Source organism: Aedes aegypti, chromosome 2 (genome assembly GCF_002204515.2).
Source record: "Aedes aegypti strain LVP_AGWG chromosome 2, AaegL5.0 Primary Assembly, whole genome shotgun sequence".
Taxonomy (NCBI): Eukaryota; Metazoa; Arthropoda; class Insecta; order Diptera; family Culicidae; genus Aedes; species Aedes aegypti.
Window position 1 is genome coordinate 278034870 of NC_035108.1, and position 72089 is coordinate 278106958.

General features: G+C 37.4%; 2 protein-coding genes across 4 annotated transcripts; both read right to left on the reverse strand.

Moving 5' to 3' along the window:
• Nucleotides 1-2128: 2128 nt before the first annotated feature.
• LOC5579442 (U2 small nuclear ribonucleoprotein auxiliary factor 35 kDa subunit-related protein 2) lies at nucleotides 2129-15288 on the reverse strand. 2 transcript variants are annotated; one of them, XM_021845163.1, is made up of 6 exons: nucleotides 15165-15288; nucleotides 14531-15104; nucleotides 3117-3355; nucleotides 2953-3056; nucleotides 2637-2793; nucleotides 2129-2572 (listed from the first exon to the last, which is right to left on the reverse strand). In XM_021845163.1, the coding sequence occupies exons 1-6, from the start codon at nucleotides 15173-15175 to the stop codon at nucleotides 2188-2190; spliced, it is 1470 nt and encodes a 489-aa protein (XP_021700855.1). In that variant the 5' UTR covers nucleotides 15176-15288; the 3' UTR covers nucleotides 2129-2187. The 2 variants fall into 2 exon arrangements, with proteins under 2 accessions (XP_021700855.1, XP_021700857.1); XM_021845165.1 differs by having other exon boundaries at nucleotides 2143-2572; nucleotides 2637-2847; nucleotides 2937-3056.
• A 2680-nt stretch (nucleotides 15289-17968) lies between these two features.
• LOC5574306 (putative gustatory receptor 28a) lies at nucleotides 17969-59365 on the reverse strand. Of its 2 annotated transcripts, none has more exons than XM_011495278.2 (4): nucleotides 58296-59365; nucleotides 21779-21850; nucleotides 18508-18597; nucleotides 17969-18441 (listed from the first exon to the last, which is right to left on the reverse strand). In XM_011495278.2, the coding sequence occupies exons 1-4, from the start codon at nucleotides 59340-59342 to the stop codon at nucleotides 18316-18318; spliced, it is 1335 nt and encodes a 444-aa protein (XP_011493580.2). In that variant the 5' UTR covers nucleotides 59343-59365; the 3' UTR covers nucleotides 17969-18315. The 2 variants fall into 2 exon arrangements, with proteins under 2 accessions (XP_011493580.2, XP_001655087.1); XM_001655037.3 differs by lacking the exon at nucleotides 58296-59365 and adding an exon at nucleotides 29207-30326 and having other exon boundaries at nucleotides 17989-18441.
• Nucleotides 59366-72089: the final 12724 nt, after the last annotated feature.

Consider the following 72089-nt stretch of genomic DNA (forward strand, 5'->3'; position numbering starts at 1 on the left):
TTCAACTATGTCCCTTACTATGCGCAGCAGTTAAAAAAACGTTATTTTCAACATACAATCAACCCTCCAGAGGTCGATATTGAAGGGAACCATCGACTTGTCGACACCATCGAGATATGGAATGGAAATGCTTTGGTAAATTGTTTAAGGGTATCATCATAGTAAGGGAAGATTAAAAAATGACGTCCAACATATTTTAAGGATTTCTACACTCCGTACCCTCAATCCCCTGTCGCGATTTTAACTGTACCTAATGGATGCATTGTCACATTTTCGTAGACTCCTCCTTCCCTGAACGATGGACGTAATTTTTGAATGCTCACTAACCATGCAATAGAATAGTTTTGATTTTTTGTATAGTTTCATGAGTCAATATCGAGTAATGGAACATCGAGTTTTAATCGTATTTGCTATATAGAAACGCCAATAAAGTACTGTTATTGATCTGAAATATGAATCGTTCATTAATAACGTCAAGCTTATACAGGGCGGCGATACTTCTCGATTGAGGGATGAACAATACATTAAGCATGGATATACCCTTTCGCTTAAACTATTCTTCGTATTTAGTAGGAATGTTCGGGTTTCACATATAACAAACCAGAACCAGGTTCTTATTAATTTTCTTCAAACCCGTACCCGAACCGAATAAAAGAAAATTTGGTTTTTATATTTTCTAGTGAAAATACATAAACAGTCAAAGCTAATTTTCCTTTACACGCCAAGGGAGAATGCAAAAAAGACGTAGTTTGTACTCTTTTTGTATGTTGCTTTGGATTTTAGAAAACTAAGTTAATTACATGTTTTGGAAATCATATGATGATTTCGATTATTTTGAGAGTTGCACTTAATGGCATTCAGTAACAGTAATTATCATGGATTGAATTGAAGATAAAATTCACTCCACTTAATAAACTTCTATGTTAGAGACATTCCACGCTCCACTGGGGACGTAAAGCCGTATAAAGCAAGAAAATTAAGATTAATTCATAGTTTGAATGCTAGTAATGCTTTTAGCAAAATACTTCAACTGTTATAAATAATGTATCGAGTGCGCAGAGTTAGGAACCTGAATGCGCAGAATAAGGAGCATCGCAAAAATGAGTGCGCAGAGTTAGGAACACGGACAACCTTGTGAAAAATTAAAAATTTGCAATAAAAATCATTACTTAGTGAAGCTTTTATATTTTTTCCTTATACATGAAATCAATAAGTATTTGCTCCCAAAATTTCAGAGGATTGTGTTTTGTTTTCAATTAATTACAGCTGTTTGAAATTTGAAAATCCTTAAGTGCGCAGAGTATGGGGCCTTCACGGTAAATATCAAGTTTCATTGTAAACATGTGACGTCACTCCTATCGTACCATATACCTTCCGGACCACTAGATCATTTTTTTTTCGCAAATTTGTTCGAGGTGGATAGGAATGACGACGTCAAGTAGCTGTCATTTTTCGGAATATATCACTTTCTTAATATAGTCCACCGTGGCTGAAGCGACATACAAACGAGCTTTGATGCTTCTTTAAAGAAAATGCAGGGACAATGAAATCGAGTTCGTCCCAGCGATCATCTGAACCGATTTTGAGATGGCTGAGATGAACGCTGTCCGACATGTGTTCCCGGACACAGCTTTGTATGGGTGTTTTCTTCACCTCTCCAAAAGCTGGTGGAAGCGCATACAGCAAGTCAGGCTGTCTGGGAAATATGCCAAGAGCACTAAACTGCAATTGGCGTCCCGTCAGACTCAAGCCTTGGTCTTCTTAGATCCCGAAGAACTTGTTGAAGGATTTGCTGCGACCAGAGTAGAAACTGAAGAAGAAAGAAAGATACCTCAAACAGTTGGTTAATGCGAGAGAAATTGAAAATAGGACTCTCTTCGACCACATCCAGGGAAAAGAACAAAAAATACTGTTTTATTATCTTTTCTGGGGAATGGTACATTCTGGGGAATGTTATAGAATCGTATAAATGATAAATTTGTAAAAATCAACCTAGGCCATTGCGGTTTTTTTTTCTTAAACAACCGTGTTTTTCAAACATTCATGAGTATAGAACGAAATCCATAATGCAGAACAAAAAAAAAAGGAAAATCTTTCGTTTTTCAAAGAAATTATACTAAGGGCTTTAAAGACAACTCTAAAATCGCTATCAACAATCGCTTTTATTTTGAAAACAAGTCAATTTTATTATTTCGTAGATTTTTTCTTAGATTTTTCTCTACTAGTCCTTGATGATCTGCTCCTCGATCTATTTCTTTTCTTTTTCTTCGTTTTACTTTTCTTCCTCTCTGGCGATCGACTACGACTGCGACTGTGTCGTTTTTGTTTTTCTTCGCGACGATCACGTTCACGCGATCGATGCCTCGATCTATTACGGCTTCTGGACCGGCGGGAGCTGGAAGACCTGTTACGTGAAGAATCGGCGGATTCTCGACTACGAGATCGATTTTTACGAAGACCAGATGTGGTCGATGTTGATCTGGATTTGTGAGATGGCTGCTCGACTTCAGGAGTTTCAGACCAACGCCAATTGGCCCTTTGTTTGGCTGGTATGTCAACATCGTCCCATGACCTTAACAAGTTGAGAAATATGATTAGAGCATGGCAATTGACGATAAATGTGGACAAGACAATACCTTTCTATTAACTGCGAACGTTGGGATTGTCTCTGTGATTGCCTAGCAGATTGCAACTCTTTGAAATGGTCGTATCGGTACTTTGCGACTGGATTCACCAGCAAATGTAAGTAATTGCATGATTTGCCCTTCTGGCACCGGGATCTCTCGAAAAGCCCTAAGAATGGCAAATGATTTCAAATATGTAAACCTGCGGCAAAAAACTCTTCAGCTAATATGTAAGAAATCTGGGTTAAGGTAAATCAAACTGGTGATGGATTGAATATGATAAGATATATTATTTGTTTTGAAAAAGGATACGTCTCGATCAATTTACCACAAACGGCTGCAGTCCAGACAATGGGCGCTCGGAATTCCACGCGGAGTTGTTTCGATGCGTAAAAGCGCCCATTCATTCGTTGATAGGCTTTGGCAGCATCTCTGAGATTATTGTGAAATAATTATCTATACTACAGTTGGATGTTTCGCAGGCAAACTCACCTAACTTTTTCATACTGTACGTAGACGTTTCCTCTTAGGTGTGGTTCAAAGTTTCGAGTAACAAAAAAGCCACTTATCGGACCGAACGATTCAAACTCTTCAATAACATCCATGAAGAATTCCGTATAACTGCGATACAGCTCATCATCGTCGAATTCTATGCTGGAATCCAAACCATATTCCGGATGTTGCTGGTGATCTAGCGCCGGGTGGGCGAAAAAGTTTGGCAAAAGAAGCAGCTGGTGGTTGAAAATAGTTAATATTAGTATTTAGTTAATATTAGTATTGTTGAACATACATCTATTGGACAATATATTTACATTTTTTTCAATTTTCCATACAAAATGATCAACTTTGATAGGCTAGGAAAGAAATTTTCACATCACTTATTATAACAAGTACCATCAGTGTACCAGTATCCGCTCATGTCCCTATTTCCGCTCACTAGAGTAAAAATTGATTTTTCGTGTCAAAAATTAACATTTTTCGCACGGATATATTCCAGCAATATTAACAACTTTCAAATGAAGTCGTCTGACATTATTTTCATTTGATAAAAAATTCTTTATATTGAAAACATAAGACCTCGTGAGCGGTTATTGGGCCACTAGGAATTTGTGTGTGTTCCAATAACCGCTCATGCGAAAAATTGAACAAAATTTTAAAGAAACGTCGATTTTAGTATACAGCCTTCTTTATTACAGTAGTAGATATGGTTTGACCACAGAAAATATCAGCATAAATAACTAAATTCGAAATCATGCATTTTTTAGTAAGTTCGTCACGAAATCTGTTTACCGTGAGCGGAAATAGGAACACTTAGATGCAATAACAAATGCAATAAAATATTTATTTATAAAAGTTTTTCAAATTATTTTTACTTTGTTCCTGATTACCTATACTTGGAGCTACACTGTGACATAAAAATAGTATTGATCGACACAATAGTTATTTTATAACACACATTTGAACATATAACTTCCCTTAAATGAGCGGAATCTGGTGCACTGATGGTATTTTTACAATTTTTTTGTTTGATTTTTCTAATGACAAGTTCCATAGTAATAACGACTTGAGTTAAGTGATTGTTATAGAAAAAATAGTAAATTTATCCACGTTACAAGGAGGGTTTAAAATTTGTGTATAGATAGTAAGAGTATGGAAGGCCCGCTCCTTACCACTATTGCGTTACGAATATTTGAACGATCCCATCCTTATTCACAACTTTGTTGAAGATACCGCAAGGCGGTATAATCATTAGGGCGAAGTTCACTAGGCCGAAGATCGTTAGGCCGAATGGGTTATTAGGCAGACACATTCAAAACTTAACTGAAAACAGAAATGTTTGCTTTTTCTAGTTTAAGTCATTCGGCCTAATGTACTTCGGCCTGACGACCCAGCATCCTATGAAGCTTTTCCTTTATAAGTAGATAAAAACCGAATTTAGTACTATACCGTTTAATTCCACTAGAGTTGAAGCTTTTTTTTTCTCAGTACGACGGATTGAACTTTGTTTACATTCTCAATTTTACGCTGTCGGTGAGCAAATTAATTAAAATTTCGTGAATTATAGAAGTTTTACGGCATGTGATTGGAATTGAATTCTTCAATGAAGAAGTACGAAGGTTTTCCATAGCGAAAATAAGTGCCCGGCGATGTAAGTCACACAGGGGGCGGGAAGAAACTTGTATCATAAAGTGGTGTGACTGGTGTCGATCGTTAAGCATTTCTCTCAACTCGTGTTCGTCCATGCGATTTCGGTGAAAAAGTGCAAAGTGGATAATTGAACTGAAGTTATTTAACGAAAAACAGTAGTTTTATTGCGTTTTTGGTGTACAAATGTACAAACCATGACAGGGAGTTCTTTTTGATCCTTTGACCTTGACGCTTGCTGCTGGGCAGTGCATCAAGAAAGCCAAGTTTTTTTTCCTTTTCGGGTCGCGCGCCTATTTTTTTCTGAGTGCTTTTATATAGCCGAGCAAATGAGTGAGGCTGAGAGTGGATTGTGGCTGCACAGTGAAGGATAAAGGATCAATTGGTGAGCTCGTTTCATACTACTATTTCTAATCTATAAAATATGTATGACTGCACATTTAATCGTTACAATTGTGGGACGTAAATATGAATTTTCAACAAACTATGAATTGTTCGTCACTGTGAGTGTCGACACAAACTCTGATTCATGAATTATTTATTTTTCACATTTTTTTATTTTCAGGGGTTTTTACCTTTATTTTTGTAATTTAAAAAAAACTTTGAATGGTTCGACACTACAAGTGTAGACTTGCGAAAGGTTCACTTTATTCGACAAACTTTGGATGGTTCGCCACTGTAAGTGTCGGCATAAGAATAAGAGTGTTCTATGATGTTCCAACCAATCGAGTTTTTTGTTTCTTTTCAAATAAGTAAAATATAATAACACATGCTTTCGTCCTGACAGCTGTAGGAATGTTACATTTAGGTATTTGTTCGACAAACTTTGAATGGTTCGTCACCTCAAGTGTCGGCATAATTTTCCACTACATAGAAATTGTTCATATCAAATGAAAATATTATATTTACAAATAAGCATGTATATATCTCACAAATCATTATTTATCATGGTCTAATCGCTTATCAAAGTGAATCCTGTGACCCAACGATCCTTCCCATTAACAAACATCCCTCCCAGTAACCTTTGTGGAGATGCAGAGGCAAACACGGTCTCCAAATAGCAAAGGTTACACACTAACATTCCTTCCCCAAATCCCACCTGACTGCAAGGACGTGGCCGGCACCGTTATTGACCCTGTATAAATAGAGGCACTGAATTATGCACATTGAAGAAGATTATGGCCGATCCCAGCCGAACTTCTAGTTGATTCTTTGTGCATTTTCACTGACTTCGGTCAATCACGGAATAGCAACCATTGATATGTGTAGTCAGTCTAAGCTAAGCTAAGCTACAAATGTACAAACCATGACAGGCTTTTCAGGTTATTCTAGTGCTATACTGCCCATAATCGCATAACAGTCCCATGTCGACTTTTGACCGATTTGCGTTTTTTGCATAAATCAACTCAACATCGTCAGAAGATCGATAAAAACTGCTAAAAAAGTAGCCTTTGTTCCTAACTTGTACAAAAACCAACCCCATTTGTGTTGTCCCATCTTGAAAATATTCGCATAACAGTCACATAAAAGTCCGTATCACTGGCTCAGAATGGGTACCACTTCTAGTACTACATTCAGACTCTCGATATTCACTGAGTGTAGCGAAGTTAAGGGAAATCAATTATACAGTGAAACCTCCATGAGTCGATGTTCTATGTCTTAATATCGACTCATGGAACCATACTTAAACAAAATTTCATGGTAACTATGATGATTCGCTCAAACAGCTTTCCAAAGCATTTCTGTTCCATGACTCGATATCGACTCATGGAGGTTTGACTGTATTTAATACACGCTTGCTTACGACATTGTAAATGTCATGTATTCACGTTGTTTTGAAAATATTTTTAAATTAGTGGATATCACACATAATTATGTATATTCAATTACGATGCATTACAAATTTTCATTTTAAATAAGGCTTATACAAATATTAATCTTCTTTTATGTCCGTAGTTAATCATTTGGGTGGTAAAAGGGGAATAAAAACAAATGAGTAACAAAAAATAAAATAAAATAAAATAAAGTTCATTTTACATGTTTTATTTAAATTTTGTAATGATTCTTTGCTGGTGCTCAGGAATATCGAACTAAAACTTAGTTTTGCTTTTTTCGATAACTGGTAAAATTGACTTAAGGAGTACTTGCTTGTAAGTGTGCAAAATAAAAACTTTTCAATGCAAAAACAAGATTTCCATATAAAAACAATCAGCAACCTGCTTCATCTGCTAATTGGGAGAATACAGAAAGACTTTGGCTCGGCACATTCCACGAGCCACTGTATTTTAGATCTGCGGTCAAGGCTTACAGAAGTTGCCTGAAAAATTTGTTTCGTCATTCTGGATCTCCCATATAACAGATTAGCTAGGTTGTTCTGGAACATCTCGAATCATTTCCATCGGATTCCATTTCCGCATTATCCAAAAGATGATCATCTGGGTCTCTCATGACTGGGACTCATGACTGTAAGCGCATTCCACATCATAACGTTTGTTTTGAGAAATCATTCAATCCGATGTTTTTTTTTATCTGGTGATTCATCCATGGACATACAGTATACTATTCGTAACTCGTTATTCCGTATCTCGATATCGAGTTATAGAATGTGTAGTAAATGTGGGTTTTCATGGATACCTCGATGGCCCCTTCAACCAAAGTTACCCTGATTTTGTGTTCTTTAACACTATATTTCCCTAACTCGATAGTCGCCTTAATATCGAGTTACTGAGAGTTGACTGTACTACAATAACTAAATTTTTACGGCCAAAGAACATAAATACCAAATGAAACAATCAGTGCATTAATAACAATGAGTGTTTTAGTAGCTGTCGAACGAGCCGATGAACATGATGGGACTGGTATGCAATTACATTGGTATATTATATTGTATATAATCGCATAACAGTCTCGCTGCGATTTTTGTGCATTTTAAGGCAAATTTTCAACTTGAATTCAAAAGAAATTTATTAGGTTTGTTCGTGTACTCAACAAACAGTGATATGTAGCAATTTAACACATTTTAGGCCAAATAAAGACTCAAAATGGAGCGAAATTGTTTCCACATTTCAATCGTCTTTTTCTCAGTTTGTCGTTTTCCAACATGAGACTGTTGTGCAAAGAGGGGCAGTATAGGCAGGTGCCATGCTACAATCATCATCATTAACATAATTTGCCTCTGAAATTTTGATTTGGGTTCTAACGCCAGTAATTCGCCACCCAGTGTTGATTCGTGTTAAGAGGAAAATAACCATCATCGTTTTGAAAATTTTCAAAACCAGTTTTTTTACTCAAAATCGAAGCAATTTTCATGAAAATCTATCATTGCACTGCACTTGCTATCTCTATTGCGATGATAGATTTTCATGAAGATATCTTTAAATTTGAACGAAAAAACTGGTTTTCAATTGTTGATGATTGCTGATGATTGAATGATGGATTCTTGAGCCTTAAGGCGAAGTAGGCCGTCATTGAAATTTGTATGCGTCGTTGATGATTGTTTCTTAACATGTCACAATTCTGGACAAACATTTGAAAAGGGCCCAAGAGGTCTTGAGCCTTTTTTTAGAAACGTTGTTGTTGAGCCCTTTTTAGCCCGCCCACGCAAACTAACCACTATCAGAAAGATTAGTGTTAGCTCTTCCTGATAGTGGTATTGGTGAGCGTGATCGAGTTGAATTGGGCTCAACAGCATCTTGCAAAGCCAATGTTTACCAATGTCGATGTGCCCTTTTGAAATGTTTGTCCAGAATTTTGAGTTAAAGAAAATTGGTTGGTATTGCACTGACGTAACTGAAAAAGTATCAGCATGCTTTATGTACGTCGGCGCATATAGTGATACTTTTCCAGATCAATATGAACTATGTGGACTGAGTTTTATCACTTTCAAATTGTGAGCAACAATGTCAACATGGCTGCCAAAACGAATGACGGGCTACTTAGCCTTAAAAGTAATCGGTAATAGATCGCAAAAAGAAAAAATAGAAACAACAAATACCGCGTTCTTTAATTCGGTTTGTTAGAGAAAAGTGCTTTAATGTGAAACAAAACGTCGTGAAATTCAAGGCATTGAAAAAATGGCTTTTGTGTGGTGTAATTACCGTGAAGGCCCCATACTCTGCGCAGTTAAGACTTTTCAAATTTCAAACAGCTGTAATTAATTGAAAACAAAACACAATAGTCTGAAATTTTGGGAGCAAATACTTATTGATCTTATGTATAAGGAAAAAATATAAAAGTTTCACTAAGTAATGATTTTTATTGCAAATTTTTATTTTTTCTTAAGGGTGTCCGTGTTCCTAACTCTGCGCACTCATTTTTGCAATGCTCCTTATTCTGCGCATTTAGGTTCCTAACTCTGCGCACTCGATAAACTATTTATAACAGTTGAAGTATTTTAGTAAAAGCATTACTAGCAGTTGAACTCTGAATTAATCTTCATTTTCTTGCTTTATACGGCATTACGTCCCTAGTGGAGCGTGGAATGTCTCTAACAAAGAAGTTTACTAAATGAAGTGAATTTTTTTTTTTTTTGTCGGTAGCGATAGGGGTAGTACTGGCACTCTTAATCTGCCCTAAGCTCCTTCCCAGCATTTGCTTTTATAAGCCTCTATTGCGTTCATCACACAGACGTTCCTAAGCAATGTTGCTCAAATGGTCACTGTGTACGCTAGCAGCAATCAGCCCTTGCCGTAGTTTTGCAGTCTAGTAGTTCAAAATACTATCAAACTATGATAAGGCCTGAATTGCTACTAGAGTGGTTAAAGTGAAGAACGAAATAGTTTTATTAAAAGGTCCTCATTCCCCATTTCATTTCATCACACACTATCGTCACTTTTATTTTCGACACTATCACGTATATCACCGATTATCACTCATCAACTTTCGTAATACACTTCAGATATACTTTCTATTATATCACTTTTCACATCACACCATTTTCATATAAATCTGTTAGCATTACCATCTGTTAGCATTACTAAGTAATTTAAAAATATTCAATTTAAATGTATCATTATTTTTGTTGCTGTAGAGTCATTACTATTCAAACTACGATTTAGCACTATGATCAAGAAAGTTACATTAAAAAAAATCAATTCGATCCATTCTTCTGCACTCGCTGTCATTATGTATTAATACTTTTATCATGCACGTTTGAAGAACTAGGCAATTAAGTTTATATTCAGAAAAATGATTGCACAATGTATTATGGCCATTATTAAATTAGTAGAGTTCACATCATTATTATTATATTTTTAACAAAATTATCAGAATCACTTCACCTTAATTTTCAAATTTTCATCACTATAGATTTAATTATAAAATCACTATTAGCACCTTCACAATCACTAAATTTAATAACGACGAGTGTAACGCACAGTTCCACCAAACACCCATTCTTATGTTGCATTATAAAACGATTGATCACACGTTGGCTTCGAAACTTAACCACTGATTAGTACAAAGGATGCTACAGCTCGTGTAAACGAATTGAAACATCAAACAACCAGCACTGGTTTATAAGTAACTAATGAGCCCTGGCGGTCCCTCCGTTCGAAGAGGACCTGATAATATGCCGAAACATATTAACAGATCCTCCGCCTGAATGCAGCCGTTTCATGATAAATCATGAACCGTTGGAGGTGTGCCAAAGTATTGGGAAGGTGATATGTTTCACAGACGGGTATTATTATGGTGCACCTTCTACTTTGGCACCGTCAAACCCTGTGATCGTGGCCAGGGAAGTTTACTAAATGAAGTGAATTTTATCTATAATTCAATCCATGATAATTACTATTAATGAATGCCATTAAGTGCAACTCTCAAAATAATCGAAATCATTATCACCCTTATCCTTGTTTACGGCGGATCCAACTTTCGATCGAATCCATTTGATTTTGCTAGCGTAAACGAGAATGCGAATCGCTTTTCGATCGAAAGCGCATTCGAACGTAAACAAGAATAGGGGTGTATATGGTTTCCAAAACATGTAATTAACTTAGTTTTCTAAAATCTAAACCAACATACAAAAATGGTACAAACTACGTCTTTTTGCGTTCACCCTTGGCGTGTAAAGGAAAATTAGCTTGGACTGTTTATTATGTTATTTTCACTAGAAAATATAAAAATCAAATTTTCTTTGGTTCGGTTCGGGTCCGATTAATGAACGATTCCTATTGCAGATCAATAACAGTACTTTATGGGCGTTTCCATATAGCAAATACGATTAAACCTCGATGTTCAATTTCTCGATATTGACTCATGGAACTATACAAAAAATCTAAATTATTTATTGCATGGTTAGGGAGCATTCAAAAATTACGTCCATCATTGAGGGGAGGAAGAGTCTATGAAAATGTGACAATGCATGCATTAGGTACTGTAAAAAAATTGCGACAGGGATTGAGGGGACGGAGTGTAGAAATCCTTAAAATATGATGGACGTCATTTTTTAATCTTCCCTTACTATGATGGTCCCCTCAAACCATTTTCCAAAGCATTTCTATTCCATATCACGATGGTGTCGACAAGTCGATGGTTCCCTTCAATATCGACCTCTGGAGGATTGATTGTTTGTTGAAAATAACGTTTTATAACTGCTGCGCATAGTAAGGAACATAGTTGAAAAATGGTTCCTTACTATGCGCACGTAAGAAGAATAAGAAAATGAAGAAAACAAAAGTTGCACTTTACCAGTGATGATTGCTCGATAAATAAACTAGTGCCTACGTATTAAAAATCTGAAATATATTATCTTTAATTTGCTTCAAATGACTTAAGTGATGAGGTACTCCCTTAGCATTTTTGCTAACGGGCAGTCAATTTGTACGTTTTTCAATATTTTTAAAGCTATTTTATTTTTTATTTAAGTAATAAACGTAAATTTGTCAAGAGAGTTCTTCGCCTACTTTTTTATTACTATTGTAGCAATATATGAAAAAAAAAAAATGTAAACAAAAATTTAAGTATTTTACCAGATTTTGGTAAAAGTGCGCAGAGTTAGGAGCTGCGCAGAGTTAGGGGCCCTCACGGTACGAACGAATGCGCGGCAAAGGTGAAAGCCAGGAATAAAAGGATGTGTGCGAATCTTTTTAAAAAATATTTTAGAATGCTGCTCAAGATTCTATTATAATTGTACCTAGGACTCTCAAACACCTTGTCTTCAAGTTTGATGGATTTCAACTAACTTGGCCATTTTTATGACTCACATTGGCATGATTGAAAAGACACCCCTGCCGAAGGGAACCTAAAGTACCAATAATTGGATCCGGCTCCCAATTCAGAGGAAAAATAGTAATACGTTTTTTCTGTTCACAGCTATACTGCCGTGAATCGCAAGTCAGTCCCATCTGTAAAAAGTAGGCATTGAGAAAATGGGCTGTGAAGTTTTCAAACTCGTTTTCCATACGAATATTCAAATAATTCCAGAGGATTATAACATGTTCCAATCTTAATGAAACTTTCACAACTTGCTTTTCACTACGATATATTTCCGAGAAAAATATAAAGATTATCAAAACACGTTACATTTTTGTGTTTCACGGTGCGAAAGTCTGTAGTGGGACTGATATGCGATTACTCTTCATTATGGGACAATTTGACTTGCTGTTTTTTTCTTATTTTTTTTGAACAAATCATATCATTTCATTAGTGCTGCTGAAAGAGCATTGGGAGAGATGTTGAAAACTGAACTCAACTCAATTTTGACGAAAAAGCAGATGGGACTGACTTGCGATTCACGGCATACTGCCCATAAACGCATAATTGTCCCATGTGAATAGGAAATCCAGCAAACATGGGACTGACATGCGTTTATGGGCAGTATAGGTACGGTTTGACAGTTGTTTGTATACCATCCCATGAATAATTATAGGAGCATATAAAATAAATCGTCATGTAATCTTGTAACTGCAATTGACATATAAGATACCATACTTGTTTAAAAATATAAAATGTTACCAAGTTTTTGAGTACCCGAATGTTGATTTTCCTTTCTTGGTTTTCGATCGAATGAATAAAGCTTGAGGCTGAGAAAAATCATTGCTTGGGTTAAAAAATAGTGGTTTTCAGTATATCCTACAATTATCCCGGGATCATCGGTAAATTTTTCAAATCTTGGGATTTTTTCTCGCGGGTTGGCACGGGATCGACATTCTAGGTCAGGCTTGCCCAACCTTTTTGATCAGCGGACCAAATCTCAAAAATAAAATTGTGTGGCTGGTTAAATTTTCCAACGTTGTCCAAAAATCGAGTCAAGCAGTACGGTCGTTTGGGGTCGTCCATAAACCACGTGGTCATCTATGGGGGGAGGGAGGCTATCTGATCAAAAATCATCGGTCCATACATGTTTGCGCGGACCAAAGACCACAGGTAAAAATGCCTAGCTTTCTAAACTGAATAAATAAAACTGCTACGTTGGTCTCCACCTTTGCAGCCTCTTTCGTTATCTGCAATATTCAGATAAATTTCGCTTATTTGTAAATTTAATCATAAAGTGCTGATAAAACACAAAAAAATCAATTTAACATTTAACATTTGTAGAGGAATCCACTAGAATAGTTTTCAATATTTCTCGTCAGAAAAGAACTGCGGTATTCCATAAAAAACACAGAAATTTAGGGCGCATGTCTCGACATAGAAATTTCATGTTGCGTTGATATAAAATAATTCACCATATTTTCCCAAACCTTTTTGAATATGATAAGTGATGTTTGTTTCACATAAATGACTTTGTGAGCGGATTCTATTATTGACATTTTTATGGTCATATTTCCTGAAAATTGTTATCCTTCAAATTGTTAGATGCTTCAAATCTTAGACTTAAAATGATTCAGCTTTGGAAAATTCCAATCAAATTTAAAATGTTTAATTCCAAACTGCTACTAACTGGGGATCGCACCCCACAGATTGGAATACTATGCTATAGGTTAGGGACGGTTCAAATATGACGTCCATCGTTTTTCGGGATTCCTAGACCCCCCCTCCCCCCTGTGTCACGCCTAATACACGCACTGTCACACTTTCATAGACCCCCCCCCTCCCCTAAATGATGGACGTCATTTTTGGATGACCCCTTAACAGGCTTCGATATCAGCCCAGCATAGATCTAACTTGAGATGTACTGAATATTCGGCTGGCCGAATATCTCGATTATTTTGCCGAATATTGAAATTGGTTATAGGCCGAATAGTGACTGAATAATAACATAATAAACAAAATTGTAACAAAACATTATGTTTCACACGAAGGGAAATTAAAAATATATCAAATAATTTATTCAAGTGATGATACATTGATGCCAAATGTTTGAAAATGTGAGAATTTTTCCGTTTCACGGCATTACAGCGACTAGGATGCTGCTCAATACACACGCCATTCTCTGCAAACCAATTTTTCACTCATCTTGCATGGGTTGTAAGGTACTGCTTGTAATTTTATTTTTAAACTACGACAAACCAATTGACAGGACTTACAATACTTTCAATATTTTTTGCGGCACCTACTGATCACGTTCTTCCTTTATTATGAAAGTAAATGGTCTGTGGTATATTAGCTCCAATTTATATAAAGCACTTCCAGAAGTCGGATGAGGAATCAAGGCGCGTATTAACCTAGTTTCTTAAGAAATGAAATGGATCAGAAATGCCATCATTAACGTACAACACCCTAACTTAAGAAATACAAATGCTCTGAACTTAAGAATTTTGAAAAATAGAAAACGTTGCAAATATATTGTCCTATACTGTGTCTATGATGAAACTCACCTCGCTAAGTCCAGGAATTGCATGGTCGGAGGAACACCTGACGCCGAACCGGCAAGCACCAACTTTCCCGAAAAATACACAAGGATTTCGATCTGGCCTCGAATGACTGGACTCACGCAACACCGGCAAATGATCATCTATGCCCACTAAATATTCAGCAAACATCCGTTCCCGTTCCTGTTGCTTCTTCAGGAATTCCTGCAACAGACGCTCCTTTTCTGCCTTGGCCGCTTTAGCTTTCATTTCCATTTCTTCGAACTCCTTTCTTATCCGGTCTCGCTTCTCCTTCTCGTCCCGTTGTTCTTCCTCTAATTTTTGGCGCTTTTCGGCAAACAAGGATTGAGCCTCCTTTTCGCGGTCCAGCCAAAGAGCGTTCTCAAAACGGCGCCGTTCCTCTTCCCATTCGGATGCCATTCGTTCTAGTTGCTCCCTTTCCCGAAGATACATAACGTAGTCCGGATCCGCTAACCTGAGCGCTTCCGCTTTGGCTTCTGCAGCGTCCCGGTGTTGGGCCAGTTTCTGCCGGATCTTCTTGCGTCGGGTTTTCTTTATGTATTTTCTCCATTGTTTACGACTGCCAAGAAACAAATCGTTACTACCCATAAAACCACTACTCAAACCTTTATCCGTATACTTCATAGCCATTATTTGATCAGAAATACGCACAAATTCAATTAAAATATAAATTTCACTGGAAAAAATTACGTTCTTACTGCAAAGCCGATAGTTTGTAAATAAATCACTGTCAGTCAGATGGAGATGGATTCTAAAGTCATGTCGATAAGTCGATATAATCTGCGGTCGATATAAATTTGCCCACACGGAGAAAACAGAGAAATGGGAAAAATATGAATTAATTATTAATTATATAAATTAGCAGTGAAGTTTTACTTGTAATTAAAATTTGACAAGTTATTTCCCCTTTGGTCCTAACTCTAGAGCATGGTGTAAACTTGACAGCTCAAAAGTTAATTTCTGCTCCCGGTAATTTAGGAATAACTATCGCCTCTCAACTTTGTTCTGATATACTACTCGACTGTCAAAACTCAAATGGGTCGACTGCGAACCATGTGAGGGGAAAATAACTACCAAAACGTTACACACTCAATCACGATTTGCTTGTTCGGTAATTTTTAATACTGGTTACGAATTGTAAATCATAAAAAATACCGAACGTTTAGCTTTTTGATTGAAAACTTCTGATGTTCAGTAATAATTTTTACTTTTTACTGAACTACGGTAGCTGTCAGACCCAATTTTGCTACATTACCGAACAGGCCGAAAAGTCAGTAAAAACAATTACCGACTATTCAGTAGTTGATGTTTTTTACTGACTTGTCGTTTAAATCAAATCAAAACAAACAGATGCGCATGCGGGAAAGTGTCAAATGAAAATCTCCTGCTGTAAAATCGTACGGCGCCGGGAGACACGGCTATGACAACCAAACTGTTCATGCACCTATTTTGCGCTTTCTCGTGGTAAGTAGTCGAAATTTAGTGAGAAACTTAATCATTCTAAGCAACCAAAAGGCTCCGCTAAGGACGATTTAACTGCTTACGTTGGTGCATTCGGTTGGTTTCCATACAAGAGGTAAATTCATCTGCATTATTGAGTTTGCCTCTTGTATGCAAACCAACCAAATAATGATTTTGTCACACATTTTTCGATTGCTTCCACTGAGATATGAGCATACCGTAGATGTTTATTCGCACGAAAAATGCATATCGATGTCCATGTTATATATGTATATCTTTATAAATAAAAATGGAATTGTGTTTGTATGTCACAAAATGGCTTACGAACGGGTCAACGGATTTGAATGATTCTTTCTCAGTTTTGTTCGTCAAGGGTTCCGACGTGTTTGTGTGTATAAAAATCCCAGGACATTCACCGGGAAAGTTAAAAAAACGAGCGCGAACGAAACTGTCATTTCATATGGGACGATCAATTTTTCAATATTTATCTATATAAATAAAAATAGAACGGTGTTTGTATGTCACGAAATGGCTCAAGAACGGGCTAACGGATTTTCATGAATCCTTCACAGTTGAATTCGTTAAGGGTTCCGACGTGTTCGTGTGTATAAAAAGCAAAGGATATTTAACGGGAAAGTTGAAAAAACAGGAGTGAACAGAACTTCCATTTTGCACGGGGCATTTCATGGCGTTTTTCAACAGCCTTCTTGTTGGCAAGACGAAGTTTGCCGGGACTACTAGTAAATAAATAAAAATGGAATGGTGTTTGTATGTCACGAAATTGATTACGAACGGGTCAACGGATTTGAACGATTTTTTCTCAGTTTTGTTCGTCAAGGGTTCCGATGTGTTTGGGTGCAAGAAATCCCAGGATATTCACCGGGAAAGTTGAAAAAACGAGCGCGAACGAAACTGTCATTTTATATGGGACGATCAAAAGCGTTTTTCAGCAGCCAACTTGATGGCAAGACGAAGTTTATAAATAAAAATGGAATGGTGTTTGTATGTCACGAAATGGCTTTAGAACGGGCTATTGGATTTTGAAAATTCTTTCAAAGTTATATTCCTGAAGTGTTCCGACGTGTTTGTATGTATAAAAAGTCCATTATATTCACCAGGAAAATCGGTAAAACATGAGTGAACGGGATTGTAATTGTGTATGGGATGTTTCATTGCGCTTTTTAACGGCCTACTTAATGGCAAGACGAAGTTTTGAATAAAATTTAATTACAGTCGAAGCTCGTTATAACGACAACTTTTATAACGACAAAAGCTCTCTATAGCGACATTTTTCGATCCCATGAAACACATTTCGATGTTATAACTATTCTCTATAACGACTTTTCTCTATTGCGACGGTCCCTTGCGATGTCGTTATAACGCGCTTCGACTGTATTATTTAATGTGCTTCCGTTGAGATAAAACAAAATCAAATTTATTGTCAAAAACTTTATAATTTTCTTAATTTGCGGCCACATGATTTTCCACATTCTTGAATGGGGAGCTTTGCTTCTCGAATATTTTTATAAAGTTGGCACTTCTGCTAGCGCTGGTTTTCTATTGTAATAAGTAGATTATTTGACTTTGTAGATCACCCCCTCCCCAAAGGGTTTATTCACAAATTTCCTAACACTGAAAATGGTCATTTATGACTCCCACCCACCCCCTCGTAACACATTATGTATGAATATTTTTCGAATTTTATATGAGCTGTTATTTTACGGACACCCACCCACCCCCTTCAGCGTTATGAAATTTGTGAATAAGCCCAAATAAAGGATGGCATTTTTGAATGTTCCCTTAGGTAGCTTGAGGGTCCAATAAAAACTTGTTCATGAACTGTTGAACATGAAAATGTAGTTATAAGCCTGTGCATGCTATAAAACGTTTGACTTTTACTGTGCGCTCTGTTTTCAAGTTGCCCGTGAGAGAGAGCGTGACAGCACCAACACACGGCGCACAGTAAAAGTCATGAGAACAAAAGAATTTATGGCACGTACAGAGGCTCATTTGCGAGAAGCCGAAGTTTTGGTTGATTGGGCAATATGATCAATGTCTATGCTCTACAAAGGTTTCCAATATCTTTGGGAGAATTCTACAAGGGGAGTATGCGAATCCGAGATGACCAAAATTCTTTCCATCTGATTCACAAGCAGCGCATAATGAGATTTTAGTAGTGTCTGGAAATGGTAGCCTCAAAATTAGGTATTTATTTTGAACAACATTTCAGTAATATAATAATCACAATTAAGAAGAAAGTAACATCCATGAACAATACAATTATTTTTAAATTTTGCATTTGTTTTTTTTTATGGTGACAACGTTGTATTCGCTGGTGTCGTAACATAATTAATCATACTTTGATTGCAAGGTTGTGACTGATTGAGGCTGAATTGAACAAGAATGACGAGATAGGTGGTAGCTGCACCAACAAGCTGAAATATAAAAAAGAGAATCATGAATCACGTTTCAGTTACAATTTTTTGCACAATACAACTTACCGTAAAAAGCAAGGTGAAATCAAGCTTGAAAAAGCCATAAGCGGTAAATGCCACTTTCCGGTGGGTCATTTGCAGTGAAAGGTTGGTTAACTGTAGAAATAAGAAAGACATTTATGATATATTGTACAACAATGTTTAAGGTGCTACGTTTGATTGCCTGTCATATTCCTTCATATGTTATTGAAAGTTATAAGATGTGTTACAAGTCTTGTTTTTTTAGTTGTATGTTGTCGAATCAAGATACTAAAAATTCTCGGGGCAGATTTATACTACGCGAAAGAAGTAAGTTAAAGGTGGCAGAAATTATTTATGGGCCACCCTAGTATAAGGTACCGCGGGGCAAGTGGGTAAATGAGGTATGTGAAAATAATTGGTATATTTTACTGAATATGTGAATTAACGTTTTAAACACATGCGTAAACCTTTGAGGCCATTGCGAAAATTACAATAGGTAAGAGATTTCTGAGATTTTTCAGCCATAATTGCATAATAGAGCGAAACATTGTTAACCTGTCAACTATTACTCCGTAATAAGTTGGCGACGTGCAATCTTATTTTAATATTTTCAGCGGAAAAAAGTTGCGGAAAATAATTTTCTGTACCACTTTTAAGTTGTCCCCCCTGACAGTTTTAAACTGCAATAAAAAAATTAAGAAATAATTCGACATAGACCTAAACATAACTTAATTGGAACACCATCAATTTTCTGATCACGTGGGGCAAGTGAAAAGATTCTCATAAGAGATTGAATTTGTGTTTTCTCTTTAGGTAGCTATAAGTATACAAGGTTCGCAATTATCATAGAACAACAGAACGTGCTGATAATTCCAGAAACATTATACTCAAAGCGTTAAAAGCTAATATCATGACCAAATCATGGAACTTCTCTAAAAAAAGGTTGCCAAATATTACGATATTAATATGTTTACTTGGGACAGCCGATCGAAAGGAAGACGTTAATTGAAAAGTTCCAATATATGAAAACGCACGAAAATCTGGTGGAATGTCTATGTAAAGCTAGTTCAAAACATAAAAAATGGGGTATAGGTATATCCACATAAAAAAGTTTCTAAATACTTTATTGAAGGGTCCCGTTTGATTTCTCTCGAAGAGTTATCCGACGTCATATCCGATTTTCTTAAAAACAAATAACGAGCGGTGGAGTTTCTACAGAGCAGAAATCAGTAGCGCAACCAGGATTTGGCTCTAGGGGGGGGTTTTGAACGATAAAACGGAAGTCAATGTAGAAAAAATGAATACGTTTCTAGAATAACATATAAAACGACGAAACATAATTTGCTAGATTAAGTTTCTTACGTCCAATCCAGGCATACCTATTTATATAAACTTACATCACCAGTTAAAAAGGGTCTGATGTACCTGATGCAATTTTTGAAAACTTTTCAAAATACGCCTGTAGTAGATGAAAGAAGCTTTGAGTTATTTTTTTAATGTAGCATCAATTTTACTTTTTATATATAAACGATCAAAAAAAAAAAAAAAATCATGAAACTTGAATATTTTGATGCTTATTCAAATCTTGATTCATTATGGTTTGTTCAAAAGTTCATCAAAAACTGTTTGTTCACTTATAGTTTTAATTTGATGCACATTAGTGATAGCGTTCAATCACTCTTCGCCTATTTTGTTCCTTAAATACATTTCAACGACGAGAATGAAGGCTTATCTACATTCATCGAATTCTTTTCACTTGTTCACTTCAAAGAGTGCCCAAGTAACCATGGAGCATTATATAATTGCATATATAATGCAGCTGCATTGCCGTAAGCCTATCATTAAAGTAGTTTAAAAGTGGAAAAGGGCATTTTTACAGTTAAATTAATGCAAAAAGGACGATAAAGCAATGAAGCAACTTATAAAGTAATATTAATGCAGCAGTACAATTTATAAAGTGATGTTAGTGCATTGATACATTTGTAATGTAGGGTTAATGGTTTATTGCTTGACAGCTCTTGAAATTTGTTGAATAAAAGCAATGTTGCATCAATGGTGTTGATATGCAGTAGAATACGTGCAATGTTATAATGCTTGTGGTTACTTGGGTGCAATTTGATTTTGTGCAAAAAACTTTTTAAATTTTCGTAAAATATTTTCGTGCCAAAGGATAAAGAGTCACTAAATCTTGCTTCATGAACAAGAAATATAAGATTTTTTTAAGTTTGCGAAGTTATTAGCGAAGGAGAGTATCGATGAAGAGAAATCGCTCACGAGTTAACTTCTTGCTAAAAGCCTGCAGTTTGTTTATTCGTAAAAGTGAGAAAATTAGGTTCTTATGAAACTCTTCCGAGTCAATTAATCAGAAAGTTACAAATTATAATTATATAACTGTCAATACAACCTTCTTATCCGATGTTTGTATTTTGCAGTATGGTAATTCATATAAATTTTGTTTTGGTGGGGGGGGGGGGGGGTGGTTGCTTTGACCCCCTTGGTTGCGCCACCGGCTGAAATACAATTTCTGTCCCATGATGTAAGAATCAACATAGGAAATGTTGCAATTATAATGTTGTCGTTTTTTTTCAACAAACGTAACTTAACAGAAGAAAATTCAAGTGACAATAATAAAATTCTCTTTGTTTACATGTTACTTATATTATTGTTCATTGGGACGCCTTAACAAATGTTAAAGGTAAGAGAAATCGTGAATATAACTGTTAGTTTTTGAATTTATCGTTCAAAAAGATAATTTTTTCACTTGCCCCACTTATGGGGCAGGTGAAAAGTAAGGATACGTTTTTCAAAAACTTTTTTTGTACTTTTTTCTTCAATTTTATATAAAAATCAATTTCAGTATACTGCTTATATTTGACGGTAGTCAAGCTAAAAATATATACGACCTCATTTGTTTTAATTTAAGGTCTCTATAATTTGAAGAATCCCAACTATGCGAAATCCATTACCCACTTGCCCCACGGTACCTTAATAAACTTTATGAAGAATGTGCTTGAGATAATTCGTGAGTACGAAGATAATTACCACAGTTGACCCTATGCGCGAAGCTCAGCATTTTTTTTGTATGAAGTCAGTTTTAAAATGCCTATTAAAGAACTAAAACACAATTTAATTGAATTATAGAAAAATCTTTTTAGTATAGATTTCAATTAGGTATTGTAGTTAATGTTATGAAAAAAATTGAAATTTCCCTTCCTATACCTCAGCGGGTAAAATTTTCGACGCTTCACGCATCGAGTACATTTTTTTTTGCAGATGACAGCACCGTACCTTCGTAGAACCGAATTGCTGATTTTACCTGTTTGGTCAACTCATCATCGTAGTTGTTAACGTTGATCAGCTTATGAACATTAACTGCGATTTGCTTGTTCTGAAAGTAGAAACAAAAAATGTTCATGAAAGTTGTTTTCTGCAACGAAACAGTTCCATAGTATGATCACAGACAAACAGACATAACACTAAGAACAAATTTCCTCAAAATCCATCGCCCAACCACAGATAACAGATGTTTATGCTAGAACAAAAATCTTCTGAAAACTTGTGTATATATTCATACTAAAACACGTTGAAAACACTAGCGCCGCCACACAACGTATTGCTGCAATCAGTGGTGAATATAAGTATCTTGAAATGTTTCATATTCACCACAGACATTACCATGGGAACTTAGCAATAACAGCGCCACCACGATATTGCTACTTGTGTTGCCACTTAAAATCACCATTAATTGTCTTACACAGTTTTACAATCGGATATAAACATCTGTTATCTGTGGCCCAACCATACACCATCATCATCTTGTGAGCATGTTGCACAAAAAAGTGTTTTGTACATCAAGACCAGCAGATGGCGGTAGTGTAAAACGTTATACGCGAAGAAAAACGATGCGCGCGCCTCTGGTTGTGAGATTTGTATCTTAACGAATTTGAAATGATCGTTAAATGAGTGGTCGATGAAAATTTCGTCAGTGTTACGTCTATTTGTGGTATGATGCTACCAGCTTCGTTATAAAATACAATACCCAAGTTAAACGCAAATAATTGTTATATTGCACCAAGCACCTTGTAATCGAAATTCGTTTATTTCGTATTGAAACACGATGCAATAATCCCGAGTAAAAACAGTACGAATTTTTAGAGTTTGAGCGCATCCTAGAAAACGGCTCTACAAAATCAGTTGGTGGTTGCAGATAACAACAAACGATGTTGTTGAGAAAATTATCAATTACGTAATACAAACTATTTTTATCCAGTTGGAGTACCGTTTGCGGCAAAAAAAAGGAAACTATCCGAAAATGCTTATCTACAAAATATTAAACGTGTATAACACGACTATTTTAAAAAGTTCAATTATTTCGTATGATGAATGATAAAAGTGTTATGTGTAAGAATCTTGTTTTACGAAATGGATATTAGAAAAACAATACGAGAAGTTATAATAGGGCGATATTCAAAACTGAAAAGGCATTAGATGGCTCTTTTTCAGTGGTAGTAAAAACGAAATCCTGAAGCAAAGAAAGCACCACGGAAGATGAACAGTTAGTTACTAACCACAAAAAGTTATGTATTCACTTTACACTTGATTTCAAGTCACAATTTTTCTATCCAGTTTCCTAATTGCAAGTAATTTATGTTTTTCATTATTTTCCATACGTTTTGACAGTTCTCCGACTACCATTCTTCCATGCGCTTGTGTTGAAAGCTTAAGAAATTTGAGAATCCAGCGTAGCGTGATCAGTGAGTGGAATACAAGCAACAGTGTCGTCGCTCGGCGGCAAGTGAAAGAAACTGTTGTTGCCTGTATTTTTTTCCACTGGTGCCAACTGTTAGCGTTTAAGAACGAAATAAACAGTCATTACCCTATTGAATTTATTCTTGAGATTTTCAGCTCTAGGCTGGTATAGTAAACGAAAGATGACGAATAAAATTAACATCTGTTCGTTACCGCAATAGTTACCAGAATGAATCGTCCCGTTTAAACGATCCCGATTTCGCTCCGCCAAGTCAAGTAGGTGCAATCTCGGAGCTTTATCTCCGAAGCTTCACCACTACATTACACAAGTCACTCGTGTTGCGTTCATCTAGGGTTACCATATTTGCTCTCACCGAAAAGAGTACACTTTTTCCAACGCCGTAAAAGAGTACTTAAGAGTACATTTAATCTATTCAGAAAAAAAGGAAAAAAGCGGTCTTTACTAATTTTCGTTTATTTGACCAAAAATTTTTGTTTTGATTGAAAGTTAGATTTCCGGATGATTAGTAAATTATGTTTAAACGACCTTTTTTGCTTGCATAAATTGTTAAACAATTATCAGATTAATAATTACAGCCACTTTTCCTACAATTTATTTATAGTTCGTTTTGTCTTGAAGAAACTATTCTCAACTTATCATTATCGATTTAAAAAAAAAATAACTTTAATTTCATTTGCCAATTATGTTGTATTGCTTCCACTATTCATACTAAACATTGACTCTGAGCGAATCCATTTATCAAGTCAATATTTTTAGAAAAACACATATATTTAAAAGAAATCTATAAAAAAATTATAGTATCATGAATCTTCAATTTTTTGTGTTTTGTAGAAATATTTTTTTAATGTCGAACAATATATCTTTGTGAAAAAAAAAACAGAAGAACTGAAAGGAGGAAATTTTTATACATTTGAACTGAAAAGAATCTCTAGAATTGTCGTAAAAAAAAGTTTTGCTAAATATTGGTTGATTTAGTAATTTACTTATGCATCAACATTTTATTTTAACCTCTTTAATTCCAACATTTTGTTCAATCACTAGAACGCCAAAAAGAAAGCTTCAGAATAGTGCTTTATCAAAGCAAATAAGCTAAAATATTTAAAATAATTTAATCAATTTTTAAGCGAAAATCGATGGGACATTGATTGTTTATCAATACTTGTTCACCTTTACACTGAAACAAGCGTTGAAGTAATGAGAACCATGAACGAGTTTTTAAATTTACTATTCGAACCACGATTGAGCTTTGATGAACGCTTTTTATTTGCATTTTGTTGCCTTTCATTCCAACCGTATCGATAGCCGTGCGGTAAGCGTTCGCGCTTGACAATCACCAGATCCTCGGTACGATTCAGGCCTGCTGCAAGTTTTTAACCATGATATAGTAATTTTTACTGTCCAAATGATGCTATGGTAAAATTGAATAACCAAAATGTTCGAAATAAATACGAATTTAGTCTGCACAAATCAAGTGGCGTTGTGTATTTAGTTTAACCCCCTGATATAGTATTTTCAACCGCAACACTATTCTCAGTGTATTCTTGTTTACGCTCAAATGCTGTTTCGATCGAAAACTTTTTTTTTCAAGGCACTCTGTGCTCGTGGCCACTACTGTGCCGGAATCAGTTGTTCTGTACCGTAAAATCGGGTGTAATTTATCAGAAGGGTGATATTGATCATCGTATCACACGATTTTATTTATTCGTAATGGAGCACAAATATCAATGTAAGCTGCAGTAAGTGAACAACGTTGTTTGTCGTAACTATTGTCGAATTGTGTGTTGTGAAGTTTTTTGCGTTAAAGAATGTTTATTACTATGTAAATTATATAAAATTTCAAAATCATGGACGGTGGAGTATTGACAAACACCTATGAACTTCTAGTTCTAAGCAAGGATTTGAACATGGTATAAACCTGAAAGTTTGTGAGGATGCTTGAGATATATCCCCAAACCAGATTTCATCACCAAAACTCGTACCAATTAGCTCATATGGTTGAAATAATTGAATTTCTGTTAGATATCATTGAATTCCTTAGGAAATTGCATACATTTAGCCGGTTTCCGCGTAATTCTTGAAATTTAACTATTCCTTATTTATATAAACATTGCATTCTTAAGAATTAGACAAGCATATTCGGATTCAGGGAGCTCAAATTTATCATGTAGAGTTGTTTTGAAAACTAGCAATAATGGCATTGACAAGTGATCAATTTCACCCCGAAATGAGATCCCCTGATTTTTTATTTTAGATATATTTGTTAACACTAAAATGACATTTGTTAGAAAATTTCGGTACTTGAGTCGATGAGGCACACCTTCGTACTTGTTTTCCTGCATTTAGTTGCTTTGCTTTGTTAACATTATAGAAAACAGACTAGAAAAAACGTGAAAAATGATCAATTTCACCCGAAATTACGGTACCTTCTTTACCGATACAGATCTATTTTTAACTTATCTATATTTACATCTTCTTTCACTCTCTCCTACTCTTTTACTCTCACACTGAGCAGGTAGGAGAGAGCTCTGCTGTTAGTGAGGCTAGCTGCCTGCGAAGAGGGTCAGTTTGTCTCAGTCACCATCTGATACTGACGGAGGATGGATGTGCTCCCCAAAGCACAGTCCTCCGTGAAGCGGTGGCTGGACGGGTTTTATTGTGGAGGGTCTGGGAATCGAATCCATGACCTTCCGCTTATGAAGCGAAAGCGTAACCTCAAGGCTACAGACCCCCCTCGAAAACTGTTTTGCATACGCCAGCAAAATCAAGCAAAATCCAAGTAATCGAACAAATAGGATTCGTACGAAATATGGATCCGTCATAAACAGGAATGAGAGAAATTATCATTAGGTCATTTGTTTCTAAATGTTTGTGAGATTAATGAGCATATCTCGCATAACTTATGATCTCGCCCTAAAAGCCATTGGTAACCATAAGTGTAGCTCATTATTTCTGAGCATTTGAATGGATTTACACGTTGTTTAACAACTCTATGGTGAAGAAAGTATCATTATCTACCTACCAGTGATGTTGATTTGGATGTTTGTTCCTTCACTTGCTCAGAAACAACGAGCTACACACATGGTTACCAATGGCATTTAGGGCGTTATGTCAGAGTATGCGAGATATATTTTTATTCTAAACATTACTGTGGTTATCTACCGATTCGATTCTGCTAGTATTTATGGAATATCAAAATTATTCCAGTGTCTTCAAAAAGTTATTTGATTATTCGGCAGTCGTCCGTAATATCTAGAAAAGAGAACTCTTGGGCCAGTTTGGCAAAAAAGAATAGTACTTGAATTTTTAAAGCAGAAAAGAGTACATGTACTCTAAAAAGAGTACGTCTGGTAACCCTAAGTTCATCATCTTCCGAGCTCCACACTAAAATCATGTGGCTTCAATGGATCATTGAAGGTAGGTTTTGCAAGCGCTCACCACATCAAAACAAAGGCGCCACTGTATATCGAATTTAACATTGTGACAGCATTGCTGTTCTGTAAAACACACAAGACTACGGTGGCGCTATCTATGCTTTCCATAGCGGCCGTTTTTGTTATTTTAATGATCCATTCGTTTTTCTGTATTGGGCTCGCTTCAATCGTAAGTAAGCCTTCGTTCAATTTTTCGTGTTTCTCTTGTTCACTCATGTTGTTCCGATTAAAACTCGAATCGAACCTTTAACCACAGACAAACAGACGTAACACTTAGAACAAATGTCGATCAAAATCATAATCACGAGGACATGTACGCCCAATGCTAAAATCGGTGTGCTTGGCCGATAGGCCAATAGATGGCGGTAGTGTGCAAACGTCAAACGCGAACAAAAACGATGCGAACGCTGCGGGTGGTGAATCGGCCACCTACCATATTTTTGAACCGACCGTTAAAAAGGTGGTCGATGGCCAGTGATGAGAGTGTGACGTCTGTTTGTCTGTGCTTTAACTTCGATTGTATACACACTCAACTAAATCATACCATTTTATTCAACATTATTACCCTAACCACTACAGCTGGTTCATCTCATACGAAAGTTCGTTTTTAGTATTGACAATCTTTTTTGGATCAAAAATGGGTATATAAAAAACACTTTTAATTTGCTTTCCATAATAATTCAACGCCCTTTTGAGCGCTTCAATGATATATTGTTATATGTGGTTATATCTAACGACATCATTTGCGAAATCGACCCAAATCGAGAAGAGTCTTTACGTGAAATAGATTGAAGGTCAATTTTACCTTTTAATACATATATAAGTCAAGAACTGTTGAAAAAAGGAGCGCAGAGCAGATTATTTTGAAGGAATTTTTTAACACATGGTCTTATTTTGGACCCCTAAGGAAGAAATTGGGGTTTTTGTACCAATCTACCAATTTATTTACACAGCGTAGTCAAGTCAATGAACATGACAAAATGTAGAGAAAAATAGTCCAAAATACTTCGAAAGTAGTTCAGTTATGAAGCACTGTTTTCACTTTTTTGACACCCCAACACATTTTGGACCTTCAAAGTATATGTTTGATTTACTGAATTTTAGGATTTGCTAAAATTATCAGAGGGATATCTGTATAAATGCATAGAAGAATCTTCAGAATAATTCCCTGAAGAACTAAACATATAATCTTGCTTGGAGGTACGACTGTTATGTTGATGTTTGAGGTTATGGCTTTCAGTCTTAAATAAAACTAACGTAAAAGTGGCGCCAAAACAGGCAACTGCGTTTTCAGTTCTGCGACCCGGATCGTTTTCGGATTTCTACTCCCGTATAGTACCCGAACGGGTAATTCGTTTTATTCTGTTGGACAAATGTTGCCTATGCTGTGGGCAAACGATAAAACGGAACACAGCTAATCCTTGAAAAAGGCACAATACATGTGTCCGAAACGTCGGATGTAAGCAAAAATCCGTTTTTGAGTTTTATTTAAGACTGAAAGCCATAACCTCAAACATTTAATCTTGGGCAAGTCTCTTTATGGAATCCCTGGAATTATTTTAGAAGGAATTTATAAAACAAATACAAGATAAATGCCTGGAAAACCGTGCTTTAATTAATTAAAATTTTGGAAACAATCTTTGAAGGTTGCTAGAAACTTGGATGTGGACGATAAACTCCTGCCAAATATTTGAGGAGAAATTATAGGATGAAACGATAGAGAAATTCAAGGAATCATTTCCGGAAAATTTTCGAAAAAAATCTAAATGGAAGTCGTAAAGGGTGTCCAAAAAAATCTTTGAAATATCCAATAAATAATATCTTTGAGAATCCTTGTAAGAACTTTCAAAGTAATACTCGCTGGAGCATATTTTCGTGAAAATATTATCAATTTTTTGAGATAGATAATTGTTTGGCGTGAAAATCCAAAATTACAATGTACAAAAATACTTTATTCCCTGGAAAGTTGAGAAAATTTCGTTTACGAAAAGCTTCTCGACCGGTGGAAATCAAACCCACGACTCTCAGCTTAGTTTTACTGAATAGCTGCGCGTTTACCGCTACTGCTAATTGAGCACCATTCTATAAATATTTTGGGTGAAAATTATAAAAAATGGTATTTTCTTGAATTAGTTTTCAAATCATTCTAGGCTGCCTGATAAAACATTTTCGTTTTTGTACCAAATGAAAGGGGAGGGTCCAAGCTTTCATTTGGTGGGTATCTCTGAGATACTAACCGTGATTAAACTTTATTCGGAATTACTTACTTATTTATTTAATAGGCTCATGTGGTATAAGGCATTATGGAGCCGAATTCTTTGATTGCTTCTCAACTATTGTTTTAGCTATGGAGCACCGTAAAACTCGTGGTTGGACCGAAAATAGGGGTAACAACCATTTCCAGGAAAGAATAGGATAAAGGGGAAAAGTTAAACTCAGTTTTCATTTCAAAACTTGAGGCTCATGTTTCTTAATTTGAACTTTATAAATAATTACCAATGGAAACAATAATTATACATATCATTACCAAGTACATCCTTACCTCATGTATGGTCAAACTATTGACATAGACTATATTCAGTACTCCAACCACGTGGATAAATCCTTGACAGAAGAAGAAGGTCACGAACTGCACCTTCGTGAAAGGTGTATCGGTCGAATCATTGGTGAATATAGTTTCCAAAATGTAGTACGAATCAAATACACTAATGAGAAACGAAATTGTTACAATAGTTAACATTTGCACTTTGAAATAATCCTCGACATGATCACAAGCGTCGCTGATTTCACTCTGGATGCTGGCCACTTGGTTGATAACATCCGGCATATAACGATTGGTGTTGGAGAAAACCGACGATATGTTCAGTGGTTTTTGAATTTTCACAATCTTCACTTCGTTTTGCTTCTCATCAAAGGAAAGACGTCGCTTGTCTACACTGATTTCTTGAAGCGATCTGAGAATTTTGTTCAGCAAATAGAATCGATGTTTGCTCTGGTTTACGATGCAGACAAAAAGAGAAGTGATCATTGTCATCATCATGAACGGTAGGAAAAACGCTGCCCAAGTGGTGCCACAGATGAATACTCCAGAGCTGGTTACGATAGCAATTGATATAGTAATGTACGCTAAATTAACGGTTATCTGGATGAATAGCAATCCATAGTTGTAAAAGAGTGTACTTTTGTAGTCGGTTTCAACACCAATCTCTTTAAAATGCAGATCGGTTCTGGCCAAGGCATGGAATGCATCGATGACCGTTTGTCTACGAAAGACACTGTATCCAAAGGTCATTATAAGTGCCACCAGTCCAACTATGATCTGTAGGATATCTCCAAGGGTACTTATTTCCGAGTCGAAGAAATGTGCAGTAACGCTTTCATGCTTCACCAGCGTAATTACGTAGCACGTGCAGAATGTGGCAGCGTGTATGAAGGAGTTAACGTATCCAAAAATGGTGCACTCCAGAGCGGAATCGTGGCGTCTCCGGTTTACAACGGTGAACGGCGTCAATCCACCGATGAAAGTTGCCTTCAGAACTGGGGCCTGTGCTGCGTAGAAGTTCTTTGGGTTGATACAATCCCGGAACCAATGACTCGATGCCATTTCGTCACTTCTAGGGGAAGGCACTTGCCGCTTGAAACTACAAACTTCATCCACCGGTTGCCACGAAAGCACTGACACTGAAAGGCTGTTGATTGCTCGTTTGATTCAGTATCCTTCAATGGGTTCTCAACGTTTCAATCAGATCAACCCGGTATTAACATATTTTATTTATATCACATTTGTGCAATTCATGATTTATCTCGTTTCATGATTATTAGATTTCGGGTTGTGAAAAAAATCTCCTGTTTCAATGTGTTGTATTTCAATTTCTTTTTACGATGATTATTTTACGACTGTTTTAATCTTTCAAAAATCAGCACAAATTAAAAAAAAACTTGAAGACCTTTTCCGTCCTAACGGGATAGAACCTATTTATAACAATAACACTGTTGCATTAGAACATGAGCATAGATGACCATCCAATTCGTACTTTCTATTCCGAGATTGATCAGAACAATCGAAGTTGCACAGAGATTCAATGAATGGGCTTGTGATTATCATTCTTAATGTGCACAACCCAGACAACCAGAAGTCGCATAAAAATTCACGTAATGACTCGTTTATTCATACAAATTACATCAAACCCGCAAAACACTGTGGATAAAATCGTCGGACTGAAGAGTTTATTAGCATAGAACGCTTTTTTTTTCTGAGTTCATTCGTACATTTTATTTCGTCCCGTACGCCGTACACTCGTACAAAGTAAGTCGAATTAATGCGTAGCAGCTGTCAAATCAACATTTGTATAGTACATTGTATAATTTACTTTTTGCACCCAATATTACCAGTATTGACGTGCTTTCTCTGATTTAAATAAATGTAAATTTTAGGCTGGTCGGGAAAAAAGGTTGCTAAAATCGGGGATAGACAAAATCGGGTCAAAAAGGGTGCTAAAATCAGGGGTAGACAAAATCGGGGGCTGACAAAATTGGGTCATTACTGTATTACTCGATAAAAACATTGAACGACGAACAAGTGTAGTTCGGGTGTGATACAACTGTAAGACGACAAATTCGGAATTTTCGAAAGTTATGGAAATATAGATGAAATTCCAAAAATGTTAAGTAAAGCACAAATATAATAGTAATTGTCAAAACTGCCCAGATAAACCGGAAAAGTGTAATATATGATATCAGCTGAGAAATACCGAATTTTTATCTTAAGCAAAGTTAGAGAGAATATGAAGACTCAAAGTAATCTGTACATTTCAGACCTGATGAAAGGTAGCAATCATATCTGTAGAGCAAACATTAATTGGACTAAAATGTAGCCTTATCAATCATGATTCTATTTTTTTTTGTTAGATGGCAACACTGCTTTATTTGATCTTGAGTATCGGATTCACTTCTTTAATTTAAGCATTTCGACCACACTGAAGCAGAGCCAATGTTCGAAGAGCACTTTCACAGTTATTTACTGAACGCTTCTTTGCTAATGTTGCAATTAGTTAGTGTATCTTGTGGCAGGTACGATGATACTCTATGCTCAGGTTAGTCAAATGTGGATATTTCTAATAAAGAAAGATCCTGAACCGTCCACGAATCGAATCCAGACATCTTTAGCATGGTTTAGCTTTGAAGCCGTGGGTGTTACCCCTACTCAAGTTATTAATAAAAGCTTGAATAAGTCACGCAGTAGACTGTTTACAGCATTGAAGCTGCTTATTGTCTTACTAACGCATCTTGGATGCATAACTGCCTTGAAAATGCAGAAGTACGGCTATTTAAGATTTCTCGGTTGTCAATGAAGGATGGCTTCTACAAGATTGCAACTACTTCTTTTAAGGTGAAACAGTTTTGAATATATCCTCTAAGATTGCACTAAAACTTTGAAGGAACTAAGGGTTCATTCACAAGTTTCATAACGCCAAAAAATAGTATTTTTGATACCCACCCAGAGCCGTAGCGTGGCCTCACGGCGCCCTTGGCAAACCTCATTTTTGGCGCCCCCAAGCCAATTTAGTTTTCATGATGCGAGTTTGTATGTGATTACCGTTTACGTAAAACATCCCAAGTAACCATGCTACTCAAGCTGTAATTTATGCATACAAGCAGTGCACATAAAGCTAGTACTGTACTACAGTCAACCCTCCATGGGTCGATATTGAAGGGACCATCGACTCATGGCAATATCGAGTCATGGAGCAGCAATGCTATGGAAAGCCGTTTAAGGGGACCATCATAGTAATCATGAAAATTGATTTTTAATATGGTTCCATGAGTCAATATCGAGTAATGGAACATCGACTCATGGAGGTTTTACTGTATATAACTACAGTTGTAAGGAATTTAGAGTTTAGACGAAATTTTGAAAGAGGTTTAGCCCCTTTGATTTCCATTCAAAATTTTTCTCAAGGAGGCACAAGACCTCTTCATCTTTTTATATAACATTACAAAACAAAAGGAAACTCAAAGGCTCATATGGCAAAGATATTTGTGTTAATATCATAAATTATAACACCAATATGACTCTAGAGGGGCCCTTTCCCCTTTAAATCAACTTTAATTGTATCTATAAAGTAATCCAGTTTTATGTTTACCGTGTATATGCCTGAGTTACAGCTTCAGCAGCATGGTTCTCGGGAAACTAGTCAATTGTCATTAATTATTTTTAAAATACTTGAAGGACTACGGTATAAAAGTGTTATCGAAACCATAAAAAGTATCATGCTGAGACTTAAGTATTTACTAATTTATATAAAATTAAAATATTGGAGAATATCAATAGACGATGTACATTGTACATTGTACAAGACAGATTTTCTTGAGAACTGTTCAAAATTATCTGAAAGATGTTTTGAAGTAACTCATAAGAACATTATTATTCTTGAGACGCATCTGCAGAAAATGGTGAGCTTAGCATTAATGAAATTCTTCTTGAAATCGCTGAACCATTTAGTTGATTTTTTACTCTGTTGGATACAATGTGCTAAATATATTTTATTTGCTTAGAAAAATGCAGAGGCTTTTAGATATGTTATAATAATTTTGCTCAACAACTCCTCCAGAAAACATTGTTTTACTTGTTTTGCCAAGATTTTTCCGAAAAATAGAAACAAATTCTTCAAATGTTTTGAAAATATTTAATTAAAAAAACTTTTTTTTTAGTGAAATTTATAATTTAAATTCCCAAATAGTAACACGGAAAATAGGAAATTGATTTAATCATTGATAAAAGGCACTTTGAAACAAGCACAGAATTCATAACGATTTTTTGCAATTCAGAAATGATATTGTAATGTCATCTAAAATTGGTTATTACTAAATCTTCTCCAGTAATAAATACTTTGTTCATACTCATGTTTGTTGTTCACTGACACAAAATGTTTGTTGTTCACTGAAAATGTTGTTCAGGATTATGGGTTTTCCAGGTTGTGATTTTTTAATGTTTTGCCCAACTGTAAAGAAGTTTACAAAGGAAATCCGTCAAAAACACACCTTGCGTCATGTGAAATGTTCAGGATTTTCTGTTACAATTATGTACCGTACTCTGTTAACCCTGTGAAAGATTCTATGAGTTTCCTTCAGGTTTTTGTGAGAATTTAATTTGTGATACAGTGAGATTGTCTTCAAAAAAAATCATGCTCAATAGAATGTTTGTTTGTTTTTTTTGTTGTGTTTAATTTGAATCATCATCAAGTGTATTTGGATGCTTCATTATTTCTTCTCAAGATCACTTAGAGATTTAGAAAATAATTATAATGTTAAATTTTGAAATAAATGTATAGAAATCATTCAAAATGTAAAATAGTCTTTGGAAGCAATTCAGGCACTGTTTAACTTTTCCGTTATTACGTTAAGGAATTTCTTTTGAAATTGTGACTTAAGAGGCGGCCTTATTTAATAAATCTTTTTCAAAATTCAGCATAATTATGCTTGACGCATTTTGGCGCCCCCCACAGGCCGGCGCCCTTGGCGGGGGCCAACCTGGCCAACCGCACGCTACGGCACTGTACCCACCCATCCCTTGTAACACTTTTTGTATGGATGTTTTACAAATTTTATATTGTCTGTAACATTTTGAAGACACCAGCGGTATGAAATTTGTGAACAGGTCTCGCGAAAACAATCGGGAGAAAACATGAATAGGTTTTTTCGTTGTGATTAGGGTTACTAGAAGTTTAAATTCAAAATGAACCCCGATCATTTGCATGAGGCACCGTTCAAATTAGCGGGGGTGCACGGTACATATTGATACAAAAGTAAGTTGCAACACTGTTGTTATTTGATTAAATAGTTGTGGGCTCCGTAGCCGTGTGGTTAGTGTGACCGAGGCATTTAGCCACATCGTGCTGAGGAGTGTGGGTTCGATTCCCGTCTCAGTCCGAAAAACTTTTCGAGAGGAATGTTTTCCGACTGTGCCACTGGGCGTTGCATGCTAGTCCGTTGTCTAGTGTGGTGCTTCCTTCAAAAGGCAAATAGCCCACTGGAAGCATTAACGTGTAGTGTCTTTTGAAAAAAAAAAAAAATTCTGTTCTCGAGTGGTAAACAATGCTCCATATATAAATGCAGAATCATTCTGATTTCTTGCAACACAAGTTGATACCTAGAATATACAGTAGTTTCTCGATTTTATCACTGCTCGTTTTAATATCGCTTCAATATATCACTCTCGACATTAGCACGATTTTCTGTTCAATTTTATCACGCCACAATAATTGTATGAAGTTAATACATTTTACATAGAAAGATAATTTCATATATATCTATTTGACCCATCTAATTCCACAACATAAAGCTCAAATTTTGATGAAAATTATATGGCAGAAAATGCATTATATCACACCAAAAAATTTTGGATTCGTGATATAATCGAGAAATTACTGTATTATGCAAAAAAAAAAATCACAATAAAAATCCGGAACAAAACCTTGATGGAATTCTTTATAGAATTGGACATTTATTAAAAATATTTTGTGGGTAATTACAAAAAAAAAATTAAGGCAATTACAAAACGATTCAGTCAAAACGATTTGAATCGCTTGCAACTTGACAACAAGAAGTTACGAACATTTTGTTTTTTTATCGATTAAACATATTATGCTCGCTGTCTAGTTCTGGCCTCGAGCCCTAAAAGTGATTCACTCCCTTGGCGATATATTTTGGCATTTCATTATTATTTTTTTTTGCTGGCACACAACTCGGCGCATGGGTCACCGGCGCGCAACTTGTTGAACAGTCTGCCGATTTGAGTAAAGATTCGCAATATGGATTGCAAGCTTTCATTTGGCGCAATTGCAGTACAGCAGGGCTTTCCGAATATTTGTTTTTTTTTTTAGATATTTTCTTTTATGATGACCAAAACCGGTGCTTATACCCTATCCTGTATACAATTTACCAGAAATTCCTCAATAAATTTCAGATAGAGGAAATTACCGTTTTGTCTCAAATTCCGGACAGACTTATAATTCGAACACTCGGTTTTTGTATGGCAATGTGGTTGAAATGCATCGCTGAAATATGTCATCAAATTACAAGAAAATGGCAGTCAATTGCAATTCAATTTAAACATATTTCATTATATTTTAGACCTCGGCACTATGGTCGGGCTCCATATAAAGGGGCGGCCAAAACTACCAAAAACTTTTTTGAGATTTTTATGATTTTTTTAATTTTAAAATAAACCTCATGTGTTATATTATTATGATCCTTAACTGAAATTGAACTAAAATTTAAATTTCTATTACATTTATGACGGCAAACCGGCTGAAGTCAAAAATGTAACTATAAAATAAAGCACAAAATTTATAATTTAGGAATGCAATATTTCCCCAAAGTTACCCACTATCTGAAAGCTTATGGTTCAACACTTTTATCGAGCATGAGGATGGAAAAACATATTTGGTTGAAGTTTTAATACTATTCAATATTACACTTTAGTAATTTTGATGATTTTAAATATGAAAAACAACTCTTGTCGCGTCATGTCGCCGCCATTTAGAATATTGCACATCAAAAAGCATTTATGTAACGCTCTAGGGGGAGGGGGGTGTAGGCTCTAGCGTTACGGCTCATACAAAAATTTTAAATTTGTCATACAAAAAGCTTTACGGAGGGGGGGAGGGGGTCAAAAATTTCAAATTTTAACTTTAAGTAATAAATGAACGCTGCCTAACCTGTGATCTCGCCCTAAAAGCCATTGGTAACCGAGTGTGTAGCTCCTTGATTCTAAGCAAATGGGTGGAAAAGGATAAAAACTATCTCCACAGGGAGATAGAGGACGATCTGCTCTCCATCGTAGCATAATTGAATAACGTTTAAATCCATTCTTTTACTCGGTAACAACAAGTTACACACTCGGTTACCAATGCCTTTTAGGGCGAGATCACAAATTATGCGAGAACTTTTCGAAATAAATGCGAATTTAGTCTGCACAAGTCAAGTGGCGTTGTGTATTTAATTTAACCCTCTGATATACACTCAGGCAAATGGACTATCGATAAACATAGGAATCCCTTATGAAAATTCGCCACAAGAAATCGGGTTGAAATTCATAAATTTGCCTTATGAAACCAGAATTTGAAAACAAAAAACGTTTACGCGGCAACCTGGAATCGAACCAAGAACCTTGCGATCTACAGGTCCGAGCGTACACCACGCGCCTATCGAGTGGTTCTAAAACGATACATAAGGCGTTCGTATTGCAATAATCGTTCCACCTTTCATAAGGCAAAATGTATGAAATTCGATAGTCCAGTTCGCTGCGTGTAGTATTTTCAACCGCAACGCTGTTCTCAGTGAACATATTCAGATTACTATTAGGGTTTTGTTCTTCTTCGTCGTAAGCGCTACTATTCGTCCTGTCAACCTTTAAATGTTCCACTACGGCGGATACTCAAACTTACCTGCAACATAGATTCATTATCCAAGTGTAATTTTGTAAAAGCTGTTATGGTTTGTACACTTGTACACCAAAAATGCATTAAAACTACTGTATTTTGGTAAATAACTTCAGTTCAATTATCCATTTTGCACTTTTCCACCGAAATCGCATGGACGAACACGATTTGAGAGAAATTCTTAGCGATCGACTGAGCCACACCACTTTCCAACGCAAGTTTCTTCCCGCCCCCGTAGGTGACTTACTTCGCCGGGCACTTATTTTCACTATGGAAAACCTTCGTACTTCTTCACTGAAGGATTTCATTCCAATCACACGCCGTAAAACTTCAATAAATCAACAAATTTTACGAAATTTCCTCAACCGCCGCGTATAATTCAGAATGTAAACAAAGTTTAATCCGTCGTACTGAGAAAAAAAGCTTGTGCGCATCAATGTGTGCGCGACGCTCGATGTAAAAATACGGTTTCTTTGATTGTGTTGTTTTCGCTGTACTGTGAGCAAATGCCATAATTGTACAATCAAAAGGAATTGTGTTCATATGTTTGGGCTGAATTTTGATAACAATGAATTTTAAAGGAAATTAGTATATTCCATCATGCTGAAGGAATGGAGGGAGATGCCAGTAGATCTATATATTCTAGTAAAACATTTTATTATAGCGTTGATATGTTGTGTTTTAACCATTCAATACACACAGTGAGCCGTAAGTTGTGAGACGAATCTGGAAACTGATTGCGACGGAGTTGAAAACGATACGACGGACTGAGAATACGGTAAGATGCATTTTCTTTGCATTATTTACAAAAAGAGATCAAGATTTATCAAAATGTTATTGTACAATGTTAAAGCCGTTTTGAGAAAGAATTGTTTGGCATCGGATTGTGTCAGCATCATTCACTACAATACTGGGAAAATTGCAGTTCTCACTGATCAATGCTTAATACGATGGATACTAGCACATCACCCTATGGAAATTTATTGGCTTTTTCGGTGAATAACAATACCTATACTCAGAGTGAAAGGGAGTAACGAAAGTAATGAAATGACAAGATGGATAGAATCGCAAGCGAGCGACGAGAGAAAAGAATAGAAGTTGAAAAATTGTTTTATCAATCTCCGAAAATATGCCAACGATCGATAGAACTGTTACATACGCCGAACAATATAGTTAACAGGTCGAGGCGACAAATTTGTGCCTGTCTAGTGTTAGTAGTGACCAACACTACAACATCTAGCCGTTCAAGACCAGGACGTTAGGCAACGATTTGTCGTTTCGATTGTGTTGTTGACACATAGGGTGATGTGCTAGTATCCATCGTATTAAGCATTGATCAGTGAGAACTGCAATTTTCCCAGTATTGCAGTGAATGATGCTGATACGAACCGATGCCAAACAATTCGTTCTCAAAACGGCTTTAGCATTGTACAATAACATTTTGATAAATCTTGATCTGTTTTTAGAAATAATGCAAAGAAAATGCATCTTATCGTATTCTCAATCCGTCGTATCGTTTTCAACTTCGTCGCAATCATTTTCCAGATTCGTCTCACAACTTACGGCTCACTGTGATGCATTGAGTGGTTAAAACACAATATATCAACGCTATAATAAAATGTTTCACTAGATTATATAGATCTACGGGCATCTCCCTCCATTCATACAGCATATTGGAATATACCAATTTCTTTTAAAATTAATTGTTCGTCATCAAAATTCAGCCCAAACATGTTCATATGTTTTATTCCTTTTGACCGTACAATTATGGCATTTGCTCACAGTACAGCGAAAACAACACAATCAAAGGAATCGTATTTTTACGTCGAGCGTCGCGCACACATTGATGCGCACAAGCTTTTTTTTTTCTCAGTACGACGGATAGAACTTTGTTTACATACTCAATCATATGCGGCGGTTGAGGAAATTCCGTAAAATTTAATGATTTATTGAAGTTTTACGGCGTGTGATTGGGATGAGATCCTTCAGTGAAGAAGTACGAAGGTTTTCCATAGTGAAAATAAGTGCCCGGCGAAGTAAGTCACCCACGGGGGCAGGAAGAAACTTGTACATTTGGAAAATGAATCTATGTTGCAGGTAAGTTGGAATATCCGCCGTAGTGGAACATTTTTAGTTTGATACGACGAATAGTAGCTCTTACGACGAAGTAGAACGAAACCCTATGGCCCTCTGTTAAAACAAATTTTCAACTTCTATTCTTTTCTCTCGTCGCTCGCTTGCGATTCTATCCATCTTGTCATTTCATTACTTTCGTTACTCCCTTTCACTCTGAGTATAGGTATTAGAGTGGTTCAAAAAATCGTTTTTGCTCCACACCGCTCATTTGATTCTAGATCAAATTCTGAGTGTCCTCTCAAAGTTTGAGCTCATTCGGATGAAAACTGAGACTGCACAAGCCCTTTGAAGTTTATATGGGAATTACTATGGGAAAAGCAAGCAGTTCATTCAATCGGTCATAGTGATTGCCCATGTGCTCTTGGGGATTAGAACTACGTTGATACTGTGAGATACAATAGTCAGCTACAACTTTGCCGAAGACCGTTTTCAAATCGAACGCCTCAGTAATTAGTTATTGATTTATATCCAGTCACAAATTCTTCAGCAGTGCTCATTTAACTTCTGAACGGGCAACATTGCTGCACCTGGCGCGAAAGATAGCACGCACAAATCATGGCTACTATGTTTTACTGCACAAATCCAGTGATGCCCGCAGAACAGCCCAATTGCTATAGCCAAAGTTTTACAACTCACTCAAAAATCAATAACTAATTACTGGGGCGTCCGATTTAAAAACGGTCTTCGGCAATGTTGTAGCTGACTATTGTATCTCACAGTATCAATGTAGTTCTAATCCCCAAGAGCACATGGGCAAACACTATGACCGATTTAATGATCTGCTTGCTTTTCCCATAGTAATTCCCATATAAACTTCAAAGGGCTTGTGCAGTCTCAGTTTTCATCCGAATGAGCTCAAATTTCAGGAGGACACTCAGAATTTGATTTAGGATTGAATGGGCGGTGTGGAGCAAAAACGATTTTTTGAACCACTCTAATAGGTATTGTTATTCACCGAAAAAAGCCAATAAATTTTCATAATAATAAAGTCATGCGGTGATTAAACCTTATAAATGTAGAATATTCAGATTACATATTTCATCGATAAAGGCGATAAAAATAGTTTTGGCCAAACTTCACTTTTTTCCGACCATTGATTCTCTAGTTCAAGGACAGTAAAACTGGTTCAGATAAATTTATTTGCTGTTGTTAAATTTATTCGATTTATCCGAGCTGTTCAGAATTTGAATTAAGGTGTTCGGAACATGAGACAGAATAAACACAGTGTTTGGCATTTGATTAGAAATGTTGTTCCATACTTTTACATGAAAACAATACAAAACAAGTTTAAATAAATATTTTTATCGGCACACAAAACAGCTAACAGTCAAAACTTGCGAGGAAATTTAAAAAAATATCATCTAATTTATGTTCATGAGATGCAACTGAAGTAACTGTTGGGCTTAAGGTGAAACAGTTTTGAATCAACTTATAAGATTGCACTAAAACTTCAAAAGCACAAATCTCACAAAGAAAACATCCAACAACCGTGCACTTTTTATTTTAGCATTGTGCACTAGCAGAAAGCTTAAAATAAGAAGATCAGAAACGTTTGCCAACAATTTCTCCAGTTTTGTGCCTTTGAAATCGTGAGTAGGGGCACAAGTCGGCCATTGTGCCGGCCATCTTTGGATTCTGAGATGTTTCACCTTAAGTGTTCGGAATATGAATCAAAACGGTATTCGAAAAAGAAAAGAATCGAGAAGGAATTTTCCCGACAATATCAATATGTGGGTTTCGTGGCTGTGCGGTTAGTGTTACCAAGCATTTAGATGCATCGAGTCAAGGGGTGTGGGTTCGATTCCCGATTCAGTCCGGAAAACTTTTCGTCAGGAGAGTTTTTCGACTGTACCACTGGGCGTTGCATGCTAGTCCGTTGTCAAATGTGGTGCTTCCTTCAAAGGGCAAACCGTCCACTGGAAGCAATAACGTGTCGGTGTCTTTTTTTCTCCAGGTTTGTTCTCTTGAATATATGAGGTGTGGCTACGATTCATCTTCACCTCAAACAATAAATTTTGAGATTATTACAACAGTTTCAATAGGAGTAAACATAATATCTGCTATAAAAAAATCATAAGAAAAATATTTAGGAGAAATTAGTCGTAATCCGTAGATGGAATCATAAGAGAAATTCCAGGGATGAAATTTCAGATAAAACTCTTTATTAATTCCACAGAAAACTTCTGAGAGTTTCCCGGTTGAATTCTAGAAGGATTTTTTGAAGACAATTTTGCAGTAATTTTTGGTGTTTGGCTACTTTGTTGTGAATTAGGGAAATTATGCTTTTATTCGTTTCGTTTGACCATTGATGCCAGCAATAAAATAAATTGTGGTCCGCTTTCCCGAACACAATGGATAACACCTAACGCTTAACTGAACGACGATAAATTTGAAATATTGTGCTTTATCGGTTCTACTTCAGTTGTATTGTTAGCTACCAAATAGTTTAGCAATCTACGTGAAAAACAGATCTGGAAATTTATGAATGACTTGTTAAACCTTCGATTTTGTTATGTTGCTATTTTCTTTTTAAGTAGTGTTGCCATCTTAAGAATATTTGTGCATTGGTATACTGTACTACATGCAATAACTACTTCAATTTATCCACATATAATATGTTCTTTTTCTGACAATCGAGCAGTGTTGCCATCTAAAGCCAGAATATCATAAATAGTCATTTTAGACAGTCATACCTATTTTGAAAAGCCTTGGAACTCGTAAGCTGGATCTGAAATGCGTTTTTTCTATTATCCTTGTAATGAATAATATTCTAAGATCAATTTTATGTTTACGCTTGGATGAATTATAAACTGAGAGTTACTTTCGCTAATGGCATGTTTTTTTTTCATTAGTGTAGTGCTCGCACTATTACGGGTCAACCACTATAAGGGATGGTACACAAATTATGTCACGCTAAATTCCAACTTTTTTGACAACTTACCCCCCCTCCCCTATGTCAAATTTTCTGTATGAGTCCTCTGAAAATTTTGTAAGGCTTGTCACGCTTGGCTTGACCATCCCTCCCCCTTGGAGGGTGACGTAATTTGTGTATGACCCCTAACAAGTCATTTCCATTTGAATTCCATGCAAATCGTGTGTTATGTTAGGAGCATTAGATGCGAGGCTGAGTTAAAAATTTAGGAAAGCTTTGTTTTTTTTTGGTTTACTTCAAAATTTTCTATATCGATCATTCTAAAATATTTGATTACATCTAACTTGTTGAGCATTGAGAAACCCTGTCCAACCAACCCATCATGTATTCTTAATGACGCCCGGCACTCAATGCAGAACGCACCGCGCTGTTGTAACACTGATAGCATCAACATAAAATTAAGTCGTCCTTTCCCATTCATGATCCGCTGACAGGATTCATTTACAAGGGAACTGTGGGTTGGAAAAAAATGTTTGCCTTGCAAATGGTACCGATACGCAGTGTATACACAGTAATATATACCGTTTTGCGATAGAATCAGTACTTGGGGCACAGTTTACCGTACCGGTGTATCAAACCAATTCACAACCATTAAAATGTCGTTGTACTGCACGGGTATAGCTACTGTTAGCTTTAGTTTTTCTGCGTATCACCATTATAGGTGTGGTTCTTCCCGTCTCGTTTACAAGTGCTGCAAACGACTGATGTTATTTCATGCACTCAACATTTGCTGCATAGGAATAGGCGCATTCGTGGTTAAGCAGAGATGCATTAGTTCACATGTAGCGTGCAGAGGGCTATGATTTGATGTGTTATAAACTTATAACTAAGTAATTAGGGACATGTGCCTGTTGCTTTTGTTCTTTTGCAGTTATGGGTAGGACACACATTACACTTCATCGTTAATAGAGTAATAAGTTCATGGACATTGTTCTATGAATATATGCTATCGTTTGTTACATCATTAAGAGAAAGCCAATCGCTTTGTTCACTAGTTGCTGGTGGTTTGATCTGATATTGTACCAAACATCATGTTTAACTACTTGATGATGATTAACGATGGCATACGAATTGCTTATCGTTAAATCTACATCTCATTCTCATTCCAAATGCGGACGTTCCATACTTCAATCACAGACAAATAGACGTAACATTTATCAAAATCCATCTCCCAGTTTACGCTATCGTCATGACGTCGTAATGAGGTTTCGAACATATCGAATTTGAAAGGATCACTATTGATTGATTGGGCCCAAATTATGCAAGTCAGGGATCGAATACTGAGAAAATTGAGAGAGTCTCTTATTTATCGCTCTCTGTAACAATTATGATTTGCAGCACATCATGAGAGCCTTTTCATCGTATACTGCTAAAGCTCGTAGAGGTTCTATCATGTTAGGCCACAAATGTTGTTAGGTCAAATGCAGTTAGGCCGAAAGGGTCATTGAGCATGAGCATGAGCATATATGACCGTACAATTCGTAGTTGCTACTCCGTGATTGACTAGAGCAATCGAAGTTGCACAGGGAATCAATGAATGGGGCTTGGGATTAGCTAACCATTCTTCAATGTGCACAAATCGAGAGCTCAAATTTTAAAAGTCAATAACGGCGCCGGCCACGTCCTTACGGTCATCGGGGAAGGGAAGGAATGTTAGCTAGATAACCGTTGTTACTAGAGACCGAAGAATCTTCTGCATCTCCACAGTTGTCATGGAAAGGATATTGGGTTAGTGGGATAAGGTAAAGATCTGGGAGTCACCAGCGATTGGTGATGCGATCCATGATACATTCACGCCTAACCCGTTTAACGCCACTATTTATTCATGCCGCGCGAGCGACGCGCAACACGATTGATCCTGCTCACATCACCCGCCCCCGCAGGAGCAAGCAACGCGAGCAAAGGATCAAACACTACCGACCCTATCCGCGAATCACGCCACTATTTATTCATGCCGCGCGAGCGACGCGCAACACGATTGATCCTGCTCACATCACTCGCCCCCGCAGGAGCAAGCGACGCGAGCAAAGGATCAAACACTACTGACCCTATCCGCGAATCACGCCACTATTTATTCATGCCGCGCGAGCGACGCGCAACACGATTGATCCTGCTCACATCACCCGCCCCCGCAGGAGCAAGCGACGCGAGCAAAGGATCAAACACTACTGACCCTATCCGCGAATCACGCCACTATTTATTCATGCCGCGCGAGCGACGCGCAACACGATTGATCCTGCTCACATCACCCGCCCCCGCCGGAGCAAGCGACGCGAGCAAAGGATCAAACACTACTGACCCTATCCGCGAATCACGCCACTATTTATTCATGCCGCGCGAGCGACGCGCAACACGATTGATCCTGCTCACATCACCCGACCCCGCAGGAGCAAGCGACGCGAGCAAAGGATCAAACACTACTCTGCAGTTAGGCCGAAAGGGTCATTAGGCCGAAAATGGCCGATAGTTCTAATGAATCGTAAAGTCGAATGGGTTACTAACAAAGGTTGGTCAGGATAATTTGCATTACCTAGAATGAATTTTTAGGTCGAATGGATTGTTGGTTGCTATATCAGGATTACTTAGAACTTAGAACTAAGTTAGAAGTTAGCAATATTTTTTTACAATTATATTCTTAACATTACCTCTTGAACAGCCAAGCTAGCGAAGATGACTATCTTTATAACCACAATGACATGCATCAATCCCTGATACAAGAAAAATGCAACAAACTGCAGCCTGCTGAAGCGTGAGTCGGTATGGTCATCGGTGAATATCGTCTCCAAAATGTAGTACCAGTCGAAAACGCTAATCAGGAACGAAATTGCTACTATCGTCAGCATTTGCACTTTGAAATAGTCCTCAACACAATCACAGGCGTCACAAATTTCACTTTGAATACTGGCCACCCGATTTATCACATTTGGCATCTGACGGTTTGTTTTAACCGAAAAGACTGACGAGACTCCGAATGGGTTTTGAATTTTGACTTGCTCATTCACATGCTGATTGGTAAACTGGAGCAACACCTTGTCCACTGTTTTATTTCGCATCAAACATAACACCTTGTTCAACTGTTGGAATCGGCATCTGCTTTGATTAAGTAAGGAAACGAAGAGTACAGTGATCATAGAGATCATCATAAATGGCAGCATAAAAGACATCCATGCTGTGATACTGAATGGAAATCCGGAAATCAGCACAATTGACATGGTTGTAGCGAAGTACGAAAACAGGACGATTAATTGGAACAGCACGACCATGTAATTACGGAACAAAGTTTTCTTATAGCTTATCTCGACTCCGATTTCGGCAAGATGTTCGTCTGTTCTGGCCAATGAGTGAAATGCCGCAATAAGTTTATGGCGCTGGGCAATGCTGTACAAGAAGGTCATTACAAGTGCCCCGATACCGGTTGCTGTCTGCAAAAAATCACCGAAGTTGCTTATGTTAGAATCAAAGAAGTATCCTGTAACACTTTCATGTTCGACAATCGTCACAATGTAGCACAAGACGAAAATCATGGTTTGAACGAAGGAATTTACATATCCAAATGGCGTGCACTGTAGGCGGCTATTTACAATTGTAAAAGGAGTCATGCCGCCAAGACAAGTATAAAGTATAATTGGTCGTTGAGCCTCGAAGAAATTAGAGGGATTGATGAACTTTCGGAACCAGCCAGTGAATGCCATTGTGAGAGCGAAGGACACTGTTCACCTGTAGTTTGTCACAGATTGACTGACTCTTCAAAGGTCGCGTTGCTTTTGCTTGATACAAAATATCCTATTGAATAAGGGACATAATGTGGAAATAATGATCATTGGAATGTAAATATCAATAGCACTGAATTGCTTTGTCATTATTGATAGATGTGGACTGTTTCGACTGAGTATAAATAAAATTAGACACCGAACACCTCATTCAGCATCATAGTTATAGGGAAAAGTATTCAATATCGGCAGAGTTTGAGTGTCCAGTGGGAGCCCAGATAGCCGTAGCGGTAAACGCGTAGCTATTCAGCAGGACCAAGCTGAGGGTCGTGGGTTCGAATCCCACTGGTCGAGGAAAGAAGGAGTTGGAAATTTTCTCGACTCCCAGGGCATAGAGTATCTTCGTACCTGCCATACGATATACACATGCAAAAATGGTCAGTTGGCAAAGTAAGCTCTCAGTTAATAACCGTGGAAGTGCTCATAAGAACACTAACCTGAGAAGCAGGCTCTGTCCCAGTTGGGACGTAACGCCAGAAAGAAGAAGAAGAAGAAGAGTTTGAGTGTGAGTTTGCCACACTGACCACAGTTACACTTAATTTTATCTAGCATATTTCTGCTAGACAACATTAAGTGTAACTGTGGTCATTGTGGCAAACTCACACTCAAACCTCAATCAGTAAGTTCTCCCTCGACTTCCGTGATAAACCGGCTAATGGCCGAAAATCTTGTTAATGAAGAAAAAAATCTCCCTCGAGAGCAAACTCATTGGAGATCTACCTCTCAAATCACGCGTTTGAGTTTTTTCATAAAAAATCATTCAATCATATTCAAGCCGTTCAAAATGATTCAATCATAAAAAATGCCTGCAACTTGTGAAAACTTACTTTTTTCATAATATCAGATTTGTTGAATTTTGGCTAGTGAAACAAAGAATCATTGCTTTGTGCGAGAAAACTGTAATAAACCCATGCGCAAACAAGTGAGCATTTTTCGCTGAATTGCTCAAGTGGTGTATATCATGCACAGACATCATCCTTGGCTTCATAGTTTTTTATTCTCTCCGTCCACTTTACGGTATTTCTTCCGGGAGGGGCCAATTCATATAGCACTTAACACATGTAGCAAAAGTAGCCTAGTCAAACTGCTTCTCCTAGCCGACTTAAAATCAATGTTACAAGGGACCAGTCTCGGCAGGCCTAATCTTTGGTCGGCGAGCAAAAGGCGCTGCAATTCTAGTTTGCTGGCAATTATACCAGAGCTGTTAGACATCAGCCTTAAAAGCGCCGCTAAAGCCGTAGATGCCATTTTACAGGTATATTCAACGTGGGCAGCGAAGCTGAGCTTGTCGACCTTTATCCCAAGATTCCTAAGGAATCGCTTGGACTCTATTGTGCAATCACCTACCGAGATAAGCGCTCATTGCGCGTACTTGTGGTTTTTGACCACCACTACCTCAGTCTTGTGACGGGCCAGTTTTCTAGACTACATCCATTCTTCAACTATGGAGATAGAGTGCACTGTTGTCAACTCAACTTCCTCCATGGACCACTAGGGTAATGTTGTCGGTGAAGCCAACAATTTTAACACCCGTCGAAAGGGGCAGCCTCTGTACGTCATCGTACATCGCACTCCATAACATCGGGCCAGGATTGAACCTTGAGGTACTCCCTCGATAATTCTAACGCTTTTCTGTCCCTCCTCTGTGTCAAATAGTAAAACCCTGCCATCAAAATAGCTTTCTAAAAGCTTACACAACTGCTCCGGTACCTTGAGGCGGTAGAGCGCGTGGGCTTGCGCTTTTGAATTCATTCTTCACATCCAGATTGACAACAACGCAGTAAAGGATGCCGCTCCTTTTATGTTCGATTGTCACCTCAGCTGTCTGAACAACCGACTGGATAGCCTCCAGTCCTGAATCGAAACTGGTTGTTGGATAGGCCGTCCTGTTGAGAATCAACCAACAACTTGCCCGCCGTATCTAGTAGACAGATAGGTCTATGCGACAACGGGTCACCTGGTGGTTTCCCCGGCTTTGGTAGCAGCATCAATTTCTGTGGCTTTCGTACATCCGGGAAGATTCCTTGATCTATGCAGCGTGGCGTCGTGGTTCTGAACATGTCGTGATCCGCATTCACTGCCACTTTTAAGGCAACATTCGGGATACCATCGGGTCCCGGTGAATTGTTAGACGCGATGGATTTCATGACTTCTGTCAGCTCTTCACTCGTCACCCTCACCACTTCTTCTCCTTCATCTGCCGCAGACGGCGCTGGGGGCCATGGGCTTGTGGGTGCTGTGGCAAGAATACATCGATTATCGATCGCAGCAGCTCGGAGAGAAGAGAAGTATCTTGGCGAGCCATGGCACCATGGTCTTAGCCATTACCAGTCTGTAGGCGTCTCCCTACGAACTCGAATTGGCACTCTGGCATAGACTATTAAAGTATGCCACTTTTCGACTCTTGATTTTCTATTTGAAAGCTAACTTTCCCTCTCTGAAAGCTGTACCACGAATCGTGTGGTCCACGATCTTCTCTTTGTGCTTCTTTGCGTACATCGTCTAGCCTGAAGGCAGATCGCTCGAAGATTTGCAATTGATTCGCACCACCAGTACACCAGTGGCCTGGCCTTTCTGGGAGGGGCTTTTTGTCGGCATGGAAGCATCACATGCTTGTGACATCACAGCAACTAGCTCTTCACCGTTTAGGTCCAGAGTGTTCATAAGATGAGGTTAGGACTACAGAACGTTACATTGATAATCGCATGCATTAAAGCAATCAATTATCACTACTGGTCGATTAGCTAAATCGGCTACCATCCTGTAGAATACGTGGTAAAATTCCTCAATCGACTACCTTGGGGCGCGTAAAAGCTACAACAGAATATACCGTTAATTTTTGCAATCGCCATACTGTCATTTAAGATAGGGACTACTTCTTGGACTGGGTATAGTCCTATCATTTCTATAGCTGCTATCTATTGATACCTTTCCGCCACCCAGTTCCCGTTATTGGCTGGTATGCGGTATGGGTCCGATAGTAACACCACGGCGATCTTTGTTTCCGAGACTATCTAACAAAGCAGCTGCTGGGCTGTATCGCTGTAGTTCAAATTCAACTATGTTACTTCAAGGCCCAAACGCAATGATAGCGGAACGGCAACGGAAAGCGGAACCGATTCGCCAGTATGAACTGTAACATGCTTGTCGGTTCAGTGTTAGTTCTCTTTGATTCGTTGACAGCTCAGTCGAGATGGTGTGATTCTTGCAGGCGAACCGGTTCCGCATTCCGTTGCCGTTCCGCTATCATTGCGTTTGGGCCTTCTGCTTTGATATTCCGCTCGTGCCAGGACGTTTGGTTCCACCCGTTAAGTGTCTGTTGTCTACTCTGTCAATACATATTAGGCACATTGCGATTAGCTGATAAATTGCCCTATGGCCTTCGGTGCAGCATTTTCTGCACAGCTTACTTCTGTCGAGACCATTGCATTTCCACGGCTTATGGCCTTTCTCGAAGCACACTCTGACCAGCCTACCTTAAGGTAAAGATGAATCGAAGCCAAAGTTCAAATTTTCAAGAGCACGGATCTAGAGAACCAAACATCCGTTTAAGGTGAAGATGAACCGAAGCCAAAGTTCAAATTTTCAAGAGCACGGATCAGGAGAACCAAACATCCGTTTGAGCTGAAAACTTAATCGATTGGTCACTAGCTGGTGGTGACCAATCGATTAAGTTTTCAGCTCGAACGGATGTTTGGTTCTCCTGATCCGTGCTCTTGAAAATTTGAACTTTGGCTTCGATTCATATTCACCTTAAGCTGAAAACTTAATCGATTGGTCACTAGCTGGTGGTGACCAATCGATTAGGTTTTCAGCTCAAACGGGTGTTTAGTTCTCCAGATCCGTGCTCTTGAAAATTTGAACTTTGGCTTCGATACATCTTCACCTTAAGTATGTAGAAGTTCGTCACTTAGTTGGCCTATGCCACCAGCAGTGTGATCGCCGCCGCCGGGGTGCTCTGCGGGCCCTTTCTAAGGCGAACAGTCTTACTGGCAACGTCGATGACACACTATACTTTTTTTGCTAGTTGCTTACAGGCTGAATCCTTTTGCTTGTAATCTTTCTTTAAGACCAGGATCATTTCACCGAGTGTTTCGGAAAAGCCCAAGCAAACGCGTTCGTTTTTTTCTCGCGTCGCGGTTTTTTTTATTCCGTTTGCGCGCAAATTGCTGGGCAGTGCTTCGGAGAAGCCCAAACAAAATGTTATTTTTTTTTTTCTTTTTGTGGCATCGGTGTGCGCAATTTGCAGTGCGGTGGGGTAGCGCGTTGTCCTTAGATTATGTTCCTGTGCAATCAAGGTCAATCGTGACCGGTTCACGTTGTACGAGTGCGAAAGGCTGTTCGAGTTCGGTCGGGGTTGGATTGCCAACTGGTGAACTCGTTTCATGCTTATGATTAAACATTTATATTGAGGTAATGTTACCTTTTTGTATTTTTCAAACAAACTATGGATGGTTCGTCACTACAAGTGTCGGAACAAACCCTTATTCTGTTTTAAATAATGGTAATATAGATACACCTTTCTTTTTCATTACTGAGTAACGTTTTCTTAAAGATGTCATAATCGGTTTGTTTTATAAAATATGCATGACTATTTCACTAATTTACATCGAACTGCATTAAATTAAGAAGATTGGATAGTGTTTTATTTTTTGTCAAATCTTTATCATTATCGTTCTTGTAATTTTCAAACAAACTTTGCATGGTTCGTTATTTGAGGTGTCGGCACAAACCCTTTTTTTTATTAAATATAATTTTATCACAAATAGCTCTGTTTTATCGTCATGACTAAAATAGAACTTTGATTTTTTGTCATTTTGAAAATATCTTTACACCGCGAGACAAAATGCAAAAATAGTCTTAAGTATAAGTCGTATCTTTTCCCCTTATCCATGGATCGCATCACCGACCAAAGGTGACTCCCAGATCAGTTTCCTTCCCACTAATAAACACACTTCCAGTCTTTATTCTCGGTCTTTGGAAGCAACAACCATTACACCCTAACATTCCTTCCCCATCTCAACTGACTGTAAGGTCTTGGCCGGCGCCGTTATTGATCAATAATATGAGATCTGCTAAGGACTGTTCATTTTATAAAGTGGACACTTTGTTTATGCTATATCTTCTTTATTTATTGATAAAATCGAAATCGGTTTTCTGTGCATCGTTCAACTATTATTCTACAATGCTATGAAAATATAAGATCTTAGAAAATTCTTTTGGTTGAAAAGCTAAATAGTGTTTTCAAAAACTCCTAAGAAAAGCTGTTTGTCGAAGTTCAACATTATTTTTCGCAAAACAAAAACCCTAATTTTTAGGAACAAATTGTATGTTTGTATTCTTTACTATTCTACTGAAGGTATAGCTTTGAAAAAATCTATTATATTCCACCATTCTCTGACATGAGGTAACATTAGTGATTTACCCATTTATGGCCAAATTTGCTGATACACCATTTTTTCACTCCCAGCAAAAGAAAAAAGTAAAAAGCGTGTTCAAAACTGGTCTGGTTTACTAAATAAACTATATTTGTGCAAACGAGAGCCAAATCGTGCGTTTAAACCACAGTCCTAAGCACAAGTTTTACTGTTTATGGTAGTTTTACTAAAAAGTCTCATACTTTTAAAATCGTGTACGCATATTTATCGATCTGCAGCAAATTGTAAATGGTTTCCTCCGAATATTTCAATTGGTAATCTCAAAATAGCATATTATGAAACTAATATGTGAAAAATTAAATCCATTTTATTATAGCAGTGTTGCCAATTTTGATGATTGTCAATGTACTTTGAAAGGTCTTCTAAGAATAAAGCAGTTGTGTTTCTATTATGCTTTAAATGTGACTTAGGGACTTAATAAGTAACTCTAAGGCGTAAGTTATTTTTCAATTATAATACTATATTACGACTTCCGTCAGGACATACTTTTAACCAAAAAAGTCTACTCATATCAGTTCAAATTTAAAATAGTTTTGTCTAAAAAATATAGGGGAAAAATGATTTTATTATATCTGTAAAATTTTTGTTACAAAAATAACTTGATTTTTTCCATCAGGCTTCTGATTGATGATGCTTTCGAAGAACAAGCATTTTTTGAAAATAAAAATATAAATTGTCGAATTTTCCAGCCAATTTCTAACAATCATTGATTTTGATAACCTCCAAAAATCGACCGTTCTAATCGTTGTTCCATATTCGTGTGAAATTTAATTATTTTGGAGATTTTTTATTTTCACAACAATGTACAATACTAGTCAAACGATGTGCAGAAAACAGATTGAAATTTCATTGATGAATAAAAAAGATACAGCATGCACAAGGTGTCCACTTTATAAAATGAACAGTCCTTAGAATTGCACTTCAAGAGTATGCGGAAACTTCCATCCCATATTCAATAGGGCGATATTCAAAACTGAAAAGGCAATAGATGTCTCTTTTTCAGTGGTAGTAAAAACGAAATCCTGAAGCAAAGAAAGCACCATGGAAGATGAACTAAACACAAAAAAGTTATGTGTTCACTTTACACTTGATTTGTAATCACTACTTTTTGATCCAGTTTCCTAATTGCAAGTAATTTACGTTTTTCATTATTTTCCATACGTTTTGGCAGTTCTCCGACTACCATTCTTCCATGCGCTTGTGTTGAAAGTTTGAGAAATTTGAGAATCCAGCGTAGCGCGATCAGTGGGTGGAATACAAACAACAGTGTCGTCGCTCGGCGGCCGGTGAAAGAAACTGAATGTTCGAAAGGTTGTTGCCTGTACTTTTTGGCGCTGACGCCAACTGTTAGCGATCAAGAATGAAATAAACAGTCGTTACCCTATTGGATCGAAGAGCAATTCGTACCAGTTCCGATCAATCACGGAGTAGCAACCATTGACGTGTACCGCGTAGGATCGAAATCCGTACACCTAAGCAATAAGCCAAATAAAACCCTTTGTTAAAATATTTAGATTTGTAAAAGCAATTGATCACACTTTTTTTATGACTTTCACATCTTTTAAGACATAATTAATTCCAACATGAGCCTTGTCTTGGATCGAAATCCGTACACTCTAATAAGGTTGAATCAAAATCCGTACACCCGTGATTCGAAATCCGTACATCTGCTCAAAACTCAAAACTTCAATGCTAAAGACGTCAAGTTCAACTTAGTCTTTTTATTCCAAGTGAGCATCAAACTTCAAAATGATGCTTCCAGCAGCATATTCTGAAGTGGCCAATTAAGAACATATTTGAAAGCATATAAATATGGGCATCAAACTACATGATTTTTTAAAGTGATATTTCCGGAAGTATTTCCAGAACCACCGATTGCCATGACCAATCTATAGTAGGTTCCAGGTGCCAGCTGGAACCTACTATATAGTGGACCGTGCATCTTATGTTGCTGCCGAAAGCATAGTTTTGAAGTTTGATGCCCACTTGGATCCGGATAATATTTCCATGATTGGAAATACAAACATGACTGATCATATTTTCCGGAACCAGTTTTACGGAAATGGTCATACATCTGAAGATTCCTAACTTATCTTAATGCGTTCACCGGCATTCAACTTCCAATTAGTTCGAGTTTAAAAAAAAAATTGTTGACATCTATCCAATCGGTATTGCAACCAAAAAAATAATACGAAAAAAAAAAACATGAGCGCGCATCCAGAGTTGAACAAAAAACCTTTAGACTATCGTTAGCATGCGCCTGCCAACTGGGCTAACATCACTTCTTGCCTGCCTAATAGGGTAATGACTGTTTATTTCGTTCATAACCGCTAACAGTTGGCGCCAGCGGCAAAAAGTACAGGCAACAACCTTTCGAACTTTCAGTTTCTTTCACTGGCCGCCGAGCGACGGCACTGTTGTTTGTATGCCACCCACTGATCGCGCTACGCTGGATTCTCAAATTTTTCAAACTTTCAACACAAGCGCATGGAAGAATGGTAGTCGGAGAGCTGTCAAAACGTATGGAAAATAATGAAAAACGTAAATTACTTGCAATTAGGAACCTGGATCAAAAAAGTAGTGATAAGAAATCAAGTGTAAAGTGAATACATAACTTTTTGTGTTTAGTTCATCTTCCGTGATGCTTTCTTTGCTTCAGGATTTCGTTTTTACTACCACTGAAAAAGAGCCATCTATTGGCTTTTCAGTTTTAAATATCGCCCTATTGCCAGTACAAGACTCTTTGTTGGCTAGTAGTTCGTAGCTCAGACTCTCTTTGTTTGCAATTGAGCGCTCGGTGACGATTAGAAGCTTATTTTGGTTCTGTGTTAAGGGGTGACGCGAAGAGTGACGAAAAATATTACTGGTTGGTTGATTTTTTACGGCTTTTTTTCGTAGTGGTGTCCTTGTCAGTCATTGAAGACAAAGAAAATGACTATCTTTTACGCACTGATTATATTTTTTAATTTTTCGTCATCGACGAAATCGATGATTACCAACCCTGAAGGTCTGAACTACATCTCGTTAAAAATTGTTATAAAAATGGATATAAAATATGATATAAATTTTTAGTCGGTAACACAAAAACCATCTAGTTTTAACGGAACGTATTACTTGATCTTGGCTATTCATCGATCGGTTAGACTTTCAAAAACATGTTTCTTACTAATGTACGGTTAGAAACTTTATACCGTAAAATGGGGTGTTAAGGAATGAAAGATAAATTCGACTCGAATTTCAAGCAACTTCCAGTATGTCAATAATTGAACAAAAGACAGTCCTACCATTCTCTCGTCGTATATATTAAAATCCTACTACAATTATGTGGATCCTATGACACATTTCTAAGATAATCATGAAAATGTTTGATTTTTGACGGAAATGCAAAATGGGGTGTTAAGGAATTTGAGTTTCGTAAATAAAACCATATTTTGCTAACTACAAAACATAACATTTTAGGTCAACAACTTTGATGCATTCATTCAATTTCATAAGTTATGTTCAACCTTAATCTGATAATGCATCAATATTATTGAACTTGAAACTCCTGCAAACGCAAACCGTTTTATTTTAACTGCTAAATCTTTCATAGTTATTTATCATATTTGGAAACTATCAATACATCGTAAAATTGTCTTGAAATGATTTTTATACTTGAATGCAACATAACCTTTATGTTTGCAGTTTACGAGTCCTATAAGCTCTGCAAATGTATACATAATCTATTATATAAAGGTAATTTCAACAAGTTTTTAGTTTTAATAGGGGAAATGGCCAGTATTTGCATGCAACACCCACTGGCATGGTCGAAAAGAGTAGTGTTTGACCCTTCGACCTTGACGCTTGCTCCAGCGGGGGTGGCTGATGAGGGCAGGATCAAACATGTCGCGCGTCGGTAGTTAGACGTGAAAAAGTGTGCGGTCCGTTAGTAGTGTTTGATCTTTTGATCTTGACGCTTGCTCCTGTGGGGGCAGGCGATGAACATGTCGCGCGTCGGACGAGTAAGGTGTCGGCCAGGGTAGACGCGTCACGCGAAGCGACGCGAAAATCCTTTGGAGTTTGACATTTCATTATTAATAATTGTTATTCCTTCCCGTGCAAATTTCGCATCGCTTCGCGTGACGCGTCTACCCTGGCCGACACCTAAAGTGAGAAAGTGCCGCGCTCGATTAGTTCTTTTTGATCCTTCGACCTTGACGCTTGCTACTGGGCAGTGCGTCAAGAAAGCCCGAGAAGTCGTCAGTTGTTTTCCCTCTTGGGTCGCGCGCCTATTTGTGAGTGAAGCTGAAAGTGAATTGTTGTTGTTCAATCAAGGATGACGGTTCAATTGGTGAGCTCGTTTCATGCTACTATTTCTAATCTACAAAATATGTATGACTGCACATTTAATCGTTACAACGGTGGGACGTAAATATGATTTTTCAACAAACTATGAATGGTTCGTCACTGTGAGTTACTCTGACCCATAAATTATTTATGTTTAACATTTTTTTCAAACACCCCACTGTCTTTTACCTGTATTTTTGTAATTAAAAAAAACTTTGAATGGTTCGACACTACAAGTGTAGACTTGCGAAAGGTTCACTTTATACAACAAAATTTGAATGGTTCGCCACTGTAAGTGTCGGCATAAGAATAAGAGTGGTAGGAATGTTACATTTAGGTATTTGTTCAACAAACTTTGAATGGTTCGTCACCTCAAGTGTCGGCATAATTTTCCTCTACATAGAAATTGTTCATATCATTTTAAAATATTATACTTGGGGCCCAGATAGCCGTAGCGGTAAACGCGCAGCTATTCAGTATGACCATGCTGAGGGTCGTGGGTTCGAATCCCGCTGGTCGAGGATCTTTTCGTAAAGGAAATTTTCTCGATTCCCAGGGCATAGAGTATCTTCGTACCTTCCACACGATATACATATGCAAAAATGGTCAATCGACAAAGGGAGCTCTCAGTTAATAACTGTGGAAGTGCTCATAAGAACACCAATCTGAGAAGCAGGCTTTGTCCCAGTTGGGACGTAACGACAGTTATTAACTGAGAGCTTACTATGCCAATGACCATTTTTGCATGCGTATATCGTGCGGCAGGTACGAAGATACTCTATGCCCTGGGATGTCGAGAAAATTTCCAACCCGAAAAGATCCTCGACCTGTGGGATTCGAACCCACGACCCTCAGCTTGGTCTTGTTGAATAGCTGCGCGTTTACCGCTACGGCTATCTGGGCTGCATGTCTAGACTCCCAGACAACCAAAATGTACGTATAACGAAATCACCTGGAGGCTTTATATGTGCAAAATTTCACTCATAAGATGTCGCGAAAAGGCCTTCTACGTACAAAAGTGGTGGCGATATGCGTGCATATATTATGTGACGAATAATAACATACAATGCGAGTGTATAAATATTCTACCGAACTAACCTGTGATCTTATGCGACTTAACTTATGATAACAAATGTTGATTTGACAGCTGCTACGGAGCGATCCGACTTACTTTGTGCGAGTGTACGAGACGAAACAATATGTACAAATGAACTTAGAAAAGAAGGGTTTTATGCGAGGAAACTCATCAATCTGACGAGTTTATCCACGGTGTTTTGCGGGTTTGATGTAATTAGTATGAATAAACGAGTTGTAACGTGAACTTTCATGCGATTTCTGGTTGTCTGGGCTCCACAATACTTTATTTTAGTAGACATCCCCTATCACACAATGCAGCTCACAATCCTCCGAACAAATCAAGCAATTCAGATGAATGATATATCGACTTTCGACGTTTTTGTGATTTGTCAAACTTGATGGAAAAGTTCAATGCCTTAAAACCCCACGAGTCCTTAACACCCCAATTTACGGTAAACTTTATAAACTGGTAAAGTTTTGTGTAAAGATTCTAAGCGTGCATTTTGAAAATGATTCCTCTAGGACAGGCAAACAAACAACGGTTAGCACTCGAGGAAAAAATTGTGTTCAAATTGAACGACCAAAATGTTTGAGCCCACACCCCCAGGTATCTCACGTATTTTATTCGTTCCTATAAATCGAAGGCTATTCAACAGGTATGAATATAAGCAAAAAAAAGTGACATGAAAGATCTACCGGGTATTCCGGTTGACCACTTTTTATCTGAACACTTTTGAATTTGTACATCGTTCAGATTAAAAACGTCGTTTCCTTAATAATATTGGTAGCTGAATAACAGCTAGTTCTGCTAAAATGCTTTTTATACAGCTTCTTTTCAGCTTAATAAGCTGTTATTAAGCTACCAATGTTACCTCATGGAACGGAGTAAAGCGAAAAGATTCACCGAGTGACTAAACGCAGAATCAAAACAAAACAGCCAAAGAGGTGACCAAAAACACGGACGTAGGGTGACTAAAAGTTTAAAACTGAACCCCGATATCGTTCAAATTAGCGGGGGTGCACGGAATTGTAAATGTAAAACATCCGGAAATTCTAAACACACTTAAATTATTTTACGGAGTCCTGTAAAACCTCAACAGCTGAGCAGTTAGGTGAGGAGTCGTCCATAAACCACGTGGACATTTATGGGGGAAGGGGGGTCCTGGCCATTGACTATGTTCCATATATTTTTTTTTGTATGGACTAATGACCACAAGGGGGAGAGGAGGGGTCTGAAAATTGAAAAAAAAAATGATCACGTGGTTAATGAACAGCCTTTGAAATAAATCAACGGAGTACGGTAAATTTTTACAGTATTTGGAAAAAAATCACCAAAATCTGTAGAATTTCAACGGAATTACGGTGTTTTATTCTACCGAACTGTTGAGCTGTTGAGATCTCGGTGAAATTCACTGAATTCCTGTAAAATGAGCTTAGTGTGAATATTTGCTGCTATCATCAATCATCTTGTTCAAAATACATAAAAAGTAGACAAAACTTGACAACATACCTCTCGAATTGCCATACTAGCAATGTAAACTATCTTCATAACTGCAATCACGTGCACCAGTCCTTGATAGAAGAAAAACGCCACAAACTGGAACTTGTTGACATGTGTACTGGTAGCGCCATCTGTGAAAATCTTCTCCGAAATATAGTACAAATCAAAGACACTTATAAGAAACGAAATGGCCACCACTGTCAACATTTGTAGCGTAAAGTGATCCTCTATTGATTCACAAGCATCACACAGATCACTTTGTATACTAGCCAAATGATTGACGATCTCTGTAACGCTGACGGGAAACACCATCGTAACTGCGAAAGGTTTTTGAAACATTGGTACTTCAGCTATATGTTTGTCACTGTACCGGAGGAGTTGTTTCTGTACTGTTTTGATTCGCAGTTGTTCCAACATTTTGTTCAACAAATTAAACCGATGTTTGCATTGATCCACTAGTGAAAAATATAGTATAATTATCATTGACATCATGACGAAGGGCAGAAGAAAGGTTATCCACGCTGCGAGGCACAATGAATATCCTGAGCTGAGAACAATTGTTGACGATGTGGCAGTATACGTTGCCAGGACCAAAAGTTGTAGAAGTACAATCGTGTAGTTACGAACTAAGCTTTTTTGATAGTCGATTTCGATGCCAATTTCGTTGAAGTGTTGGTCTGTTAGGGCTAACGAATAGAACGCCTCGATGAGTCTATGTCGTTGGAAAATGCTGTAGAAAAAGGTCATGACGAGGGCTCCAATTCCGGTGGCCGCCTGCAATATGTCACCAAGGTTGCTAATGTCGGATCGGATGAAGTATCCTGTCACGCTTTCACTCTTGTATATTGCAATCCCGTAGCACAGAATGAAGATCGTGGTGTGGATAAACGAATTTGCGTATCCAAAAGTACTGCACTGCAAAATCGTTTGATTATTTTGTTTCACTAATCTGAACGGAGTCATTCCACCGATAAAGGTAAGAGCGAGAACCGGACGCTGTGCTTCAATGAAATTTTTGGGTTTGATTAGATTCCGAAACCATGTAGAGACTGCCATTTTGGACGAGTAAAATCCGACTGATTCAGATGGCTGCTTCGAAGAGTTTGACACTCTATATAGAAGGAATATTATTTAAATATGTAAGCAATGAATGATCTGACCTTGACATTGGAGATTATTATAGTAATTTTGTAGGTAGTTAGAAAGTGATAAGAATCTTCAGCTGCATATAACTAAGCAAACAAGCGTCATCACATGAAGTGAAAAAAAAATCACGCAATCATATCTTGAACTGCCATAGGAATGAAGTGTAACCTTTTGAATAATTGATTAAGCATTCACTGCTAGTATCGTTCATTTACTGTTGATCGATGAGATACTTATCACTGCTGAAAAAAAATCATAACTGTCCACAGTTACACTGGTGTTTGGTGTTTCATGCCTATGAACGAACAGAGGGTTGCATATCAGAAGGCGGATTGTTTGTTGATAAGCTCGACACGATGAGTCGGTTGTAGGCATCGGAAAATGATTTGGTGGGTGGGATTGTTAGATCAGTGTGTTGGCAGTTCCTATAATATGTACATAAAATTGCAGAAGCACTGAGAGGATTCCAAGAAAGCGTTGATTACACGCAGTGGCGCAACCAAAACGAAGGGGGGTTTTGGGGGTCAACAGCGCTGAAAAAACATTCTGTTCATTGAAAAACTTGAATACGTTTAGTAAGGAATAGAACAGAAGAAGAGTGTTTGAACTCTAGCCCGCTTGCGTATGTGCGTGCATTCAAATGAAGCTTGGATAAACTTTCGAACAAACTACGAAAAGTATTGATTTAAACCACAGACAAATTTGAACGATATCATAATATTGTAATCCCTTTTAAACATTTATATTTAAAAAGTTGAATATAAGACAATATTGGTAAAGAACGAAATGTTCTTTGAAATCTGAAAGTTTTTTCAAACCCAACAAAAGTATTTCGGAAAACTTTTGCAAAAAAATTCACGACGTTCAACAGATTTCCCTAGCATTTACAATTTACAATGTATGCACAGGGTGAACGAGCTTAAGTTTGCATAAGGTGCTACGTTTTTTTCTTTAATGTTAATGTGTTGTGGTTTTTTTTGCTCGGATTTTTTTTACACTTGGTTTACTTTTCCAAAAAAACATTATCTTCAAGTTCACAAAACCCAACCTTCATATATTATGAAAATACCATATTTTCCCTGGCAGGTTATAAAAACTTTTGTCTATAAGAGCCTTTTCATGCACTTTTATTATCTTCTGAGGGACCCAAATACTCCATTCCTGACAGATTAAAAAAAATGTATATAGGCGCGGTCTTTCGCAATATTTTAATGGTAGAAACACCTATTGAGGCCTGTATTCAGAATTTTTATGAAAGAAAATAGGTGACCTCTGGAGACTAAGTTTTCCCATACTAAATTCCATACAAAATTTGAACTGCTGGCGTCAAAATCTTGTATCACCAATCGAGCTGAAATTTTGTACAGTTGCTAAAGAACCTAAATGCAATCCAAAAGGAGCACAAGAGCGAGAATCTGAATTTTGATCACCTGCTAAACAAGCAAGAACTTTGATTTTGATAATCCTTACATTTGGTTAGGTACACAATGAATCATTAAAATAATCAAAACGGCCGCTATGGAAAGCATAGATAGCGCCACCGGAACCTCGAACCTCATAAGAAAATAAGAATTTCTGAAGGAATGTGCGTGAATAACGAGTGAACCTCTTAATCCTGCGTTTTAGTTTAAAAAAAGCTGTTTCTATTCGTTATCGTTACCGTAATATGGAGTGAAGTTGATCACTTTTGAGCGATTCTGTTCTATAATTCCTAGTAGGATGCATGTATTCTCATCTAAATACTTTTAAAACCTGTACTGGTTGGATGTTTATCGAATTATACAAGCGAAATTTTTACGAATTGTTATCATAATAACAAAAACATTTTTTAGATATCAAAAAGTGGAATTTTTGATTCCGGGGTGAAGTTGATCAATTACTGTGACACGTTTCCTAAAATAAAGAGACATGCTAATTACTAAATTTGCGATCACTGATCTCGAATCAAGTCTCAAATATCTTACAATTTGTTGATAAATCGGTCAATTTTAGAATTTAATGATGAGAAATCCAGAATGCACCAAATAAAACGCCTAAAAGTATGCAATTTTTTTGAAATTAGCAACTCGCTCACAAAAAGAACATTTTTATCGCTGAAAATGATTTTTTATCCTCACTGCAAATATAAAACTGGGTTCACAAAACTTATATGGAATGTACGAAACAGTTTATTTAAATGGTGTCTTTATATAGCCTTGGCATTAGTCGAATGTTTAGGGTAGAACCCTTCAACAGTTCATCGAATATTTTTTTAAAAATCTGTTTTTTCATGATATAACCATCTTGAACGACGAACTGAATTTAGAAACATCAAGAGCAGTTATCAGGTAATACGATATGACATAATTTGTGATAATTGAAAACGGATAATAGCTCTCTTGGCAATTCATACATGTGGGTACGGGAATGATCAACTTCTCCCCACTGATCAACTACACCCCGAATTACGGTACTTTGGCGTTACTTTGGCGAGCTACTAATCAATCAGAATATTGCGCAACTGTGGTCAAAGAAGTGCTTAAGTTTGAAGGCGGATAAACTTCGGAACGTTTTCAAACTTTTTATCCAAACAACCTTCGCAACCAACCATTTGTGAACCTACCGGGTTCATCCGTCGTCAAGCGATGTGTTCACTCGAACGGGGAATGGTAAACTACAGTCACTCACTCAGTTGTGCAACCGTTTTTAACTCGCGATTAATCAGTTATGGACCGATGCACGAGTTCACTAATTTGACATTTGAGCGGTGCCAAATTCACTGGTTTCCATGGTCACATAAATAACACGGCACCGCTAAAACGTCAAATAGTGAACCCGTGCATAGGTCCATTGTGAACATAAAATTAAATTTGTTTTATTGACGCTTTTCGATAATGGGTCGATGTTTACCAACACGGAGAAAGATCTCGAAAATTGCAATGCGAAGCCCAGAAAATCGCTGCGTACGTGGTGATCGATTATTGTCATATTCTGTTCAAGTGGAGATAAACTGATGTTGCGGAATAAAGTTGTTGCAACAAGAATAGTAGATGACAATTATTACTCTATAATACTACAACAATGTCTTTGTTGTTGCGTGTTGAGTGGCAATTGATTCACTGCTTCCGAAGTAAAGCGGCTGTTGTATCAGGGGGTCGAATCACGGGCTTATTTTTCGGGAAACAATCACTCCAAAACACGACGCGATTACTCAACTAACGAAATAACTGATTTATTAAAGAACTGGGCAAATATATTTAATACTTTTCTCGGTACCGTAATCCGGGGTAACATTGATCATTTTTTTTAGTTTTTCTTAATTTTTTCATTTCACAATACAAATGTTACAAGTTTCATATTTTTAAAACAAGTACTGGCACCCACCGCTCCTAGCTATATACTTTATTTTGTTTTTCGAAAGATTTAAACATGTTTAAATAAATGTTTTAAGTGATTTTTTGATTCAGCTGATATGGGGTAACATTGATCACCCAAGTAAACAACGTTCGCTAATATTGGAAATGTCGTTACTTACTAAAGTCAGGGCCCCTGAAGCCGAATATGAAGACCAAACTTTTACAAGTCATTAACTTTTTGAGTTATTTCAAAATTAAAAACAACTTGAACCGCGTAATACGCCTAAAAGTAGGCAATTTCCTCAGGAAATTCTACATTCGTAATAGTATTTAGTTAATGTTGCCTAAATGAATAAACTTATGAAAGATTTGACAACGGAATCGTTTTCGGCGATGCCATTTTTAGTAACACCCGCATTTTTCTTGATCACATCGTCTGCAGAACTCATGTGAGACATGAATTTTCGGTAGTGTCAGTGAAAATGATAGAAATTATTGTTTCAAAAAATTGACAAATTTGCGCATGAACTAAACGCAATTTTGGCAAAAACCTTAATTATCATAAGCTTATGAATATACGAAAGAGAGGCACCATTCATGGTTCGAAAATGCTTCATCAATAAATCTTTATTTGAACGTTTAACAAGATGAGTCATCCCGATCAATGTTACCCCGCTGATCAATGTTACCTCGGATTACGGTACACTTTATTCGCACGCTGTTGGTGGCTATCTGATCTCTTACTGATCGTCTAATAGAAACCGAATGAAAAAAAAAAGGATCTGACGTGCATGTCGATGCAACGCACAAAAAAGTAACAATAGCTTATACAAATGCGTTTTATGCAGATTCATCTATGCGATATTTTCTATACGTGGAGATGGATTCTAATTCATAATATTTTAAATTCAAATTAAAAGTAATCTAATTACAAAATTATAAGCTAATGTGGACCGTATCAGCGGCTATCATATTCTGTCAGTGAAATTTGTTCCGACGTTGCTTTGGACCGTGAACGAAACATGTATGCTGAAAGGTCCAACGATCTCCTTTCTTTCTGAAGTACCGTATGTCGCTGGTGAAAATTTGAGTCGCATTGCAAGCATGATTGCTGCTGCATTGGGTTATATCGAAGATGATGTGCCTCTCATTAATGCTAAACGTCTTGCTCGGATCCCTATCGAACCTGGATCAACACCACCTATCGCGCTGCAATTTGCGTTTAAGTTTGTATGAGACGAGTAACGAATGAAAATCGTTACTTGAAAGCTTGTAACCTGTTATTGCAGCATATTGGTTTCAACGTTAATAGCAGAGTGTATTTGAACGAAAATCTAACGGAATTGGGTCGGAAAATCAAAACCCAAGCGATCAATCTAAAAAAGTCTGTCAAGTTTCACTTTGTTTACACAAGAGCTGTGTTTGTGAAATCCGATGCGTAAGCTGAACCTCAAATGATCGACTCCCTGGATCAACTTGGGTCCTAACCGCCTAAATTTCCGGAGGACCGTTCCCCCTAAATGCTCGGAGGACCATAGTGCGCAGTTTAGCTCAGAGTCCTTCTCTGGCACTCGGACGATGATCAGCCGCCCCTGACATGGGGAACAGACGCTGTTGTGAGCCACTCCTAACATGGAGTACAGACGCTCCAGGTTTGCAAAAGCAAAGCAAAAGCAAACCCCCTCCCCCTTCCCAGTCAGCATATGACCAAAGACAAATTAAAGACCTCCATGTCCCTTACAGTTGCCCAAAATTATATGACTCATAAGGTAATCTAGAATGCCGTGAAAAGTGTACTGCGATCTGTCAAACTTGGGTACCTTTTGCACTACCGAGGGACCAAATGCAGTACTAGAAGTGGTACCCAATATGAGCCCGAGTGGGACGGACCTGATATGACCAAAGTTCCCACCGGGGTTGGTTACCCGATCTTCCCCAAGGTTACTCGTACCCCGGCCAGTACCACCAAGAGGTAGGAATAGGAGTTGCTGGGCAAAGGGCTAAGGACTGCACAAAGGGGTCTATTTTATTTCTGCAGGTACGCGAGGTACCAATGGTACGCCATGCCCAGCTATTTACCGGGCAAGGAAAAGTTGCTGGAATATTTAACTGGTTTGAAGCAACTGCTGTTGGCTCTCCACATTTCATAGATATACCTCAGTGTTTTGACTATTTATATCGCAAGGAGCGGTGACCATATCCATTGGATAGACGCTGTACATGACGAGCTCAATTCGATATAGGCAAATCTTGTGTGGCAACTGATGAAACGAGCACCAGGTGTTGATTGAAAGAAAACAAATGGGAACAGGCAATTCGACACAAAGCGAGGTAAGTTCAAAATGTCGGATCGCCGTGAGACAAAGTTCTTCCTTGGCATTATATTGGATTACAACCGTCAGAGAGGAATCCTTAAGTTGTCCCAAGAAGGTAATGCGCAAAAAATCCTGAGGAAATTCGGCATAATGGATTGCAACGCAGTGACTAGACAGCCTAATGTGTAACGCTCCGTTCTGTTTCTAAGTAAACGGCTTACGCGCCACCTTCAAAGAAGGATCGTTACTCCGATCGTTAGCCCGGAATGCGACTGCCTTCTCAGGGCAGGTCTTTCAGTTCTCCAGAAACGAAAGTTCACTCTGAACCCAAACGTCATAGGTAATCAAACAAATTCACCAAATAACGAAATTTTAATCTAAAAATGAACGCGAAACAAATATACCCTCAAAGATTCATCAAACGAGAAATTGTCTTGCTGAAATAAACTTAAACCAGTCTAATAATAAATCAACCTTTATTGCGTGACGCGATGAAAATGGAATGCTGAACTAAACTAGAAGTAGTTTATTTTAATCGCTCCAACTACGACCGTAAATTTTAAAATATATCAACTCAATTTATCGAGTGTGTCTAGGTCTACGACTCGACTATTGATTTGAATTTATTCCATTCAAATAAACCTTTTTCCTTAGGGTGAAGTCACGCTTCCTCAATTGTTTAACCTAATAAGAAGCACAAGTGAGCAAGAATGTTCAGGTCTGACCTTAATTCTTCTTGGGTCTCACGTAGGATGTCGCGCGAAGTTCGTCGACGTAATCGCTCCTAAAAATCGAAATTGCTTGCTTCCAACTCGGTGGTCGTCACCAACGAGTTGCTGGCGTTGAGCTCTAACCACGTGTCTCGCGCGTTGGTGTATGAACCGGGGAGAAGGCGTCCCCTTGATGCATGGAGTGACGGCCGTTGAATGTAGCGTGGCCTACACCTTGCGACTTATCGACTAGCGAAGACACGGCGGTGACATCCGGTTGTTGCAAGACGGTTGCTTAAGACGACTGGCAGCCGCCGCATAAACTTAAGTCGATCAACGGTGGGAATCCACACTGGCGCACTACTGGTTACATGGAATCACGAATTAGGGCCTAAGCTCCAAACCAGATTCTGCTCCGAATTATGCGCTACTATTCTGGACAAATCTCCATACCAAACTAAGTGCCCACGTTGCTTGGGCACGCTTGTCCTAGACAACGTGTTACAACTTCACTTAATTGCCCATATTTTTGATTGAAATATAGGCTTACCTAAATTTATTCAGTTGAAAAATTTACTAGTTAATTTCAAATTCTGTTTAAAACTTTCCGCGACAAATTTAGTCGCTAAAGAAAAACACACATTATTTAAAAAAATTTACAATAGTTAACGCACGGACACTTACTTCTAGTTTAATTTATTTGTATTATTGTTCGTTTAGTTGAGGAATATATTCTCGTGCATATTTTCAACGTGAAAAAATAAGTACTCACGCGTCAGTTGATATGGCACTTTCATAGAAGCACGCACCTTGCATTCAATGTACAATCCAACATAATGCGTTACATGTGCGTTACTTGTTGGTTTTGTTAGCTACGACGCCATCCAATATATGGCAAACATGGTGGGAGAATATTTTGGTGTGACAAAATTATTTAGGTGTGAGTCTATTAGAGGGCAAAATCCTCAATACACTGTTTACTAATTCTTCTTTCAATTTAACTCCAATCTAAAAACTTAGACTGTTCATGGCAAGCACTCCACTAGATTGAATATAGACGCGCTCAAGGGGGTTAAGACTAATTTTTGGGGCGCAATATACTGCGATTGGTGGATTAGAGAGAGTTTATATTTCAATAGCCTTTTATTTGGATGGAATTTCCCATAGTGGAATTTTTTTGACTCTCTACGACGCAATACATTTGAAATTGAAATATTTTCGATTACTAACGTTACTACCTTCTAGGTGGCGCATGAAGTATTTATTGTTTTCAACATTGCAATCAACTGACAGCATATTGATCATACTCGACTGACAGAGTATTTGTGTCAGCAAAATAAATGGATGGTATTAAAACGAATTCACAATGTGTATATGAATGGTGTGCATTCATGTATGGTTACAAATGTACCAGATGCTATGTGTAAGACTAGATACCTGATACTAGATCTAGATACCTGAAGGGCACTAGCGAGCTTAGTTTGGTCTACAAGAGAAACGAATCGTCAGCTCCGTTGATTGGCTTTGTGGGCATCAGATTAAGCAGATCGAAAATCCGTATCTGGCTTTGTCTTCAAGGTGTTCGGATCAACTGTATCGCGGGCAAGTAGAAAACAAGTGACCGTATCTACTTTATCGAGTGAAGCACAATATGTTGCTCTCACTTCTGCAGTAAGTGAAGCGATTTGGCTATGGGGTTTCCTGGAAGATGTGAAATGAAATTCAAAGGCAGAAGTAATTCCAATATTTGAAGACAATCGTGGCTGTATCGGACTGGTAAAGAACATTGCATTAAAAAGAATCAAGCACATCGATATTAGACATCATTTTCTGAGGGATTATGCTGCTGCTCGAAGATTGAGCCTATTGGAGCTGCAGATCAAGCGGATATCTTCATTGGATACTGTGCGATCTACGTAGAAGACTGGGAGTTACCGATTGAGAGAGGGTGTTGAAAAACGAAGCAATCGTGTACGCTATCTCTCTCAACCCAGCTACGTCCCTGACAACCTATCATGGGTGGGGGACGGACCTGGTGTAGTGGTTAGAACTCACGCCGAGGACCTGGGATCGAATCCCATCTCCGAGATAGTCACAAAAAATTTCAGTGACGACTTTTTTCGGAAGGGAAGTAAAGCCGTTGGTCCCGAGATGAACTAACCCAGGGCCAAAAATCTCGTTAATAAAGATAGAAAAAAAAAACCTATCATGGAGTAACTTGGACCTCAGCAGCTGGATTGTTACTACTTTTTTTTATTCTTGTTTCAACCACCAGTCGCATCAGACGTTTGTTTAAATAAACGTCTTGTTCTTCGTCTCCGAAGCTCTGCAACTTAAACAGTTAATGATTTATAATAGCTTAGCTTAGCTTAGACTGACTACACATATCAATATATCAATGGTTGCTATTCCGTGATTGACCGAAGTCAATGAAAATGCACAAAGAATCAACTAGAAGATCGGCTGAGATTGGCCATAATCTTCTTCAGTGTGCATAATTCAGTGCCTCTATATATACATGATCAATAACGGCGACGGCCACGTCCTTGCAGTCTGGTGGGATTGGGGGAAGGAATGTTAGTGTGTAACCTTTGCTATTTGGAGACCGTGTTTGCCTCTGCATCTCCACAAAGGTTACTGGGAGGGATGTTTGTTTATGGGGAGGATCGTTGGGTCACAGGATTCACTTTGATAAGCGATTGCTTATATGTAAATATAATATTTTCATTTGATATAATATCAAGTAGAGAAAGATTACAAAATAAAGGTGTTTTAAAAAAAATTAGACATAAATAATTTATGAATCAGAGTTTATGTCGACACTCACAATGACGAACCTTTCATAGTTTGTTGAAAAATCATATTGACTTCTCACCGTTGTAACGATTAAAGGTGCAGTCATACAAGTTTTATGGATTAGAAATAGTAGCATGAAACGAGCTCACCAATTGATCCGTCATTCTTGAGCAGCAACAATCCACTTTCAGGTTCACTCGTTTGCTCGGCTATATAAAAGCACTTAGAGAAAGAAGGCGCGCGACCCGAGAGGGAAAACAACTGACGACTGCTCAGGCTTTCTTGACGCACTGCCCAGGAGCAAGCGTCAAGGTCGAAGGACCAAACACAACTAAAGGATCACGACTGAAAAAGTAGAATAAACGGAATGAAAACATCGATTTAAAGGCGCCCAATGCTAGATGGGTAACGTTTCAATTGGACCAAATGAATTCAAATTTAGTTGGCCCTGCCTATTGTGGTGTAATCAGGCATGGGAAAATCGTTTCACGTTACATTCATTTTGCACTCCTGAGCCAGCGTGTGTTACCTGTGAAGCCCGATCACAGCAGCACTACATAGAAAGTGTCGCGCGTTCATCCCGAAGAGAGAGATAAAATGCAGACAAGAAAAATTAACCAACACTCTCTGATGTGTGTGTTCATTTGTTGATTCATTCACATTAATATGAGTCGCACTGCGAATGTATCTCAACACAATCACAAGTGAATGCAATCTTTCATTCTCCGTGATTCTTTCGGGAACGTTTGTAGGATTGTTTGTCTCGAACGTTCGTTGGTCGCGCTTTGTGCTGGAATCTGACCAATGCAAACAAGATAAAGTAAAGCGTCTCTTCGTATGGAATATGTCCAGCTTCTAGAGCTTCTAGTTACTGGATGGGGGTGCACAATTAATAAGACATTGTACACAAATTACGTAACGTAAGAAGGAGGGGGGGGGGGGGTGAATTACTGCTGTTACAAGAAGGGTAAACGTTTCGTAAGCAATTTACACAATTGAAAGCATAAACTTCTGCAAAAAAAAAGTTGGCTTGGCAGACGAGAGAAAGTTATGTTGTTTAAATCTAAGAAAAAACATGCACCATGCACGCATCCTATTAAAATAAATGCTAAACGAAGTAGGGTATTCTTGAATGAGCGTTAGGAAATTATCAAGCAGAGGGAATAGGGGTTTGAAAATAACAAAAAGAAAAACAAAATAAGCAAATTGGCCAAAAATGTTGTGTTTTTGGCTCGCAAAAACGTGTTTTCTTGAAATCCATGCATCGGAGCTAGGTCGAACAGGGTACGCTTCGCAGTCTAGCACTCTATGCCGGGCGTTAGGTTCAACGCAAAAAAAAAAAAAATATTTACGTGATTCGTTGATACCGGATTTTAAATGCAGTCGCGATATGAAAGTGTATAACCAACATCGATCATATTTTTACACATCAGCATTCTTTCCAAATATTACATAAGTTTTTGTAAATAATGAATCTTAAACATCTGAAAAATACCGCCAGACTTTGGATTCTAAAGACGGACACTCACGTTTTGGTTTTATTTGCAACATACATGTTGTGTCTTTGGCGCTTCTAACAACCAACATATGCTCTACAATCAGTCATGAAAATTTGTTGGAACAACTTCAACAATAAAATGATAAACAAAAAAATAATTCTATAAAGCCCGAAAAAATATTCACAAGGTTCAAGGTATTTGCTATGTAAACATTGCTTGAATTTTTCACAAATAGTGGAAAGTTGTTGGGAGCATCACAAAACTATCAAGTCGTCATGTTTCATTAAAATTGATAATAGTTTTAGGTAGTAAATGGTTGTTCTATTGAAATTTTATCAAAATAATATTGCTGTAATATTGATCAAAGGTATTAGTTTTACAACTTTTATTTCATTATCAGGTTGTTGGTTTATACATTTTACGTTTTTTTGTATCGTTCAAATGCTAAAATGAACTGCTCTTACGCCATTTTAAAACTATTGAGAACCATAGAGCTTCACCCAAATTTAAAATTTTGCTTGTTAATGTGATACTTCTTCATAGCGTTCATATGACATCAGAACGAATGTTTTTGAACATAACTAATTGATCATCGCAGTACTTGGCAGTTACATCATCCGTTTGTATCAACTTAAACAATGAAGCATTCGTAACTGACAGTTCCAGTAGAAAAGGTAAACTAGAAATATCATACTGCAAAGTAAAAAATATTGAAAGCACGTTCTGCTGTAAAGATAAAGTGTTAGATTTAAACGGTTTTCTAATATATGTTTATCAATAAAAAAACGTTCAAAAATATCACACTGAACAATAATTTATTAAAAAAAAAATCATTATCTACGATTATCAAATCAATATTGATTTCTAAAAGTGTCCAAAGTACCGTAAAATCGGGTGTAATTGATCAGAAGGGTGAAATTGATCATCGTATCACACGATTTTATTTATTCGTAATGGAGCACAAATATCAATGTAAGCTGCAGAAAATGAACGTTGTTTGTCGTAACTATTGTCGAATTGTGTGTTGTGAAGTTTTTTGCGTTAAAGAATGTTAATTACTATGAAAATAATGTAAAATTTCAAAATCACGCACGGTGCAGTATTGACAAACACCTATAAACTTCTATTTCTAAGCAAGGATTTGAACATAGTATAAACCTGAAAGTTTGTGAGGATGCTTGAGATATATCCCCAAACCAGATTTCATTACCAAAATTCGTTCCAATTAGCTCAAATGGTTGAAATAATTGAATTTCTGTTAGATATTATTGAATTCCTTAGGAAATTGCATACATTTAGGCGTTTTCCGCGTAATTCATGAGATTTAACTATTCGTTATTTATATAAATATTGCATTGCTAAGAATTTTACAAGCATATTCGGATTCAGGGAGCTCACATTTATCATGTAGAGTTGTTTTGAAAACTAACAATAATGACATTGACAAGTGATCAATTTCACCCCGAAATGAGATTCCCTGATTTTTTATTTTAGAGATATTTGTTAACACTAAAATGACATTTGTTAGAAAATTTCGGTATATGAGTCGATGAGGCACATCTTCGTACTTGTTTTCCTGCATTTAGTTGTTTGGCATTGTAAACATTATAGAAAACAGACTAGAAAAACCGTGAAAAATGATCAATTTCACCCGAAATTACGGTAGCCGCAGAGGCTTTAGTCAAGCGTGACAAGCCTTATAAAATTTGCGGAGGATTCATACAAAAAGTGTGACAAAGGGGAGAGAGGAGGCTAAAAAAGTTGAAATTTAGCGTGACATAATTTGTGTACCATCCCTTATTTTATTTTTTCAAACCCGTATCCGACCCGAACCCGAGACAATAATTGATTACCAAACCCATACCATACCCGAAACCGAAAATATACCAGTGTTTAAACCTGAACCCGATTTGCTTTTGGAAGAAACACCCTAATAAAAATCGATTTTGAAAAAAATGGTATATACATTCATCGTTTCTGATGAATAAAGACGCGTTCTGAT

Coding starts and splice junctions, on each gene's coding strand:
- LOC5579442 (XM_021845163.1), bottom strand. Junction 2,794..2,952: donor CTGGACTGCAGCCGTTTGTG/GTAAATTGATCG, acceptor TGCCATTCTTAG/GGCTTTTCGAGAGATCCCGG. Junction 2,573..2,636: donor CGTTCGCAGTTAATAGAAAG/GTATTGTCTTGT, acceptor CAACTTGTTAAG/GTCATGGGACGATGTTGACA.
- LOC5574306 (XM_001655037.3), bottom strand. CDS start 30,268: ATGGCATCGAGTCATTGGTTCCGGGATTGTATCAACCCAAAGAACTTC. Junction 21,851..29,206: donor ATAGTTTGACCATACATGAG/GTAAGGATGTAC, acceptor TTCTACTTTCAG/AACAAGCAAATCGCAGTTAA. Junction 18,442..18,507: donor ATTTCACCTTGCTTTTTACG/GTAAGTTGTATT, acceptor TTTATATTTCAG/CTTGTTGGTGCAGCTACCAC.